Source organism: Procambarus clarkii, chromosome 1, assembly GCF_040958095.1.
Source record: "Procambarus clarkii isolate CNS0578487 chromosome 1, FALCON_Pclarkii_2.0, whole genome shotgun sequence".
NCBI lineage: Eukaryota > Metazoa > Arthropoda > Malacostraca > Decapoda > Cambaridae > Procambarus > Procambarus clarkii.
In genome coordinates, this window is record NC_091150.1 from 47,763,552 (window position 1) to 47,835,429 (window position 71,878).

Below are 71,878 nucleotides of genomic sequence, written 5' to 3' on the forward strand. Positions count from 1 at the left end.
TAACAATAAACTGAAAATTCACAAAAACGTGGAAAAACGGCAAAATATTGCCTAATTCGATGATATTTTGTTTATATTACATAAAGGAAAAGGGGATGATAAACGTCAAAATATTGGGGAATTCGATGATTTTTAGTTCGAAACAAAATGCAAGAAAACGTGCATTTTATTGCTTGAAATGCAATATTATGCGAAAATCTGAGATTTGAAGGTCATATCACATATCGTGATACTACATAAAATAGTATCGAAATACTGGTAAAAATGAATATATTTACGTAATATCAAACTACATGAAAAACGTGAAAAAAGTCATTATTATACCAAATTTGAGGATTTTAACTTCGAATCATAAAACGACGTTTCGTATTTTTTAGACCCTATAAAAGACGTATAAAGATGTTGCTTTCAATACAAATGATAAATATCAATGTGTTTTCATTAAAACTAACTAAAAATGTTCCTGATTTTCGGTTTATATTACCGATGGAAGATGTACACGTAAAACCGTTCTAATCCGGCTGAAACGTCTATATATGCAATAAAAACAGAACTTCTCCCCTTTTCAATACTCAGTATTTTAACGAGAAACAAATAGATAATTGAAAATTAAGTATTTAAAATTATTTTCTGATCAATTATGTGTTTGCATAATTTTTCTCGAATTTTTCTTACAGTCTTACAAGATGGTTGGAAATGGGTAAATACATAGATGTGAGAAGCTGTTTGACAGTAAATATTATTCCTGTCATTTCTATTGGTGTAAGAACGGTTGAAAATTCAATTCACATACTGTATTCACTCCCAGACTCAATAAAGCAGTTTTTAAACCAGTTTCTAATATGTTCTTTAATAACCAAGGCCAGTTACACTCAGCTCAGCTCTGCCCTAACAATGTACTATTGCTGTTTAAGCGTGTATATACTGGTATGTATTAATGTTAACAGTAAAATAAGAGCTATTTGAAGCTTGTAATTACAAAATGTCACAAGTAAATACAGCACATATTTTATATCCTTAAGTAACAAAGCATACAAATCAGCCACTTCGAAATCTCAACAGGCACATCCAAAGGGTGTCACTGTTGTGGATAGCTGTATTATTGTTATCCTTATAAAATGTATTATTACATTTACTGATTTATTATCTAAATCCTGTATATATGTACATGCAATATAATTGAACAACAACAAAATTGTTTACAGAATTAATGTAGAGTAAAAAAATTTTGCATATGACATATATTGTACTACCAACATTAACTTTAACTGTACTTCCTTTGTGACATCACTCAAAGCTGTATTTTTTTACAGTTTAAAGTAAATTAGTACACTAATTTATAATGTAGTCCTTTATATGCTTGTGTTGATGTAATCTTTAGAGTACTGTACAGTAGTACAGCATATCATAATACTGTACATAAAGTATAAATTTATTTTTAGACATGCTGAATCTTGCAAACTATTCATTGCAGGAATTATTGGGGTTTGATGTGCTGTATAGTTAAAAGGTTTGACACTGGTATTTGCAAACACGTGTAGCCTTTATCCTAGCAGCACCAATGTCTACCATGCCCACGGAGCGAACACCCCTCTTGCCTCGACATCCCTCAGGTAGCTTATTCGTGTACAATGCTTTTGCAGCTCGGTGCATGTCAGATGTTATACCTTATGCAGTGTAGCTTACAGTAAGTATCCCCAGTTTTATTATGTAATATTTTATTATGCTTTATTTGTCCATAAACTGTAAATGAGATAGAGGGTCAGCCTACCACCTGACTTCTCCATTCACTATTAACGTTCTTTTTGTAACATGATTAACTAGTCATTCACAAGCATTAATTTCTTAATTATCTTACCTTGGGGTGATTCTGAGATTCCATATTCCCATGGCCCATTCTCTGACCAGGCCTCCTGGTTGATGGTCTGGGGCCAGATTCACGAAGCAGTTATGCAAGTACTTACGAACGTGTACATCTTTCCTCAATCTTTGATGGCTTTGGTTACATTTATTAAACAATTTACAAGCATGAAAACTTGCCAATCAACTGTCATTATTGTTTTAAACAGCCTCCTGGTCCTTCGGAGCTCATTAACTGTTTAATAATTGTAAACAAAGCTGCCAAAGATTGAGAAAAGATGAACAGGTTCGTAAGTGTTTGCTTAACTACTTTGTGAATCTAGCCCTTGGTCAACCAGGCTGTTGGATGCAGCTGCTCACAGCCTGATGTATGACTCACAGCCTGGTTGATCAAGTATCCATTGGAGGCGTTTATTGAGTTCTCTTGAATACCATGAGAGGCTGGTCAGTTGTTCCCCTTATGTGTAAAGGTAGTGTTGAAAAGTCTTGGTCCATTGATGTTGATAGAGTTCTCTCTCTCAGTTTACCTGTTATTGTACACCTCTGCTTTGCAATGGGGCTATTTTGCTTATCCTGCCATGCCTCCTGGTCTCGTGTGATGTTATTTCTGTGTACAGATATTGTAAAAGTCCCTCTAATATATTCCAGGTGTAAATTACCTGTATGATGTTTCTCTCACCCGTGAGAGATACATACAGTATTATCTGTAATAATATGTATCTATTTCAGATCCTGTGAGATATGTATCTTGCAAGATATCTATATTCTAGAGAATACAGATTTAAACATTTTGATCTGTCCCAATAATTTAGATGTTTTATATAGTGGATTATAGTAGAAAAGGTTCTTTGCACATTCTCCATGTCAGCAATTTCTCCAGCTTTGAATGGGATTGTTATTGTGCAACAATATTCCACTCTAAAAAACACTTGTCTTAAAAACTATAGTCATTGGTATGGCATATCTTGTTTAACAGGTTTTCTGGGAGAAGCCCCTTCGACTCCCTGGAGCTATCCAGGCTGATATGGATATATTTGACTTTGGCATCAGTCAGTGTGAATGGAGTTCTTAGGCCTACTGGGGACCACGAGCTAGAACCTGGCCCCCTCAGTGAGGCACGAGGAGCAATGGCCTACAGAACTGCACATATGATTTGGAGCATTCTATGTCTGCCATTGACCGGATCAGGTACCCAGAAAGATAAGCATCCCAAAACAAACCCCTGTTCCGGTTGAAACTACTACTGAAAGTCAAATGAGTGGACAGAACTCCCCAACTCCCCAAATAAAAACGAGCAAACGAGCATGACGTCACCACATGCCGCGCCACCGTCTGCGCAGCTCCCCCCCTCCCTGGGAGGGGGAAGGGGGAGTCCCAGTTCCCTCGCGCCGGCTACCCACACCTGCAGTTCTCGGCTGATGTGTCTAGGCATTGGTCGTGTGACTCCACCTCCTGATTCTTGTGTTCAGTGCTGTTCCTTATCTAGTACTGTCTTACGAGGTGGTGCGTGAGCTGGGAATAATCTTCACAGGTACTCGGGCTGCATACGCTTTGGTTCCCTTCCCTAAGTGCCCTATAAGTACTGCCTTTGGGGCTTGGGGCCATCTTCCACAAGTCACTTTGGGGTCTACCTCTGCTTGGTCTTTTGCTGCTCAGTGATTGACCGCTCTGAGTGTGCTGGGGGGTTTCATCCGCCCTTGTTTGCCCAGCATGCAACACAACGACTCGTCAAATCTACAAGGTTACAACCTCAACATCTCTTCGGACTTCAATATTCTTCGGTCCATGCACCAGGCCCAGTTCTCCAACAGTCTAGTACTCCACTGGGTCCTGCAGCAGAACCTCAACATCTCCTTGGACCTCAACATTCTTCGGTCCCTACATCAGGCTCAGTTCTCCAAACTTTGCCGAGTCCTGCAGCACCATGTGAACATCTTGTATCACAATCTCCTTCAGTTCCTACTGCTGGCCCAGTTCTCCAACCAGCACTTGCTACGCTGGGCCTTGCATCTGATGAACCATCTCACCATCTCCTTGGATCACCATTCTCGACGATCCATTCAGCAGGCTCGATTCTCCAACAAATTCATACTTCACTGAGTCCTGCAGTGTGAAACTGTAGTGTGATAGAGGGCCATGTGCCAGACGCAAGATATCTTGCCTTAGGCTGGTGGGAACTACCAGTTGGTTGACGTTAGCCCAGTTGTTGTCCTCGTTCAATTTACTGGGTCTATAATGGGGGTAGAGCACTTAGTTCTCCACAAAGAACTCAGGGATAAGGTTAGGTTGTGCCTCAGCCTTTGTCCTCTCCTGTTTGACGCTTCCGCCGTTGCGCAGTATATTCAGGCTGCTTCAGCTTCTTGCCGTACTATGTCGGACTTGCTGGTTCTCCGGGAGTCCCATGGTGGGCCTTCCCAGAAGAGTCGTGCCCAGGCTCGGGGTTCTTCTCTTCGTGGTAGGCTACTGGTGTCGGGTTCGGGTTTGGCTCCTCCTTCGGACCTGCTTTTGTCTGGTCGGCGCGGTGTTTGCTCTGTGCGAGGTTCTGGGTCTTGTAAGGGGCGCCGGCCCTTTCGCGGTTCGCCCCATTGACGGGGCGATGGGGGGGAGGCTTGCGCTGTTCGCTCATGCCTGGTCCCACAATTTGTGGGCGTTTCAGGTCGTTTCGCACGGCCTCCGGTGGCGTTGGGTGGCCCCCAACTCCACTCAACGAGGGCACCGGAGCTAGCGGGGTAGGCCTCTTCCCCTGCGCTCTGTCAGGTCATCTTGGAGTGGGTTCGCTTGGGCGTGGTCGAAATGACGACATCCGTCAGATGGGTTTCCCGTCTGTTTCCGGTCCCAAACCGAGACTGCGCGGGCCTGCAGTTCATTCTGGACTTATCCCGTCTGAACCCCTGGGTTTATTGCCCATCCTTTCGGATGACCACGCTGTTCAAGGTTCGGCTCCTGTTAGAGCCGGACACTTGGATGGTGTCCCTAGACCTCCGGGACGCTTATTGGCATGTCCCGAATCATCTGGAGGTTCAGGGACTGGCTCGGTTTTGTTGTGGGGCATCAAGGTTACCGTTTTCGTTGTCTCCCGTTCGGGTTGAACCTGGCACCTCGCGTGTTCACATGCCTTACACGGGTCGTGGTGGCCCATCTGCGTCTGTTAGGTGTTCGGGTGTTGGCCTACCTCAACGACTGGCTGGTTTGGGCTCCCAGCCGGTCCTCTTGTCTGCTGGCCAGGGATTTGGTTCTTTCTCAGCTCGCCGGGTTCGGGTTCTTGGAGAGCTGGAGGAAGTCCCATCTGGTTCCCTCCCAGGTTCGGGCATGGCTGGGCCTTGTGTGGGACTCTTGGACTACTTCCTTGTCTCTTCCTCCGGAGTCTCTCCTGCGGCTGCGGTCCTGCATGCGCCTGTTTCTGGGGGGCTTTCGGGTCACCTGGCGGTTGCTCGAGGGTCTGTGCGGGAGCCTGAACTTCGCAATGGTAGTCTACCCGCCGGGTCGAGTTTGGTTTTGTCGGGTGTTCTGGTTCCTTCAGGGACGTCCCTTCCACCTCTCTCGCGATCGCCTGGGTTCGGACCCCGGGGGCCTTGTGTCAGTTGCTGCGTCGCCGGCTTCCTCTTCGGTTTTTTTGGGGTTCAGTGCCTTGGCGCCTACCTGCGCCCTCGCTCGATGTGTTCACGGACACGTCGTCTCTCGGCTGATGCTCTGTGACCAGTGCTCACCAGGCCGGCCAGTGACGGTGGGGTTCGTCTTTCTGTTGAACCCACAGCACTGTGCGGGAATTCGCGGCGGTGTGGTTTGCTCTTCGGAGGCTTCGGGTCACCCGCGGGTCGACGATCTGGCTCCATTCAGACTGCTCCCCGGTATAATTCATTGTCTGAACCGGGGAATGGGATGCGGTCCTTGGCTCTTTGGCTCTGGTCACTTCGGGTGACTTGTCTGCTGAGTTCTCGGGGTTTGGCTCTCCTGCCAGTTCACGTGCGGGAGTGTCCAACGACTTGGCCGATGGCCTGTCTTGTTTCGTTCCCCTCTCCACGAAATGGACGGTCGATGCCGACTCCTTCCGTTGGCTTTGCCAGATGTTCGGTCGCCCCGAGGTGGACCTCTTTGTGTTGGCTTTGTCTTGGCGCCTTTCCCAGTATGTGGCGCCCTTCCCCGACTGCGAGGCCATCGGGGTCAATGCCTTCCGGCAGGACTGGTCGAGGTGGGGGTGCCTTTACCTCTTTTCCCCGGTTCCGCTGTTGCTCCGCGTCCTAACTTGATTGGAGACTTACCAGGGGAGAGTTGTCTTCTTGGCCCCATGGTGGCCGGCCTAGCCGTGGTTTCAGACGCTGCTTGCTCGGTGTCCGAATCCAGAGGTTTCCCGCGGCTCCGCCTCTTCCAGCAGATCGGACCGGTGCGTCACGTGGCTGGTTCGATCTTCTCGAGTCTTTGCGTATGGTATTTTTTACTCTGGTTTATCATCATCTCTATGGTGATCAGGTGGCTTACTTGTTAATGTCCCACCTGTGGGCTTCGTCTCGACGGCAGTCTTAGGTTTCCTGGCGGTCCTTCTGGTTCTTCTTACGTTTTCGTCGTTGTACTTCGCTTTCGGTTAGGGTGGTGGTGTTCTTTCTCTCTTGGGTATTCCAGGACCGTCTCCTTATGCATAACACTGTCGCCTCGTATCGTGCTGCGCTGGCGGAGCCGCTTCAGCTTGCTTTGGTATTGATGTTACATCTGTGCCGTTTCGCATGCTGTCTCGGGCATTGTTTCACCTCCGGCCTGTTCATGCGCCACCTGAGCCGTCCTGGTCTTTGGATAGAGCGCGCTCTTTTCTTGCTTCTTTGTTTGTTGTGGCCCCTTCGGTTCCAGATTTTTTTTCGAAGGCTCTTTTTCCTGTTGGCATTAGCCTCTGGGAGTCGGATTGGTGAGCTTCATGCTCTCCTACAGTGCAGGGGTTTCTGCTCTTTCGGTCGGGGCGATCTGTTTGTTCGTCTGCAGCCTTCTCCTTCTTTTCTGGCGAAGAATGAGACGCTGCTTTCTGGAGGGGTCCCTGGTTGTTGACGGGGGTGCAGCCGGCGTGTTGGGTTCCTCGTCCCGGGGAGGGGGGGAGCTGCGCAGACAGCGGCGCGGTGACGTGTGACGTCATGATCGTTTGCTCGTTTCGTTTAAAGGAGTTCTATCCACTTGTTCGGCTTTTGGTAGCAATGTTTTACTAGAATTACTTGCTCCGACCGGGAAGCCGGTCGGCCGAGCGGACAGCACGCTGGACTTGTGATCCTGTGGTCCTGGGTTCGATCCCAGGCGCCGGCGAGAAACAATGGGCAGAGTTTCTTTCACCCTATGCTCCTGTTACCTAGCAGTAAAATAGGTACCTGGGTGTTAGTCAGCTGTCACGGGCTGCTTCCTGGGGGTGGAGGCCTGGTCGAGGACCGGGCCGCGGGGACACTAAAAAGCCCCGAAATCATCTCAAGATAACCTCAAGAATAGGGGATTGTTTTGGGATGCTTACCTTTCTGGGTGCCTGACTCGGTCGATGGCAGACATAGAATGCTTCCAACCACACAGGAGTTTCTATAGGCCATTGCTCCCCTTGCCTCTTCTGAGGGGGCCAAGTTCTGGCTCCTGGTAGGCCCACAGAACTCCATACACATGACTGATGCCAAAGTCTGACATTAGCATATCAGCTTAGTAAGCTCTGGGAAGCCTCTGTGTCTCACCCAGAAAATGGCATTTCATTACATTCAATACTGTTTTTTCTTCAGTACTGTATTTATTACATAAATGGGATAGTTGAAGGCTGGATACTTGTTCAAAGGTTGCAATGTAATGTAGAGAGTCACATGATCTAAGTGTATGATTAATCAGATACTGTACTGTATGTGCAGTTGGTATTCAAACCATTCAAAAACTACATGGATTGAATGAATATTATGAAAATATATCTTGGTTAGAATGAAGATAGGCTAGTAGTGCTTACTGAAGTCTTAAAATGTTTTTCTCATTTTCAGCGATGGATGCAAGGGATGCTCGTAGGCAGTCGGCAGCCACCATAGTGATCTTGGTGGTGCTGACCTTAGAACGTCTTGCTTACTATGCTCTTGCCACAAACTTCTTTCTCTTTCTCAACAAGGTAAATTATTGCTTTGTTTCAGAAGTTTAGTCCAATGTTATAAGCATGATGCACATACAGATATCTTTTTAGAACTTACGACATATGATTCAGCTAATATTTGTGAAATTTCTGTTCATACTAACTAATATAAGTTTCTGTTATCAAAGGGTCCATGGGATGGGCCCCAGGCTTGGGATTCCCTGGATGCTATGAATGCTGTGTTTGTCTTGGCTGGAGTCTCATACATGTCTGCTCTCTTGGGCGGGTAGGTCTCTTTACTGTTCATCTGGATATGCTTGACTCTTAAGGGGGAAATTATTATAATATTGTTAAATTCTGTTGAATGAAAGTTTTCAGGAGAGTAATGTTAGAGTGCAGTAGTTTGAAGCGGATCATAACACATGTTTTCCTTGCACTGTACAGTATGTATTTGAAACATTGAACTTCTTATTCTGCTTGGCTATGTGATCAAACACTCACTTTATGGGTAAACAGTCTAAGGACATTACAGTAATCTGCATGCATTAAATTAGTTGTCCCACTTTTAAAGCCTTGAAGTTTGATGCATTTTTAACATCCTCCTTTCTAGGGTGAGCCCCTTGTAGCTCCCTGAAGCTACTATCATGGATAGTGTACTAATACTTACGTTGCAACAGTTCTATAGGCGATTTGTGCTAGAACCTAGCTTTGTCACAGAGGTTCTGGGGTGGGAGGATGTGACATTTATTTATTCATGCTACCACCTGGGAAAATACCCAGAACATCAGGAAAAAACCAAACTGCTGTCTTTGGTCTAGACCGCAGCCTTGAGAACTGCAAAAAGAGCTCCCTAAACAATGCAACAAACAAATAGTCTTTTGAAACTAGTGCCAACTTGTTCACCCCACCTTCCCCACTCACTTGGGAGAGGCAGCTCCCAGTCAGCTGGTGAACCTACCCTCAGTTCTATGGTAGATGTAATGGCCAATCATTTCAGCAGAGTCAGCCATCACAGGCTGTGACTCGTATGTCAGGCTGCGAGCAGCTGCGTCCAACAGCCTGGTTGACCAGTCGAGCGGGGAGGAGGCCTGGTTGACGACTGGGCTGCGGGAATGCTAAGCCCTGAAAGCATCTCGGGGTAACCTCAAGGGTGCCACTAGGGCTCACCCAGAAATTGGCATTTCATTACACTCAACACTGGTTTTCCTGGGGAGAGACCTCCTTGTGGCTCCCTGAAGCTAATTACTCACAGAGAAGGACAACAAAAGGGCACTTAACAGAGAGGAGGGAGTGCCACATATATTGGATGAAGAAGAGAGACCAGGCTGAGAAACATGACCCTGAGCAACACAAGGGCGCTGAAGCCCGGATATACAGTATTTACAAGATGCTGGGTTGCCAGAACCTTGTTTGACCTCCAAGATACCTGTGCCCAAATTCCGGTCCCAGAATACATTAGCAAACATAGCAGAGAGCAGCATATTTCCAAATATCATGGGTGCGAGGGTAGACCACAGGCTGCCTAGACTTAACGACACTATGGATAACCAGAGAAAGACGAGCCTTGTAACAGGGCCAAGGCAACAGGATCAACCCACAGAGTATCCATCGAGTCAGAATCGGTGGCACAAGGGTAGGGGTGGAGAGCTGACATCGGACACTACACAAGATGCACCCCCTGGTTCAACCATCCAAACATCAATGACCAAAGGACCCCTCCAGAAGCCTACTGACACATTCTTCACTAGAAAATGAGGAGCCGGCTGCAGATGAACAAAACTCTCACCAGAGCCAAAAGAACAAAAAACCCCCGACACCAGAAGAGAGCATAAAGCTCGTTCACCCATCAACTGAAAGCAAGAGAAACCCTGCCTCTCACAGCTTTGATTTAGCTGCTACTGCCGTCTTTCGGTGTTGAGTTGGCCTTGGGTGACTTGGGTTTGCTCAAGCTGTTGTGCAATAGCCTGAACTTTGCCTGTATTGCAATTCCTCTGGGCAAGGTTTGGCTTTAGCAGCTGTTCTAGTTTCTTTGGGGCAGTCCCTTTAGCCACCGCTACGATCGTTGGGTGCGGGTCGTTTGCCTTGTGTCAGCTTGTGTCACTGGCTTCCTCTTTTGGGCTTTTTGGGGTTTGAGTTCTTTAGCCTCTTCCTCCACCCTTGCTTGACATATTCACGGATGCCTCGGCTCTGGGTTAGACCAGTCTCCTCTCCTTCATCGGGGTCACAGTACAGTTTGGAGTTTGTGGCCAAGTAGCATGTGCTGAGGAGAGTTTGGATTCCTCCGGGCTCCATGCTCTGGCTCCATTCGGACTGTTTTCCCTGTGGTTCCTTGTCTCAACCGTGGGGTTTGCTTCAGTAACTGCTTCTTTGAAGCTGGACACTTTGTTTAGTTCTCTTTATTTAATTCTTAATTTATTTATTTATAAAGTATACAAGAAGGTACATTTGGTTGTGAGAGTGCATAACATTGGTGTTCTTACATTTTTGCAAAGTCACTAACATGCATGATGTTTCAGGCTCTTCTGCTGGGTTCTCAGGGTTGGTTCTCCATGCCATTCATATCCAGGAAGTGTCCAATGTCCTTGCAGATGGTTCGGCTCTTTCCTGTCACTTTATGAGATGTTTAGTTCCCCAGACATGGACCTCTTCACGTTGGTGGGGTTTCAGTGCCTTCCTTTATTTTTGGTGCCTGTCCCCAATTGCAAGGCTCTTGAAGTAGATGCCTTTCAGCTGGACAGGTTGAGGGGGGGGGGGGCAGTTTCTGTACTTCTTTTCCCTAATTTTGCTGCTGCTCCTTGTCCTAGCCAGATTGGAGTTTGTCCACGGGAGGGTGATCCTTCTGGCTTCTTGGTCGCTGGCTCATTCTAGGTTTCAAGCACTGCTTGCTCCTTGTCTGAACCAGAACATTTTTCTGTGGTTTCACCTCTTTCAATGGGATTGGCCTAATGACGTACTTCACTGGTTTGGCCATCTACAATTTTCTCGTCTGGATTTTCTGACTCGTATTTATCGCTGTCTTTACAGTGTGAACAAGTTGCTTAACCATTGTATTGCACTTGCCATGATATCATGGAAAAGGGGTTCACCTCCCTAAATAAGAAGTTTGTTAGCATATCATAAGATTCAAAACTCCCACAGGTACACACAGCTCACTTTTTCTTTCTCAGGACTCCCACCTCCAGGGGAGGGGTTCAGGGCTTTCAGGACAGGCTTTTTCCCCATGCCTCCATCGAGTCATTGTGGAGTGGTTAGCTTCCAGCCTAGTCAAAACAACCACGTCTCTTCGCTGGATGTTTCGCCTCTTCCCAGTTCTGAAATTGGACTCGGTGGAGCCCCGCTTCATCTTCAATCTTTTGAGGTTGAACAGATTCATTCCTTGAATAAGTTCATTCCCTGTCACACTTTCCACAAGACCATTCTGGCCCAGGTTCTATTGATATTGGAGACTAGGTTGTGGAAGATTTTCTTCAGACCTCTAGGACACTTATTGGCACATCATCATGCATCTAAGGTTCAAGGATTGATTAGGCTTTGTTGTAGGGAGTCAAGCTTACCTCTTCAGGGTTTTCCCTTCTACTTGGATCTGACTCTGTGTTTTAACCAGATTGGCTTGGGCTGTGGGGACTTGTTAGTTGGGAGTTTGTGTTCTGGCCTACCTTGATGACTGGCTGGTGTGGGCTCCCAGTCAGTCCACATATCTGCTAGCCAGAGATGGATGGAGGGGGTTCTTTCCCATCTCACTGGGTTCGGGTTCCTGGTGAACTGGCGGAAGTACCAGTTGGCTCCATCCCAGGTTTGGATTTGGCTGGGCCTCATGTGGGACTCTCAGTCGGTGTTACTCTCCCTTCTCTCCGATGGCTTTGCTCCAGCTGCAACACCACCACCTGTTGGTGTGTTAAAATAGCTCTGTTACTTAGCATTTACTCGAGCTAGTGTGCAGGAGCCTGAACTTTGCTTGCATGGTTTTTCGTGTAAGCAGGATGAGGCTTTGGGGGCTATTCTAGTTTCTCAGGTTCTGCTCCCTTTTGATGCCACCACAACCAATGGGTTCGGGCCTTGATCACCCTTTGTTGATTGCTGCTTTGCCGGCTTTCTCTTTGGTCTTTTCGGGGTTCAGTTCTTTGACGATTTCCTCTGTCATTGCTCATTGTTTTTACAGGTGTGTCTGCTTTGGGCTGGGGCTTTATAACCAACATTCACCAGCCCATCCAGGGGTGTTGGCCTTACTGTGCTCCCAACACAATGTTGGGTGCACAGTAAGGTGCAGGAGGTTTGCATCCACATGGATGCAAACCTCAGATTCCTAAGGAGGATTCAGATTCTAAAATTTCAACACATTAGCTAGCTATTCACACTTCAGCCTTGAAATTAATCTGCAAAAATACATGTGCCACAAATCGGTGAACAAAAATCATGGAAACAGTCATTCACTTGTGTGGACCATTCTGGCTGGTGTTTGGTTCATATGGTTCACTTGTTGTGTGGTCCACTTGTGTGATCCAACTTGTCATATGAAGGAATTATTAATTGTAACCTGTGATAGAATGAGGAAGTTTTCCACCTGTCTGTGAACTCTGTCCCAACATCGTAAGCAAATCCGCACATCCCCCATTTCAGCGAAGCATTGTTTGTTGAAATGGGTGAGTAAATCCGACCTGAAAAGTGTGCGACTTAGCCGTAGATGCAGTGAATTGGGGTGTGCTGAATTGAGGTTGTACTGTATCAGCATAGATAGCTTCGGGAGCCTCCGGGGCTCACCAGAAACTGGCATGTCTTTACAGCGCTGGTTTTTATATGTAATTTCAGGTTTTATTTTGTGTAATAATCGATATTATGGTGTACTTTAAATGGCGTGAAACTTTTTCAGATATATATCGGATGCATGGCTTGGACGCTTTAAGACTATGGTGGTGGGATTTTTATTATACATAAGTGGTTATATCCTTCTGACCCTAATGGCAATTGACCGGCTGCCACGGACCATATGTGAAGCAAATAATGATAGTATGGGTATGTATACTTGTAATCTTAATTGTTATTGTTAAGTAATTATATTAGTACGTACTACATACTGTACAATACATTTTCTTTGTATCTTTGTATATATTGTATCTACTGTATTTTGTAAACATAGATGCCTAGTTCCCTTTGTTTGGTCCTCTTCAAGTTAATTGCACCATTTTATTTTTTAATCTTTAATCTCATTCCATATATATTGTGTTTTATCGGGTGCACTTAACTACTACAGTCCCCGTGGTGTAGTGGTTAAGTCGTTCGCCTGGTGTTTTTGCGAGCACTTTGTCCTGGGGTTCATATCCTGGCCAGGAGAGGATTTACTGGGCGCAAATTCTTAACTGTAGTCTCTGTTTAACTCAACAATGAAATGGGTACCTGGCTGTTAAACAATTTTTTGCAGGGGTCATATTCCAGGGAACATAGGATTAAGGACTTGCCCGTAACGCTACCTATACTATTGGCTGTACAAGAATGTATCAACTCTTGTATATATAAATAAATAAATAAATAAAAGTAAATAAATTTTCTGTAATAGCTGTACCTGAAAAGATGGCAACGTCATCAACTGATGTGAACATTGCAGCACTTCCACCATGCTTACAGGCTTTTTCTGTATATATGAATAATAAATACAAGGCGTGGATACATAACATTTGCTAGGTTTTTGTTACAATCTACTAAGCTGGTGCTTGTAGCCTTGCTTTAATCTTTCCATTGCCTTGCATGTGTGTTATGACCCATTGATGGCCTTTTATTAACACTTTCGCTGCTCGATATTGTGGCATAAAGCCAAAATACGGAGTATGCCTAATGACGCAAATAGACGTAAATAATTTACAACTTTGTAGAAATTCCATTTATTGTCCGAATACTATGGGACTTGTTTTAAAATGTGTGCTAGTTTCTGCCCATTCTCTTTATACCCCACTTGGCATCCTGATCCGTGTGGGCACCCACCTGTGCTGGAAGCTCATTGTTCTCGTTACCTCATTCTTGATATGTAGCCGCAGCCTCCCCCTTGAGTCGAAAAGTTTCCTCATTCTGGTTATTTTATCTCGGGTAATACCTCTAATACCAGCTTTATAAACACTGCAAATTGACTTCCATATGGATACTGATCAAGAACAGAGCCAATCCATGACAAAAGCATTGAAAGAAACACGTATGAGGGAAACATTATTGAATTTTCATCGAAAGAATAGAAGAGTGAGACTTATATGGTCTTGTATGCAAATATCCTTTTACAACATTCTATTGCGAACAATTTTATACCAAATTGAACGACGTAGCATGAAAATTGAGGTGAGAAAGTTGAAAAGAGAATATACATTGGAGTGGTGAGCTCTTGGGCAACACTCGGACTAGCTTGCGGTGCGCAGTGGGTCTAAAGTACAGGAAAGAGATACATATGTTCTTATATGCAAATATCCCTTTACAATATTCTATTGCGAACTATTTGATACCAAATTGAAAGGTGTAGCACGAAAATTGAGGCCAAAAAGCTGAAAAAGAGTATAAACAATTTTGTGTGATGGTGAGCCCTCGGCCTACCTTGCAGTGTGCAGCAGGTCTAAAGTATAGGAAAGTGATACTTATATGTTCTTATATGTTCATATTCCTTTAAAGCATCCTATTGTGAACAATTTGATGCCAAATTGAACAATGTAGCATGAAAATTGAGGTGACAAAGCTAAAAAGAGTATAAACATTTGTGGTTTGTTCACGCACTCCGCTTGGTTTACCTAGAGGTGCGCAGTGGGTCACTTGCCAGGCCAGCGAAAGTATTAATGGTTAGAGTATCATACTGTGGATCTGTCAGTGTTGCCTGTCATTTATCCTCTAGTGTTTGTGTGCAAATGTTGCATAGACTGACACAATGGCAGATAACTAGGTAGGTGCAATATGGAGGGTAAAATCCAAATGTGACCAAGAACCCCCACCACGAAAGCCTAAGAGCTAGTTCTCAACCACCAAATGCCACAATTAATTTGAAGGCAAAGCTCCATCTCAGTGATGTACCACGGTGTTTTGCCAAGCAAGAACTTAATGTATAGTGGTTCCCCAATACATGCCACTGAATATTAGGGTGCCTGATTCTGCCTCTCAACCAGGGTCCAGTTCTCAGCCATATCAATTTTGCTCCTGCAGGTACCAAGTATGCTATTTTAGGAATGTTTTGCATAAGTGCTATAAAATAATATGGGTATAATATACTAGTAGATTATAATACACTGTCCATGTGCTTACTCATAAAATTCATTTAAAAATAACAATATAACCACCTGGCTAAGAACTATAGATTTGGTATCCAATCTCTTAATGCATGCTTTATCTTTAGCCACTGGTATAGTTTGGTTAATTACTCAGTTCCGTACATATTGCATCAATTCATAAAATAGGTTCCTTCCAAATGTTGTTAACAATTATTTTTCATTATAAATAAAAAACATGAGTGGCAGAGGAGCAATAGCTTAACATGCACAATTCTGCAACCGTTGCAATGCTATCTCCCATTTTCGAGCTCTGTGGATGTAGACCTCACCCAAAATATAGGTTCTTGTTCACAGACCAGTTTAAATAAACTTTTCTCATCATATTAGCAGCATACACACTTTATTTTAGTTCACTCTCCTAAAATGATGGTACACTACCTATAGCAACTATTTGGTCTCGTATACCAATCTGTTTGGGTCTCCAAAATTTACATATTGTATTACTGTATTCATTTTATTGAGTCCGAGGAAAATAGTTAAAACCAATCTTAAACATTCCTAGCACATATTTACACTATTAAGTCTAAGATAGGTAGGCCTAAGATAGCATGTATGAATCCTAGGATTTCTTGGTTAGGTTTGGGTTCTTTAGTTGCATTTCCAATTTTCTAGAATGATATTTGGCCTAATTCAATAATACAAAGTTTAAACTATTTAGGGGTCCAACATTACACATTCATAAGTTGGACCAAGTAGTTGCTATAAGTTTTATCATTTTAGGATGGACTGGTAAATTTATACTGTAATACCTCTTGGTGTATTATATAATAACTGATAATTTCTTTCACCATAATAATTTTAATAAATTCCTCAGGTTATGATCCAAATGGTGCTCCTAATGCACCTTGCAAGGTTGCTGTTTACATATCCGTGACAATTGTGGGTTTAGGTGTTGGCATTGTCAAGAGCAACATCGCACCTTTCGGTGCTGAACAGGTACGTTAAAAGGCTTATTTCATATTAATGTGATCATTAATGTTATTACATTACAGTGGACCACTTGTAGACCAATCAAGTTTTTAACTGGGCAACAGAAAATAACATGATGTTTAACAGTGATAAATTCCAGGTACTCAAATATGGTAAAAATGAGGACCTTAAATATAATACATGGTACAAAACACAATCAAATCTGCCCATAGTAGGAAAGCAGCATGTCAAGGATTTGGGAATAATGATGTCCGATGACCTAACGTTTAGGGAGCATAACCAAGCAAATATTGCGTCGGCCAGAAAAAGGATAGGATGGATTATGAGAACTTTCAAATCCAGGGATCCCATCACAATGGTTGTACTATTCAAATCACTTGTGCTGTTCCATCTTGAATACTGCTCAGTACTCACTTTCCCCTTCAAATCGGGAGAGATTGCTGAAATGGAGGGAATGCAAAGAACATATACGGCATACATACCTTGAGGTTACCTTGAGGTGCTTCCGGGGCTTAGCGTCCCCGTGGCCCAGTCATCGACCAGGCCTCCCGGTTGCTGGACTGATCAACCAGGCTGTTGGACGCGGTTGCACCAACTCCTCCACATCAGCACCATCCAACTCCAAGCCCAATTTCTGGCCCAGAGTAACAGGCTCAAACTCCTCAAAGTCTAGTTCTGAAACACAATCAGGCCACAATTTTCTCCAGCCAGAGATGAGGATTCTTTGAGTCACTCCTTGCCAGGCTTTGTCAATGAGTTTTAAAGCACTACGAATGTTAAAATGGTTTTTCCAGAACGCTTTGAGGGTGAGGTTTGTGGCATCAATCACTTCGAAACATTTCCGGAAAAGTGCCCTTTCATAAAGTTTTTTAAAATTGGATATGATTTTCTGGTCCATAGGCTGAGTTAGAGGAGTGGTGTTAGGAGGAAGGAACTTTATTGTAACAAAATTAAATTTGTCCAACAATGCATCTTCCAAGCCTGGAGGATGAGCAGGAGCATTGTCAAGGAGAAGCACAGCTTTCAGTGGCAAACTTTTCTCCTGCAGATATTTTTTATGGCAGGACAAACCACCTCATTCACCCACTCTGTAAAAAATTGCCTTGTTACTCATGCCTTACCATTAGCCCTCCACATCACACACATGTGGCTTTTCTGCACATTATATTTTTTGAAAACCCTTGGATTTTCAGAATCATCCACAAGCAAGGGTTTAATTGTCAAATCGCCACTTGCATTACCACACAGCTCAAGAGTAAATCTATCTTTCATAGGCTTGTGTCTGGGCAATGACTTCTCCTCCTAGGTAATGTATGTCCTCTAAGGCAGTCTTTTCCAGAATGGTCCTGCCTCATCACAATTAAACACCTGTTGTGGTAGGTATCCCTCACTCTCTACAAAATCTTTAAATTTGTCAATAAATCTTTCAGCCGCTGGTTTGTCTGAGCTGGCGGCCTCTCCGTGCTTCACAACACTATGAATACCACTTTTTCTAAATTTCTCATACCATCCCCGGCTTGCCTTAAAAACTTTCGTATCTGCAGCACTCGTTCCAGGGGTTTTCATTAAAAGATCTTCGTGCAATTGCCTTGCTTTCGCACAAATGATGGCCTCTGAAATGCTATCACCTGCTAACTCCTTGTTGTGTATTCAAATTAATAACAACTTTTCAACATCCTCAAGTGTTTGTGTTCTTTGTTTTGTGATTGTTGATGCGCCTTTTGCCACTTTAGCACTCATAATGTCCTTTTTCTTAACAAGTACAGTGCATATCATTGACATAGATTTGTTGTATTGCCTAGCTAGTTCAACAACCCGTGTACCATTTTCATATTTACGAATGATCTCTTGGTTTTCCTCTATGGTCATTCTCACATGTGTTTTCTTGGCTTGAACCTTACCACTGGCTTTCTTGGGATCCATGGCAAGATATATAATAACAACTTTTATGTTCAAATACCCAAAAAAAAAAAAAAAAAGTGTAATTCTTTACAAAGAATTCAGGCACGATCATCACTAAGCAGGAGGCACTGGTAAACTGAGGCGCAATCACCATGCCACCACGTGCTAGGTCGGCCATACGTGTATCAACAAACTTCGTTTCCTGAGGCAAAGCTTGTAATCTGATTCGGATTTTCCGAAGAAATTAGGCTCAGAATCCAAAAAGTTCGTAAATAGGGGCATTTGTAAGCCGAGGTGTCACTGTACAGGTATAAGAAATATTGCCAGAATAACAGTGGACATTTTCAAGAGAAAATGATCTAATTTTCTCCAAGGAGTGCTGGACCAACCAGGCTGTGGTGGATATGTGGGCCTGCAGGCCACTCCAAGCAACAGTCTAGTGGATCAAGCTCTGACGAGTCAAGCCTGGCCTCGGGCCGGGCTTGAGGAGTAGAAGAATTCCCAGAACCCCATCAAGCAGGTATCAGCTTACTTTACTTGACACCGGGGCAAGACTGGGTTCAGGGAACCCTAACCCTGGGTGCAACTAAAGTGCTTCCCCCTAGGTGGACAGTGGCACCGAGGGAGGAAAAGTAAGGCCCGAAGTGAGAGTGTGTGAGAGTGCTGCGACACTCTAGAGTACTATGTTGCGTACTCTAGAGGCTTTCACTCACTCCTCATAAAGATGTGCCACAACTGCCTCATCTAACTGATCGAAATTTGAGTTTCTGTATGAGTTCACTTATCTGAAGGCCACTGAACCAAATATGTGAGTTATTTGGACAAAGTCGCATCAGGATAATTTTCTGGCAAATCTTCGCCATATCAGAGCGAATCAGGACAGAAACCTGCATGACTGGAGATTAGGTCACGTAAATTTTCAAGAACTACAAATTTCTTAATCTATAATATCAAACAAGAAGATAAACTACAACAAGGTAAGATTTAGTTCCTGTTTTAAATTATATTTCTGTTGGGAGCGCCGTTGGCTCCCTGGTGCTATTGAACTGATATTAACTGTATTAGTCCAGGGCATCAGTCATATGGAATTCGTATGCCTACTGGGAACCACGCGCCAGAACCTGGTTCCCTCAGAATAGCGAAGGGAGCACTGGTCTGTGACCCCCTCTCCCCAGCAGGGGAAAGGGGGGCCCTGCCTAACCGAGCGTGCCACCTGCTCGTGACCGCTGGGTTCTTCCCCAGTGGGCCTTGTGTCGGCTGCTCCGTCGCCGGCTTCCTCTTCGGGTTTTTCGTGGTTTGGTGCCTTGGCGCCTCCTGGAGCCCTCGCTCAATATGTTCGCAGGCACCACGTCTCTCGCCTCGGGTTTTGTTTTGCCCACAATTTTTTTTTTTTTTTTTTTATCCAGGATAGCGTCTGTTTACTGGAGGCCCGAGGAAGCCGATGTTAGCCTGTGTACTTGTGGTAGTTATAAATCTTACACTTCACCAGAAACCAATCCTGATTGACATGCACAGTTGAAAGGTTTGTGAACACTCTTGTTACAATTTAATGTGCATTTTGTTTATTCCTTTTCAGCTCAATACTGCGAATCCACGGAGAACTCGGTCATTTTTCAACTGGTTCTATTGGTGCATCAACCTTGGCAGCCTTTTTGGTGTTGGGGTCCTTACCTACATAGAACAAGACAATCCAGGAATTTGCACCAATGGCTTCTTTTGTGGATACCTTATATCTTCAGGTACCATTGAATTTTTCACTTGCTTTCACTTGGAGGATTAAATTTTTTATTTTACGGATGTTTTGTTATATCAATAAATTGGTTTATATTGGTACAGTATTTTAGGACTATCAATTTAATAAATAAATAGGCACAATCAAATAAATACTGTACCTCTAACTAGAAATATAATTAATAAATTTTATGCCGAAGAGTGACAATTTGAAATAAATGTTGGACATGGAAAACTGTGGATATTTCCAGCTTCATACTTGTTCATACTATAAATGTTATCACATAATGATGACCTAGATCACTAAATCGTGTTTTCTGTGGAGAGCCCCTCTGGCTCCCCGGAATGCCACTGGGCTAATATGTACGTATTAGACCGTGACATCAGTCAATTCAGTTGGAGTTCTTGCCTACCAGGGACCATGAGCCAGAACCTGGCCCCCTCAGAGAGGCACGAGGAGCAATGGCCTATAGAAACCTCCATGTGGATGGAAGCATTCCATAGTCTGCCATTGACCAGGTTAAGCACCCAGAAAGGTAGGCGTCCCAAAACAAACTTCACCTGGTTCAAAATGGCTACCAACAGCCGAACTACTAAGCACAACTCCCCAATCGGATAACAAGCAAACAAGCATGACATCACAACCGCCGCTGCTCCGCTGTCTGCACAGCTCCCTCCTTCCCAGAAAGGGGAAGGGGGTGTCCCCAGACCCCTGCACCAGCCATCCAACCCCAGTTCTGAGGCTGATGTGTTGAGTGGCGGTCGTTCAACTCTGGCTTTTGTGTCTGTGCAGTACTGTGCCTTTGCAGTGTTGTTCTGCTGTGTGTGGGTGTGCGAACCAGGAGTAATTCACAGAGTACTGGGGCTGCATGTGCCTTGGGCCATCTTGCCTAGGAGCCCTGTAAGTACTGCCCTTGCGGCTTGGGGTTGCCTTCCACAAGACGTTTGGGACCTACCTTCATAGAGATCTTTTGCTGCTTGGTGATTGCCCACCCTTGGGGTCAGCTGGGGTTTTCATGACCACTGTTTGATTTTGATTAGGAGGTAGTATCGTCGCTGGTAGGGGGCACAAGGAACTGTGTAGCTTGTCATCTATTATCACAGCGGCCAGTTCTATTCCTCTCGGAGATGATGTAATTTTGCTGGGTTTTTCTTTTGTTTTTGTATGTTGCCTGGTGGGGGTCTGCCCCCCCCCCCCTGTTATTTTGGTGGTCCCCCGCTATATCTTGAGGTTTTCTTGAGACGATTTCGGGGCTTAGTGTCCCCGCGGCCTGGCCCTCGATCTGACATCCATTTTGTTACACATCCCCCAAGAAGCAGCTCGTAGCAGCTGTCTAACTCCCAGGTACCTATTTACTGCTAGATAACAGGGGCATCAGGGTGAAAGAAATTCTGTCAATTTGTTTCTGCTTCCACCAGGGATCGAACCCGCAACCTCAGGACTTCGAATCCGAAGCGCTGTCCACTCAGCTGTCAGGCCCATGTCCACGTGATTGTACATGTTGCTGGGATTTAGCTTTAATTGTTCTTTTGGTAAATTGGGCCAACTGGTTAGCAGTACCTTGCCTAGGCTTCCCTTAGCAGTCACCCTAAGGGCCCTGGAAAACCCCATTGAGGCTCATTGGTCTGATGGATAAGGCCTCTGGGTCCCATCTTGCAGTGTGGGAGTTCGAAAGGTTGCTCTGTTTCCTTGTCTCAGGGGTGACATTCACCGGTTTTTGCCTTCGTTATGTTACCTGTTGGGATTTGTCCCGTCTGATCCGGTTGATTCCTTGCCCCTCCTTTCAGATGACTACTTTGTCCCAGGCCCATCTTATTCTCAAGCCATGCATTTGGATGATCTCTCTCTTGACCTTAACCCTTAAACTGTGCATGGCGTATATATATGCCATGAGTAACATGTCCCACCATGCGCATGGCATATATATACGCCATAGGGTGCCAGGTGTGATTCAAATGTCCCGCGGTGTAAAAGGGTCACCCATATCATAGCCAGGGGCGATTGTAAACAGACACCGTCTTGAAAAAAATCTTGTGCAGGCGTCTTTTGTTTCCCAGGCCTTAGTTACTGGCCAGACACCATGGCAAGTGCTTCACGACCCAGCGTCCGACCTCGCTCAGCGCACAGCGCCGCGCAATCTTTGACCGAAGACGAAATTGCCAATGAATTGTTCAAAGACGTTGACTAATCTGATATTGACAACTCAGATATAAATGAGGATTATACACAGCCTGAGGATATAGAAACAACCAATGGTGAGAGTGAGCATGTTAGTGCCACGAGGGTGAGGGAGCCACAAGAGTCAACCGCTACTACTCATGTCTACATTGAAAAGTTCTGTGGCCATTATCGAGCCTTGATGTCTCATTTACGGCCAGCAGTGACTTGCTTTGACTCTCTGACTTCCTGGGGTGCCTTCCTCGGTAGTGGCATAAATTAATAACTTAGTACTGTATATTAATGCTATGGCTCTCTCTGCCTCCATGAGGGGGAGCCAGGTTCTGCCTCTTGGTTCCTGGTATGCCATGTAACAATGACTGATGGCACTTAGCAGATGGCACCTACATTGGAGATAGTTGGTTCAGGGAGCCACCAGGGCTCACCCAGAAATTGACATTTCATTACATTCAGTGCTGGTTTTACATACTGTATTTTACTATTTTTATTTTCCTTGATATATAAAATAAAAATTTAGACGAACAGCCTTAAACAGTGTAAATTCACACATTTGTCTTCAATATAGAGCAGATACCAGAAACATGAATGTAGTATGTGTCATGATGAAAACCAAGACTAGCCAGTACATGGCCTTAATATATGATATGTCTATACAACTCTGTACCTGGCTTCTATTTCATGGGCTGTTTTTTTGGGTAAAGATTCATGTTTTCCTAATAAGAGGCCTTTAGTTGATAAATTTTGCTATTTTATAGGTGTGAAAACTGGATGATAATTTAAATTATTTATCATTTAATGCATAATATTTTTTGTTTACCAACAGGTTGCTTGCTTTTGGCCCTGATATTGTTCATCATTGTTTTGCCGTGTTACCACATCGTGCCACCAGAAGGTAGTGTGTTGGGCAACATCCTTAAGATCCTTTGGGAATCTTTATGTGCTCAAATTCGGCATTGGAGATATAACAGCCCCAATCCCAACACTAGGTATTGTCACTGTTTTGCAATGCAAACTTGTATATATTTCTTGTACTTTATGAAAATGTATTAATACTGTATTAGATATTTCATTCTTACATAATCACAATTCTAGGGGATATCTTTATTAAGTTGTGCAGATTTTATAGATTTCTCCTTGGCAAATATTTACCTGTACAGTATTTTTATAAATAGTAGCTTTATGAAAATTTTCATACTGTACCTTCCTTATCTGTGGAGAACCCTACCCACCGGCTCCCCGGAGCTATACCGGGCTGATGTGTGTATATTAGACTGTGGCAACAGTCAATTGATGGAGTTCTAGGCCTACCGGGGTCCACGAGCCAGAACCTGGCCCCCCTCAGAGAGGCACAAGGAGCAATGACCTATAGACACACCTTGTAGTTGGAAGCAGTCTGTGTCTGCTATCTACCAGGTCAGGCACCCAGAAAGGTAGGAATCCCAAAACAAAATACAGATGGTTAAACATTGCAAGCCAAACAAGCAAGCAGAACTCCCCAATCACAAAACTAGCAAACAACCATGATATCACCACAGCCACCGCGCTGCTGTCTGCGCATCTTCCCCAACCTAGGGAAGGGGGGGGTTCCAAACATCCCACACCGTCAACCCAACCCCAGTTCTGAGGCTGTTGTGTTGGGTGGTGGTCGATCGACTCTGGCAGCAATCTTCAAGCAGTGCTGTGCCTTGTGGTGGTGTGCGAGCCAGGTGTTATTCCAGAAGTACTGAGGCTGCATGTGCCTAGGGTTCCTTTCCTAGGTGCCCTGTAAGTACTGCCCTTGCAGTTTGGGGTTACCTTCCACAAACTGTTCGGGGACTACCTCCGCAAGTTCTTTTGCTGCTTATTGATTGCCCACCCTTGGGGTCAGTTGGGTTTTTTCTTACCCCTGTCTGGCCTAGGGTAGGGGGTAGGGGGTAGTATTTTTACTGGCAGGGGCGCAAGGTACTATGCAGCTGTCTTATAATACGCATAGCAGTGGTTCTGTTCCTCCTGGAGACGTTGTGCTTTAACGGAGTGTTTGTTTTGTTTTATTTTGTTTTACCTGATGGGGGGTCTACCTGGTGTGCCTGTAGGACCACTTGTGTGATTTTGATGGCCCTCCGCTAGGTCCCCGTGCTTGCACAGGTCGCAGGGGTTCAGCATTTTGTTTGTGTGTGTGTGAGTGTTCTGGGATAACCAGTTAGCAGTACCTTGCCTGGGCTTCCCTTAGCAGTCAGCCTAAGGACCCTGGAAACCCCCATTGGGGCTCATTGGTTCAATGGATGCATCCTCTGAGTTCTGTCTTATTTTGTGCAAGTTTGAAGGTTGCTCTGTCCCCTTGTCTCAGGGTGACACTTGCCGTCTTTGCCTCTGTGATGCTAATTGTTGGGTCAATGAAAACTTTAACCCGTAGTCTGGCAAGTGGTGTTCCTTGTTTGTACTCCAATTCACCCAGTCCACTGATATTGATATTCGGGTGCAGATAGCTTCAGCATTGAATGCACCGTTTATGTTGCTGCAATGCGCTAGGTTGGTTGCCTTTCCGGATGCCCCACGGCTTCCTCACTTTGGTTATAGGGACCCAGACTTGGGGATGTTAGTCGCCTCCACTTTGGTTTCATCCACGCCCTCTTGTCCTTCCCCTGCTGTGATTCATCCTGCTTTCCCCTTCCTCCTGCATCCGGCTCCCAAACATCTGAGGGTTTCGTAGTCTGGACAGGGTTTTCCTCGTGGTGAGACTCGTGCAGCCTCGGGGACTGCCCCTTCTGGATCGGCGGCAGAGTCATTCAAGCCTGTTCCTCCTGCTGGGGCTTTGGGGTCAGGCCAGCGAGCCCCCTTCCTCCTTGCTTTTTATGAAGGACTCTGCCTTTTCTCCAGAGGCAGAGGGTTTGGAGGATGGCTCAGCCCAGAGTCCTGCTGTGGAGGATCCCGGGGCTGGGGAGGAGTTGACTTGGGTGGCTTGGGCCCCATTTGAACCTGCTTAGGTGTTGGTACCCTCGGCATGGGGCTTCATGTTACAAGGGGAGGGGGGGTTTTCCTATCCCCCCTCCTTGTTCAAGTTGATATGAGTTTGACTCCTCCCCGGGTTCAGTTCCGGGTTCCCTTGGGTTCCTCGGTTCCCTCCTTTCGGAGGTTTTCGGCTTCCCGCATCCTACCAGGGGATGTGCAGGAGGCCCATGCATCTTACGTTCTGCGAGATTAGGATTATGCCTCGATAATGGATCCTTCTACTTTTGAGTTTGGCTCCACTTTTCCTTACTGGGTGTGTTACGAGGTGCCGGAGTCTTCCTGGGTGGCAGACTGCCCTTTCTTTTCGTTGGGGGCCGTGGCATGCGTTCTGTCGGACCTGTATGCTTGAATGGCAGGAGTTGACTACAGTCAATCAGGTTTACCTGAGGGGCAACTTGGAGCTCACCTCAATGCATGCTTGTTTGCCCCCCCCCCCCTCCCAGTCCTTCCTCGCGATTTGGGCCAGGTGCAGCTTCACCTGGCAAGCCGGTGCGCTTGCCTCAGCAGCTCGGGCGTCGGCTGCCTTGTTGAAATTGTTTGTGCCGATTCTGAAGGAAGTGGTGTGTCTGTTCACTCCACTTCTGACAGGATGGTGCTCAACCACTCTTTGGAATCTGCTTGGGCCCTGGCTCATCTCCTTTTGTCCGTTGGTGTTTGCAGAGTCAGCTGTGGTGCATTTTCTGCAGGTGGCTTCGTCTAGTTGCTGGCCTAAGTCAGACTTGTTGATTCTCTTGGGAGGCCTTGGGGTTCATGCCAAGGCTCAGGGTTCCTTCGTCATTGTAAGCCAGTGGTGCCAGATTAAGAGCCGGCCCCTCCTGCAGAGCCGTCGACGTCTGGTTGGCGTAGTGCTCGCTCTGACAGTCGGTCGAGCTCTCGTAAGGGTCATCGGTCTTTTCGCGGTTTGCCCTGTTGATGGGGCGGGAGAGGATCGTGCCCTTTGCTTACACCTAGTCCCACGATTTGTGGGCTTTTCGGGTTATTTTCTCCGGCCTGCAGTGATGTTGGGTGGCTCCTCCTCCTTCAGGGGGGGTTCATGGCTGGTGGGGCAGGCTTTTTTCCCTGTGCTCTGTTAGATCATCCTAGAGTGGGTACGCATGGTCGAAATGACCACGTCCCTCAGGTGGGTTTCCCGTCTGTTCCCAGTCCCGAAACGTGACTGTGTGGACCTGAGGTTCATTCTGGACTTGTCCCATCTGAACTCCTGGGGTCTTTTGCCCCTCCTTTCGGATGATTATTTCAGATGATTACTCTGTCCCAGGTCTGACTGCTTTTGAAGCCGAGCACTTGGATGATGTCCCTGGACCTTCGAAACGCGTATTGGCACTCCCGATTCATCTGGGGTTCACGGACTCGCTTGGGTTTGTTATGGGGCAGCACGCTTACCTCTTTCATTGCCTTCCATTCGGCTTGAATCTAGCACCCCACATTTTCACACACCTTACCCGGATCACTGTGATCTGTTTGCGTCTGTTAGGGGTTCGGGTTCTAGCTTACCTCGACGACTGGCCGGTCTGGGCTTCCAGCTGGTCTGCATGTCTGCTCACCAGGGATTTGGTTCTTTCCCAGCTCGCCAGGTTCGGATTCTTGGTGAACTGGAGGAAGTCCCATTTGGTTCCCTCTCAGGTTCGGACTTCGCTGGGTCTTGTGTGGGACTCTCGGACCGCTTCCTTGTCTCTCCCTCTTGCGACGCTGTTACGGCTGCGGCTGTTCCCGCCTCCGGCTGTTTTTGGAGGGCACCCGGGTCACACATCGGTTGTTCGAGCAGCTGTGTGGAGCCTGAACTTCGATGTGCTGGTCTGCCCATCGGGTTGGATCTGGCTTTGGCGGATGTTCTGGTTTCTTTGGGGTCGTCCCTTCCACCGCTCTCGCGATTGATGGGTTCAGATCCAAGGAGCCTTGCATCAGCTGCTGCGTTGCCGGCTTCCTCTGTGGGTTTTTCGGGGTTCTGTGCTGTAGCGCCTCCCTGAGCCCTCGCTCGATGTGTTCACGGATGTCTCGTCTCTCGGCTGGGGTTTTGTAACAAGTGCTCACCAGGCTGGCCTGGATCGGTGGGGTTCGTCTTTCCGTCAAGCTCACAGCACGGCGTGGGAGTTTGCGGTGGTGTGGCATTCGCTTCAGAGAATTCGGGTTGCTCGAGGAGCAACGATCCGGCTCCATTCGGACTGCTCTCCAGTGGTTCATTGCTTGAACCGCGGGGGTTCAATGCGGTGCTTGGTTCTTTGGGGCTGGTTGCTTCGGGTGACTCATCTGCTGAGTTCTCAGGGTTTGGCTCTCCTGGCAGTTCATGTTCGAGGGGTGTCAAACGGCCTCCCTTCCCAGACTGTGAAGCCGTCGGGGTCGATGCCTTTCGGCTGGACTGGTCAAGGTGGAGTTACCTGTATCTCTTCCCACTGGTCCGGTTGTTGCTTCGAATCCTGGCTCGTTTGGAGACTTACCAGGGAAGAGTAGTCCTGTTGGCTCCTTGGTGGCCAGCCCAGCCCTGGTTTCAGGAGCTTCTTGCTTGATGTCCGAACCCGAGGGTCTTCCTGCGGCTCCGCCTCTTTCAGCAGATCGGTCCGGTCCAGTACGTGGCTGGTTCGATCTACTCCTCTACTCTTTGCATCTGGTCTTTTTGACACGGTATATCATCACTTGTATGGTGATCAGGTAGCTTTTTTGATGGTGTCCCTCCTGCGAGTTTCGTCTAAATGGCAGTATGAAAGTTTCCTGGTGGTTCTTTCGGCATTTTTTGTCTCTACGTAGGTTGTTTTCAATTTCTGATCGGGTTGTTTGTCCTTTCTCTCTCTTGGTTGTTTCAGGACTGTCATTTTCTGCTAAATACTGTCACCTCGTATTGTGCGGTGCTGGCAGAGTCGCTGCAGCTTGCATTCGGGGTGGATGTCACTTCTGCTCTGTTCTGCAAGCTTTCACGGGCGTTTTCTGGGGGGAGCCCCGTCGGCTCCCCGGAGCTATCCCAGGCTGATATGCTAATGTCAGACTTTGGCATCAGTCATGTGTATGGAGTTCTTAGGCCTACCGGGGACCACGGCCAGAACCGGGCCCCCTCAGAGAGGCAAGGGGAGCAATGGCCTATAGAAGCCCCCGTGTAGTTGGAAGCATTCTATGTCTGCCATCGACCGGAACAGGCACCTAGAAAGGTAAGCGCCCCAAAACAAACCCCTATTCTGGTTAAAATTGCTACCTAAAACCGAACTAGTGGATAGAACTCCCCAACCGAAAACAAGCAAACTAGTGTGACGTCACACACTGCCGCGCCGCTGTCTGCGCAGCTCCCCCCTCCCCGGGAGGGGGAAGGGGGAGCCCCAGACCCCCCGCGCCGGCTACCCACACCTCAGTTCTTGAGGCTGATGCTATAGGCGATGGTCGTGTGCTCTGGCTCCGGTGTCGCTACTGCACTGTGCTTTGCGTGTGGTGTTAGTTTTGTGGGTGCGAGAGCCAGGAGTTATCTTCAGTACTCGGGCTGCATGCGCCTAGGGCTGCCTTCCCTAGGTGCCCTGTAAGTACTGCCCTTGGGGCTTGGGGCCACCTTCCACAGGCTCCTCGGGGTCTGCCTCTGCTGGTCCGTTTTACCTTTCGGTTTTTCGGCCGCCTGTTGGGCTCTTGGGTGTTCTGTTCTCCCTTGTTACTGGCAGGTAAGAGGCAGTTTGCACTGGTAGGGGCGCAGGGTGCTGCTCAGCTTGTATTTCCCGACATCGCGGCCGGCTCTGTTCCTTGGGGTTCGCTGTCCTCTTGCGGGGTTTTGTTTTTCTTTTTGTTTTTGCCTGGTGGGGGGTTCTGTCATTTTATTCAGTTTGTTTTTGCCCTTCCACTGTTCTCCTCGGTGGCGCCCCCTGCTAGGTCCCCGTGAGTGTACATGTCCCTGGGGTTCAGCTTTAGAAGTTTGCTTGGTAGTTTTGGGCGCCGGTTTGCAGCACCCTGCCTGGGACTACCTGAGCGCGAGTCCTCTTAAAGTAAACGCTCAGGACCCTGGGAATCCCCTAGGGGGCGCGTGGGTCCGATGGATGTGACCCCGGAGTCCCCACTCGCTGTGTGCGAGTTTGAGGGTTGCTCGGTCCCCTTGTCTCAGGGTGACCCTCATTGTTTTTGCCTCTGCCACGCTGCCTGTTGGGTCGGTGATACTTTCGACCCTGAGTCCTGTGAGTGTTGCTGCTTGCTTGTGACTCAATTTACCCAATCCTCTGATGATTCTATTCGGGTACGGGCGGCACGTGCGTTGCAGTCTAGGTTTCGTCTGTTGCAACGCGCTCGGTTGGTTGCTTCCCCGGATGCCCCGGGGCTGCCCCGCTTTGCTTTTCGAGACCCGGACTTGGGGGTGGGGGTCGCTTCGATCCTGGTTCAGTCCACACCTCCTCGTCCTTCCCCTTCTGTTCGTTCTGGTCCCCCGCCCCTGCTTCCGGCCCCGAAGCGTCTGAGGGTTTCGGGGTCGGAGCAGGGGTTACTTGATCTCGAGACTCGGGCAGCTTCGGGGGTTGCCCCTTCCGGGGGGGCGGCAGAGGCATTCGAGTCTTGTCTCCCGGCCGAAGCTTCAGGGTCTGACCAGTGGGCCCCCCTTCCTCCAGCTTTTCCGGCTGCTCCGTCCTTGTCTTGTGGGGTCGGGGCTTGGGGAGAGGACTCGGCCTCGGGTCCTGTGGTGACGGACCTCGAGGCTGGGGAGGGGCTGACTTGGGGGCCTTGGGCCCCGCTGGACCCCGCCTGGGTTTTTCTTCCCACTGAGCGGGGCTTATTGTTACAAGGAGTGGGGTTTTCTTTTCCCCCCTCTGCGTACGAGTTGGATTTGGTGTCGGCCCCTCCCCGGGTTCGGTTCCGTGTTCCCCCGGGTACGTCGGTTCCGTCCTTCCGGAGGTTTTCGGCTTATCGCATCCAACCTGGTGTGGTGCGAGCGGCCTTTGCAGCTTGCCTCCTGCGTGACCCGGTTTATGCCACGGAAATGGATCCGTCCACGTTCAGGTTTGGGACTTCGTTCCCTTTCTGGCTCCGTTACGAGGTTCCGGAGTCGTCCTGGCTAGCAGACTGCCCCTTGTTTGGTCTGGATTCCTGGCATTCCTTCTGTCGTTCCCGCACGCTGGAGTGGCGGGAAGCTTCCACGGTGCTTCAGGTTTTCCTGGGGGGTGAACTTGAGTACCTGAATGAGTGCTTGTTTGCCCCTGCCCTTCCCCGCGATGTGGGCGTTATTCAGCTCCATGTGCAGGTTCCCTCCCTTTCGGCGGCGCTCGTGGCGGAGGACTTGCGCGCCCGGGGCCTTTTGTGTTCGGCCTTGCGGTTCTTTTCCCTCCTGGAGCTGTCTTCGGATTGGCTCGTGGAGGATGTGGGGACGCTTGGGTCCGTCCCGGGGTCCGGCACCTTGTCCTCGGCTGCACGTTCGTCGGCTGCCTTGTTGAAGCTGTTCACGCCAATTTTGCGGGATGCGGTTTCCCTGTTCTATGCTTCCCGTCTCGCGTGTTGGCAGGCGGTGCTGGGTTCCTCCGTGGAATCTGCTTGGGCTCTGGCTCTTAGGCGTTCTTCACCTTTTTGTCCTCTCCTGTTTGGGGAGTCGGCCGTGGCGCAGTTTATTCAGGCTGCGTCGGCGGCTTGTCGTCCGATGTCGGACTTTTTAGTTTTCCGGGGGGCCCGGGGTGGGTCTTCCCGGAAAGGTCGTGCCAGGGCTCGGGGTTCCTCTCGTCGTGGTAGGCCTCTGGTGTCAGGTTTGGGGTTGGCTCCTCCTGCGGACCCTCCCTCGTCTGGTCGGCGCGGTGTTCGCGCTGTGCGGGGTTCTGGGTCTCGTAAGGGTCGCCGGCCCTTTCGCGGTTTGCCCCCTTGACGGGGCGATGGGGGGGCGGCTTGCGCTGTTCGCCCGCGCCTGGTCCCACGATTCGTGGGCCTTTCGGGTCGTGTCTCGCGGCCTGCGGTGGCGTTGGGTGGCCCCTCCCCCCTTTGGGGGGTCGGGGCTGGCAGGGCAGGCTTCTTCCCCTGCGCTCTGTCGAGTCGTCTTGGAGTGGGTACGCTTGGGCGTCGTCGAAACGACGTCGTCCCTCTGATGGGTTTCCCGTCTGTTTCCGGTTCCGAAACGGGACTGCGCGGACCTGCGGTTCATTCTGGACTTGTCCCGTCTGAACCCCTGGGTTCATTGCCCCTCCTTTCGGATGACTACGCTGTCTCAGGTTCGGCTCCTCTTGGAGCCGGGAGCTTGGATGGTGTCCCTGGACCTCCGGGACGCTTATTGGCATGTCCCGATTCATCCGCGGTTCAGGGACTGGCTCGGTTTTGTAGTGGGGCGTCTGAGTTACCGCTTTCGTTGTCTCCCGTTCGGGTTGAACCTGGCACCTCGCGTGTTCACACGCCTTACACGGGTTGTGGTGGCTCGTTTGCGTCTCCTAGGTGTTCGGGTGTTGGCCTACCTCGACGACTGGCTGGTTTGGGCTCCCAGCCAGTCGGCTTGCTTGCTAGCCAGGGATTTGGTTCTTTCCCAGCTCGCCGGGTTCGGGTTCTTGGTGAACTGGAGGAAGTCCCATCTGGTTCCCTCTCAGGTTCGGACTTGGCTGGGTCTCGTGTGGGACTCTCGAACCGCCTCTTTGTCTCTCCCTCCGGAGTCTCTCCTGCGGCTGCGGTCCCGCCTTCGTCTGTTTCTGGAGGGCCCTCGGGTCACCCGGCGGTTGCTCGAGGGGCTGTGCGGGAGCCTGAACTTCGCGATGGTGGTCTACCCGCCGGGTCGGGTTTGGCTTCGACGGCTGTTCTGGTTCCTTCGGGGTTCCCCCTTCCGCCTCTCTCGCGATCGCAGAGTTCGACCCCCGGGGGACTTGCGTCGGTTGCTGCGTCACCGGCTTCCTCTTCGGGTTTTTCGGGGTTCAGTGCCTTGGCGCCTACCCGAGCCCTCGCTCGATGTGTACACGGATGCGTCGTCTCTCGGCTGGGGTTTTGTGACCAGTGCTCACCAGGCCGGCCAGGGGCGTTGGGATCCGTCCTTCCGTCGAGCTCACAGTACGGTGCGGGAGTTCGCGGTGGTGTGGTTTGCTCTGGGGAGGATTCGGGTGGCCCGCGGATCGACGATTCGGCTCCATTCGGACTGCTCTCCGGTGGTTTATTGCCTGAACCGCGGGGGTTCGATGCGGTCCTTGTCTCTTTGGGGTTGGTCGCTTCGGGTGACTCGTCTGCTGAGTTCTCGGGGTTTGGCTCTCCTGGCGGTTCACGTACGGGGCGTGTCCAACGTCTTGGCCGACGCCCTGTCTCGCTTCGTTCCCCTCTCCACGGAGTGGACGGTCGACGACGAGTCCTTCCGTTGGCTTTGCCAGACGTTCGGGCGCCCCGAAGTGGACCTCTTCGCGTCGGCGTGGTCGCGGCGTCTTCCCGTTTATGCGGCGCCCTTCCCCGATTGCGAGGCCGTCGGGGTCGATGCCTTTCGGCTAGACTGGTCGAGGTGGTGGTTCCTGTACCTCTTTCCCCCGGTTCGGCTGTTGCTCCAGGTCCTGACTCGCTTAGAGACTTACCGGGGGAGAGTTGTCCTTCTGGCCCCTTGGTGGCCGGCGCAGCCTTGGTTTCAGGCGCTGGTTGCTCGGTGTCCGAACCCGAAGGTTTTTCCCGCGGCTCCGCCTCTTTCAGCAGATCGGGCCGGTACGTCACGTAGCTGGTTCGATCTTCTCCTCGAGTCTTCGCGTATGGTTTTTTTGACTCGAGTCTATCATCATCTCTATGGTGATCAGGTGGCCTCCTTGTTGGTGTCCCACCTGAGGGCTTCTTCTCGGCGGCAGTATGAAGTTTCCTGGCGGTCCTTCCGTTTCTTTTTGCGTCTTCGTCGTGTTAGCTCCTTGTCTGTTCGGGTGGTCTTGTCCTTCCTCTCGTGGTTGTTTCAGGACCGTCATCTTATGCCTAACACTGTCGCTTCGTATCGTGCGGCGCTGGCAGAGCCGCTTCAGCTTGCTTTCGGTATCGATGTTACGTCTGCGCCGTTTCGCAAGCTGTCTCGTGCATTGTTTCACCTCCGGCCTGCTCATGCGTCGCCTGAGCCGTCCTGGTCTTTGGACAGAGTGCTCGCTTTCCTTTCATCTCCTCGTTTCGTTGTGGCCCCTTCGGTCCAGGATTGTTTTTCCAAGGCACTTTTCTTGTTGGCTTTGGCCTCTGGGGGTCGGGTAGGGGAGCTTCATGCTCTCCTCCGGCGCAGGGGTTTTCTGCTCTTTTGGTCGTGGTGATAGTTTTGTTCGTTTGCAGCTGTCTCCTTCTTTTCTGGCGAAGAATGAGACTGCTGCGTTCCGGAGGGGTCCATGGGTGGTTGATGCTTGGTTGGTCAGGCCGGGGGTGCATCATGTTTTGTGTCCGGTTGCGGCGCTTCGCCGTTATTTGCGCGCCACAGCTTCTGTGTCCGGGGACGCGCTGTGGGTTGATCCGGTTTCCCTTCTTCCCTGTTCGCGGGTTCGGGTCTCTCAGGTCGTCCGCAGGGTTATTAGGTCCAGCCAGCCTGCGGTCTATCACCGTGCCCATGACGTTCGTAAGTTCGCGGCTCTTGCTGCCGTCTTTGGGAATATGTCTTGGTCTGATATTCGGGCGCGGGGATTTTGGCGGTCAAACAGGGTCCTGGCTGCTCGTTACCTTGTGAATGTCCCTGGGCCTCGTCGGGCCTGTGTTGCTTTGGGTCGGCGGTTGCAGCCAGTTGTCTCGGCTTCGAGTTGAGGGGTGAGCGACGACCGCCTCCCTGGTAAGTCCCTCTTTTTCTGTCTGTGGGTAGTTAGCTCCGGGGAGCCGACGGGGCTTCCCCCAGAAAACCAGCGTTGAATGTAATGAAACGCCATTTTCTGGGTGAGTCCCGGAGGCTCCCCGGCATCCCTCCCTCCCTCCGGTCGGCGGTTTTTCGCGTTTTTGACATCCAGCCTCAAGAACTGAGGTGTGGGTAGCCGGCGCGGGGGGTCTGGGGCTCCCCCTTCCCCCTCCCGGGGAGGGGGGAGCTGCGCAGACAGCGGCGCGGCAGTGTGTGACGTCACACTAGTTTGCTTGTTTTCGGTTGGGGAGTTCTATCCACTAGTTCGGTTTTAGGTAGCAATTTTAACCAGAATAGGGGTTTGTTTTGGGGCGCTTACCTTTCTGGGTGCCTGTTCCGGTCGATGGCAGACATAGAATGCTTCCAACTACAAGGGGGCTTCTATAGGCCATTGCTCCCCTTGCCTCTCTGAGGGGGCCCGGTTCTGGCCGTGGTCCCCGGTAGGCCTAAGAACTCCATACACATGACTGATGCCAAAGTCTGACATTAGCATATCAGCCTGGGATAGCTCCGGGGAGCCTCCGGGACTCACCCAGAAAATGGCGTTTCATTACATTCAACGCTGGTTTTTTTACCTCCGGCCTGCTCATACGCCGCCTTAGCCATCCTGGTCGTTGGACCGGGTGCTCTCTTTTTCTCTCTTCTCCTCGGTTTGTGTTGGCCCCTTCGGTTCAGGACTGTCTTTCTAAGGCTCTTTTCTTGTTGGCATTGGCCTCTGGGGGGTCGGGTTGGGGAGCTTCATGCTCTCCTCCGGCGAAGGGGTTTCTGCTCTTTCGGTCCTGGTGGTCGTTTCATTCGTTTGCAGTCTTCTTCTTTTTTTGGTGAAGAATGAGTCTGCCGTTTTCCGAAGGGGTCCTTGGGTTGTTGATGCTTGATTGGTTCGGCCGGGGTGCATCATGTTTTGTGTCCGGTTGTGACTCTTCGCGGTTATCTGCGCGCCACGGCCTCCATGGCAGAGGACGCGCTTTGGGTGGACCCGGTTTCCCTTCTTGCCTGTTCCAGGGCGAGGGTCACCCAGGTCGTCCGCAGGATTATTCGGTCCAGGATTTTTTTTCCTGCTTTCTGGTAACATAGTGTTTTCTCTCCATGCTCGGTCCACGACACACTTGTGTGGTCATGTTTTTGCAATCATGAGTCTTGTTTGTGTGTTGCTTTCTGTGGTGCTCCCTCCTTCCTGATTGTTGCCCCTTTTGTTCTTTCTCTGTGGGTAGGTAGCTTCAGGGAGCCAAAAGGGGCTCTCCTCAGAACACCTGTGTTGAATGTACAATAATGAAACTCCAATTTCTGGGTGAACCCCAGTGGCTCCCTGACTCTCTCCCTTTCCCAGGGAATTGGGGGTGTTTCCATCAACATACAACTGAAGGTGGAGCATTTAGCTCACCCTGGCTGCCTCCTTTCTTTCTCCAAACGAGGCGGGAAATGTGGGGCGAATGTGCTCATGCTAGTTTCATGAATTTTCTTTAATTTGCTTCCATTATTGGGGGGAGATTTTTAGTGATTTTGAGGCTGCGATCTCAATTTTAACCAGCAATGGTCTGTTCTGTTTCGCTAACTTTCTGGGTGCCTTCCCTGGTAGTGGTAGATATGAATAAATTCAATTAAATTTAATCATATGTGCTACTGCTCCCTGAGCCTCTCTCTATAGGAGGCCAGGTTGTGGTTCATGGTTCCCGGTAGGCCTAAAAGAACTCTGCAAGTTATGGCACCTAGTATTTTGGCACTATATCATCATAGTAGCTTCAGGGAGGCAGAAAGACTCGCCCAGAAATTTGCATTTCATTACATTCAACACTGGATTTTGCCTGATGCACAGGATTAAAGCCAAAACATATGTTTTATGCAGAGTATTTCAACTTACTGTTTGGGTTTGGAATGGAGGATTTGAATTTGATTTAACCCTTGCACTGCTCACCTATTTTCAGCAAAAACGTCTTGGTGCAATTGTCAAGGACATATTTTTGTTATTTTTACAAATATTCAGGTAAATTTAATGTCAAAATGTTTCCAAAGTCAACTATTTCCATTTCAAAACACAAATAGTAATGAAAACATTAAAAAACATTAAAATATAGCCAAATAAAAAAACAAAAAGCACAACTCTCTGAGCGCCTAAAGGCGCTTTGCGCAGTGCAGTGGTTAAGAAATATAACTTGAAAGTGGTAGCAAGTATTCTGATACTTTTTTTTCATTTACACTAGCCCTCTTCATCTGGAGCCAAGATTTCTGGACAGAGCAAAGATACGATTTGGTGGTTCCTTCCATGAGTCTGCAGTAGACGATGTGCGTTCACTTGGGAAGTTGTTGAATGTCTTCACTGCTCTTATACCTTATTGGCTGGTGTATTTCCAGGTACTGTATATATATTATATCTAAATCTATTAAATTTATGACAAATAAAATAAATTATATATATATATATATATATATATATATATATATATATATATATATATATATATATATATATATATATATATATTAGTATATATATATACTGTATATATATATAATATACTGGTGGTGGCCTTTTTATTAGAAAAATGTCATATTGAAGCAATAATAACGGTGAAAATTGTGATATATAGAGTATTTTAAACAGTTGGAACACATTTCCTTTTCACAGAATTTTTAAGACAATTGGGGGTGTAGAAAAACATACAGTAATATACATCTTTTGTCTGGTTCTTGTCTGGGATTCAAGTACAGTGCGGGAATTTGCAGCGGTGTGGCTTGCGCTGTGTTGGATTTGGCTCGCTCGGGGCTCTACAATCCGGCTCCATTCGAACTGCTCTCCGGTGATTCATTGCCTGAACCGCAGGGGGTCTCTGTGGTACGTGGCTCTTTGGGGCTGGTCGCTTTGGATGGCTTTTCTAATGTGTTCTCGGGGTTTAGCTGTCTGTGCAGTTTATATTCGGGGCGTGTCAAACGTCCTGGTGGATGGCCTGTCACGGTTCATTCCTCTGCCCATGGAATGAACGGTTGACATCGATTCGTTCGGTTTACTCTGTCGAACACTCGAGACCCTTGAAGGTGGACCTCTTTGCATTGGCATGGTCGAGGCATCTGACTGCGAGGCCATAGCGGTAGATGCTTTTCAGCAGGACTGGCCGGGTTATTGATGCTTTGTTGATCAGGCCAGGGGGTGCATCATGTTTTGTGTCCTGTTGCGGCTTTACACCACTACCTGCGCGCCTCTGCTTCTGTGTCCAGAGTCGAGCTGTGGGCTGACCCAGTATCTCTTGTTCCCTGTTCCAGGGCTTGGGTCTCTCAGGTTGTTCGCAAGGTTATCAAGTGTAGCCAATCTGCGGTCTACCCTCGCACCCATGATGTTTGTAAGTTTGCAGCTTTGGCTCCTGTGTTTGGTAATATGTCTTGGGCTGACATTCAGGCACGGGGGTTTTGAAGATCTAGCAGGGTCTTGGCTGCCTGTTATCTTGTTAATGTGCCGGGCCCTCAGCGGTCTCGTCACCTTGGGTCGACGGTTGCAGCCAGTTGTCTCGTCTTTGTTACGAATTGTGTGGTGCAGCCGCCTCCCTGGTAAGTCCCTATTTTCCTGTTCTTTAGGTAGTTAGCTCCAGGAAGCTGGACAGGGCTTCCCCACAGAAAACTAGCATTGAATGTAATGAAATGCCATTTTCTGGGTAGAGCCCCAGTGGCTCCCTGGCACCCTCCCTCCCCCTGGTCAGTGGTATTTGTTTTAGTTTTTCAGACTCTTAACTGACGATCCAGCTGCTGTCTCGGTAGGCTGGGACCCTCCTCTGCCCCCTCTCTTTGGGGGGGGGGGGGTTCTGTACAAACAAGCGGCGCATGGTGTAAAGACATGTTGTTTGTTAACTTGTTTTTCTTGGAGTTTCTAGCTTCTGTTCATTCTCGGGTTGCAGTTTTTCTACCAGAAGGGGTCTGTTTCGGAGTGCCTAACTTTCTGGGTGCTCAACCCCGGTCGATGGCAGAAATGAATACTTTCATACGTGAGAGTTTCATAGGCCATTGCTCCCTGCACCTCTCTGAGGGAACCATGTTCTGGCTAGTGGTCCCCGGTAGGCATGACAGCTCCTTATGACTGAAGCCCCGTACTAATATTAACTAATATCAGTCCAATAGCTCCAGGAAGCCTCCGGGGCTCTACCCAGAAAATGGCGGTTCATTACATTCAATGCTGGTTTTATGAGTGAATGTGTAGGTGGATAATATAATAAATTGATTTGCCGTATTCGGGGACAGGATGTCTTTTAGGCTAGAGTTTAACTACTGACCACCTAGATGCAATCCACAACAGTTGCCTAACTCCCAGGCATTTCATAAGGATAATTTTATTTAGGAAAAAGTACATGCCAACAAAAGGAGTTAAAGCCAGGATGTTGGATTTTTAGATAGAGCCAGTATATACTATGTCTAAAGCCACTAATACTCGCAGCATTTTGGGCAACATCAGTTTACTACTAGATGAATAGAGGCATCAGGTAAAAGGAAACTTGGCCCAAATGCTTCTTTCCTACCATGGTGGTTGAATCCAGGACTCTTCAGCTGCAACCAGACTATGTTGACTACTGTGCAATAGAACCCTTGTATGTATATATGTATGTAGATCATGTCATATTAATTATTTATGGACAGTCCCCAGGTACAGTCAAATGGTGCTGTACCATAGTAATACATGTTTTGAATTCTAAACTCTTTACTCTGGAGATGCATTACAGCTGCCATCATAAATTTGTTGATAAAATACAATAAACAAAACTTTGTCTTTCAGATGGAGACCAGTTTTCAGGCCCAAGGTCTGCACATGCGCTTCTCTATTTATGGCACTAACCACTCCACTGATATGCAAGACGATATACTACAGACAACTGAGAGGGAGGAATTTAGTGTAAGTTTGGTGACAGGCACGCCACGAGTCACTCCTGCATGCTCATCATTTGACACATTCCCAGTCCATCCTGACTGTGACAGTCATGGTCCATCCTGATTTGTGACAGGTCATGGTCCATCCTGACTTGGGGCAGGTCATGGTCCATCCTGACTTGACAATCATGGTCCATCCTGACTTGACAGTCATGGTCCATCCTGACTTGTGACAGGTCATGGTCCATCCTGACTTGTGACAGGTCATGGTCCATCCTGACTTGGGGCAGGTCATGGTCCATCCTGACTTGCGACAGTTGTGGTCCATCCTGACTTCACACACAGAGATCACACTAACGTGATGCATCAAATAAACAAATCCACAAGGAAGAGGGAGAACGGCCTATTGACATAGCTCGGGTGCAGGGGGAGGTTGTGTAAAATCCTGGTTTGTGTCTCGGAGAGGCTACGGGATCCAGCAAGTTCAGTAGAACTTCGGTTTCAACCCTTTTAACCCTTTCGTAGCTCAGTCGATTAAGGCAGTGTCTGGGATGCTCCCGGACGCAGGTTCGAATCCTCGTCACGGCCCTTGTGGATTTGTTCATCCTGACTTGTGACAGTCATGGTCCATCCTGACTTGTGACAGTCATGGTCCATCCTGACTTGTGACAGTCATAGTCCATCATGATTTGTGACAGTCATAGTCCATCCTGACTTGTGACAGTCATAGTCCATCCTGACTTGTGACAGTCGTGGTCCATCCTGACTTGTGACAGTCGTGGTCCATCCTGACTTGTGACAGTCGTGGTCCATACTGACTTTTGACAGTCGTGGTCCATCCTGACTTATCACACAGCATTCCATTTATTCCTTTACATGCATTTCTTGAATGTATTGGAGCAATATTCAGATAATTTCCCTTTAGTATCTTATGGTTAATTTATCTTCTCAAAAAATCATACCATATTTAATACTTTGATACGATATTCCATTATTTTCACTGATAGGTTAATAAGCTGGTCCCACCATAGCTTTATCTGGCCTCATAGCTCTGTCTGGCCTTAGTTTGAAAGCATTGTCATCTGTGTAAACTAATTGAATTATACCAAGAAATGCAATGAATCAGATCCTGGCCTTTTGTGTTTGCAGGTTCCAGCTGCATGGCTCACGCTCTTCAACCAGCTGTTTCTAATTGGAGCCATCCCTCTTGTTACCAGTTTCCTATACCCAGTCATGGACAAAGCAGGCATTCGCATGTCGATGCTCTTCAGGATAGGTAAGTGTGTGTTTGGTATTCAGTATTTCTCTTCAATACAGAACTTATGTTGGGAAATTAATATTATTATCTAATTTTCTGTGTGGAGCTCCTATGGCTCCCTGGCGCTATCGGGCTAATGTGTGATATGTTAGACCGGGACATTAGCTATGGAGTTCGACCTACCAAGGACCACGAGCCAGAACCTGGCCCCTTCAGAGAGGTTTCAGGGAGCAATGCCCTGGAAAAAAAAAACTGTGGTTGGGGGTTTTCCTTATTTGCCATTGACCTGGGTTAGGCACCCAGAAAAGTAGGCATAAAAAACGAACCCCACATGGGAAGAAACTAACAACAAAAAAACGAAAAGGCAGGCAGAACTCCCTCCAACCCAAGGAAATGAGCAAACAAGCAAACGTTTGCTCATTTACTGCCACAACGCTTGACCATGTAGCCCTCCCCTCTCCTGGAGGGGGAGGGGGTAGCCCCGTGCCAGCTACTCAGGCCTTCAGGTCGCAAGCTAATGTCAACCGGGACAGATTGCTTCTCTGGCCTCAAATTCCTTGGCAGTGTTTTGCCTTTGTGACACTTCTGCTGTGTTATTGTTGTGTGTGGTGGCCAGGAGTTACTCATCAGTATCAGGGCTGCAAGTGCATATGGGCTTCCTTCCCCAAGCGCCCTGTGAGTATTGCCCTTGCGTGATTAGGGTTTTCTTCCCTGGGGCGTTCGGGAACCATTTCCGTAGAGGTTCTTGCTGCTCGGCATTTACCTTGCCGAGATAATTATGGGATCTCTGGATTTGAAGGTTCTCATAATCCATCCTATCATTTTTCTGGCTGACAGTAATATTTGCTTGGTTATGCTCCCTAAATGTTAGGTCGTCGGATATCACTATTCCCAAATCCTTGACATGCTGTTTTCCTATTATGGGCAGATTCGATTGTGTTTTTGTACCTTGTATTATGTTTCAGCTCCTCATTTTTGCCATACCTGAGTACCTGGAATTTATCAATGTTAAACATCATGTTATTTTCTGCTGCCCAATCGAAAACTTTGCTAATATATGTTTGTAGTTTTTCAATGTCTTTAGCAGAGGTAATTTTCATGCTGATTTTTGTATCATCTGCAAAGGATGACACGAAGCTGTGACTTGTATTTTTGTCTATATCTGATATGAGAAAGAGGAACAGCAGTGGTGCAAGGTCTGTACCTTGAGGTACAGAGCTTTTAACTGCGTTTGGACTCGATTTTATTTGATTGACTGTTACTCTTTGTGTTCTGTTCGACAGGAAATTGAGTATCCAGTGTCCTACTTTACCAGTTATACCCATTGACCTCATTTTGTGTGCTATCACTCCATGGTCACATTTGTCGAATGCCTTTGTAAAGTCTGTGTATACAACATCTACATTCTGTTTTTCTTCTAATGCCTCGGTGATTTTGTCGTAATGGTCAAGTAGCTGTGAGAGGCATGATCTTCCCGCTCTAAATCCATGTTGGTCTGGATTGTGGAGGTCATTTGTTTCCATGAATCTAGTGACCTGACTCCTGATCACAGTGCTTTGCTCCCTCCCTTGTGTAGAGGGGCTATGTCTGCTGCTTTCAGCACATCTGGTATCTTCCCCATGTCCAAGCTCTTCTTCCACACTATATTGAGTGCCTGTGCTACTGGCACTTTGCATTTCTATATAAATATTGAATTCCATGAGTCTGGACCCGGGGCTGAGTGCATGGGCGTATTGTCCAACCCGTTCTCGCAAATTCGTAAAGTCAATATTGACTTATTAACTACGTGCATAGGTGATATACTAAACATAATAGATACCCTTAAAAAGATTCATAGAAAACACCGACCTTACCTAACCTTGTTAGTATCTTAAGATAAGCATCTTATTGCTTCGTAATTACAATTATTACTTAACCTGTACCTATTATAGGTTAGGTAATAATTGTAATTACGAAGCAATAAGATGCTTATCTTAACATACTAAGTAGGTTAGGTAAGGTCGGTGTTTTCTATGAATCTTTTTAAGGGTATCTATTATGTTAAGTATGTCACCTATGCACATATTTAATAAGTCAATATTGACTTATTAAATTTGCGAGAACGGGTTGCATTGTCATATAATTAAGGATTTGTATAAAAAGGATTATCAAAAATATTTTTAGTTTTACTAATACAAGTAGTCAAAGTTCCCCAAAAATTTATGCCAATATTTCATGTTTGCAAATATTTATAAAATCAATAAATGAACTTAGGAATAAAGTGTTCTGTAAGTTTATTAGAGACATTAACTCTACATATAAGGTGTAAATTTCATGTAAATTAAAAAAATAAAATGAAAGAGGAGAGTTAATTTTGTTACTTGACAATAAATGAGATCAAACATTCTGCCACCTGTAGGTTGAAGTTGACTTCAACCAATTTCCTCCAAAATTTGCATCCCTACAAATAGGCTTACGTTCCGTAAGGTGTACAAGTTTCATGCAAATCGGCTGATAAAAAATATGAGAAAAAATCAAGATTTTTTTTTTTTTTTTTTTTTTCATAAAACTAATTATTAAAATATTTTATTATATGCTATTGTGATAGCTTAGAGTCATAGACATGATTTCAGTTGACACTTTTTTTTTATGTTAATTTTTGACCATTTTGGAAAATTAGAAAAATTTTGACACATAATTCAATATTTTTACTCCCTTCCTATTTATGCTACGATGCTGAGACTTGGGCCAGTTGAACCAATTTTGTATACAACTAGTCAAAAAAGTTTGATTGTAATCAGTCCAGCTTTCATTTATCGCATTTTTCCGTAATTTTCCGTAATACGTCCCTATAAGCATTTCCGTTAATTTTTTCCTTCTTTTGTAGTGTCGTCTGCGTTCTCTTTTTACATTAGACCTCTTTCTGGCTTTCCTCAAAGGAACATGTTTCAGACAGACTTCATTTGTTTCAGAAATCAGTTTTTTTTTATTTCTTAGAACATTTTCCCACTGAATGTTTGTAGTTCCCTGTTTATTTTCTCCTAGTCTATCCTTTTATTATTAACACTTTCGCGCTTTAGATTAGAGATAACTCGTCGCTGTTTTTTCTTACGATTCCGCATAACAGCCTACTTTTCTCGTCAATCGAAAAAATATTTCTATAAATTCCATTTTTTAACCGAAATGGATGGGGATACTTTTGTTTTGTAGAGAATTTATTTGCGAATTTTTTGGTACCAGAATGAATATTATATCACATAAACTTCTATGAGTAAAAAAAAAAATACACAAAGTATGTTTGGGGGTGTGGCGAGCGTGTGGCAGTGGGTTCCCTTTAGCCGTTGATATATCCAACACGTGGGAAATATTTGTATGTGTTATGTATATGTCTGTGTAGGGAATTTTACTGCGATCACTGTCATACAAATTATAAAATGTTTCAACAAGTATAAACATGACACATCAAACGAACGAAAACAATGTGTTCGTTTCTGCCGCGAATGCATACTGAGCGACGTGGTTCTATATTTGGCGCTTCTCTTACACATGCTTTGTACAAATGTTATACATTTCATCTTATAGAAAATTTTATTGCGAACACATTGGTATAAAAAAGAAATACGTACATAGAAAAGTAGGGTCAGGAAACGTATAAATGTATAAACTTTCCAAGCATGATTTCCCCCGTGTGTTTTCGCCAGTGCGCTCGCGGCTAACTACTCTCCACTTCACACACTCTTGCGGGTGGGCAATTACCTATATTAAACATTCTTATGCATATGTCCGTGTAGAGAATTTTATTGCGATTCCAATGACACCAAAATTAGCGATGTAGGACAACTGTAGGCTTCGCAACCATTAAGAGAGTGGAAACATTTTGTTGCTGTTTGGCGCTCTCGGAGAGTGATCTGCATAGTTTTTTATTTGGTGTTGATACTCCTTATGCTTGGGCGGCATTTTATAGGTATGCTCTTATAGACAATTTCATTGCGAACACAGTGATACCAAATTTAAATACGTGCGCCTTCAATTGTTGTCAGGACAGTCAAAAGAGTGTACACTTTTTCGGTCTTACCGCATAGGCGCGCGAAGTGCCGAAAGCATCTGGGGTATTGTTTTTTTTTTTGAGCGCTGAGAGCGCGAAAGTGTTAAAATTGAATTTATTGAATAACCCTTCTCGCCTGTTGCTTCTCTTGGGCCTACTACCGTTACTAATGTTAGTTTGCACACTGTTAGTTTTTTCCCATGTGGGGTTTGTTTTGTTATGCCTACCTTTCTGAGTGCCTAACCTCGGTCAATGGCAGATAAGGAAAAGTCCCCAACCACAGGGGAGGTTTTCCAGGGCCATTGCTCCCTGAAACCTCTCTGAAGGGGCCAGGTTTTGGCTCATAGTTCCCTGGTAGGTCAAACTCCATAGCTAATGTTCCAGTCTAACATATCACACATTAGCCTGATAACTCCAGGCAGCCTCCTGAGCTCGCCCAGAAAATGGCGTTTCATTACATTCAACGCTGGTTTTATATTCATGATTAATAAATATTTGTATACCACTTCATATCAAGTTAATATAAAGTTGAAATGTTAAAGATTATATAATTGATTTCCATTTTTAGGTATTGGTATGGTCTTCAGTATCTTCGCAGTTATGATTGCCGGCAGTCTGGAATCTTACCGGATATTCCTCTGGCGGACTGAGTAAGTTGATGTTGTGTTCATGCTCTAACATTTGTGCAGATTTGTTCCCTTTCAAAGCAGGCTGTTATGTGGACACCCTCCTTTGTTGTAGGCAGTAAATCATTTCTGTCATCAGGTCTTTCATTGGGTTACTTTTCATAAAGCTGCTGAATTGTGTGTAAAATATTAACAATTGCATTTTGTTTTTTTTTTGTTTTTTTACTTTATACAGTATTTTGACTTCCTTGATGCATTTTCTCATCACACTTTATTACACACTTTTAACTTCGCTCTTAACAATAACTTGTCATTCCCAAATGTTTCAACTTATCAAAACTCGATATCTGTTCAAGGAAGATCACTTTAGATGCCGTATTGCTAACTGTTCACTGGTCCCCATTTGCATTCATTCCTGTAACAAGAATTTCCTTAGCTCAAGGGGAGCACATTTTACCCATCTATCATATAATCTGGGGAGAAATATAAATTTTGTGCTCTCTTTGCTTCTGTCTGTCATGCTTTTGATTATATTTTGTAAGTATGTTCTCTAAGACTGCTTAAAATGTTAAATATTTTTTGCAAGCATGAATTAATGTACAGTATTGTTAGAATGGGATTATGTCGGTTTATTCATGCCACCCAGTTCTTGAAACTGAATACAAATCATATTGTACACAAGATGGTTAACCAACAGATTTTAAAACCTATCTAACCCAACTGAGCCAAGCTGAGCCGTACAAACCCAATTCAACCCAACCCAATGCAACCAAACCTAATACTGTACATCCTAATCTAACAATATACTCTACTGTATACAGTTTTGACAACTGGAAAATGAGATATGTCAGACTGTACTCGTGTAGTTGTGGTTATGGGGATTGAGTTGTCTTGTGTATGATTTGACCACACCCCTTGAAACCCTACCCAAGATTTAAATCTCATAAAAGTTTATGTAACCTATCTGATCAACTTAGCTAATTAATGTAAAGGGATTTGGGATCAATCTGTGATTTATTGTTCCTTTAAGCTTTTCCTGAGCCTTGAAAAGAGGAAAAAGTTATTTTAAATAATGAAGTTGACAACCACAGGTCTGCCACTGCCTCTCTACAAAGATATAATACAACACAAAGTTGGCTAGTTTAACCTCTTTTGTAAATGAGTGAGATGCCCACTGATCCAGTGATGCCATCATGATTGATGGTAGCACCATTAGCTTTCCATGAAGAAAATAGCTTAGTTGAGATCCAATATGCTAGTGATTGAATGCCTTTGTGTGTGTGTGCGCAATTTTGAGAAAGATAGCATTATGGATTAAAGTGATTCATATTTGAATGGAAGTGGTCAAGTTTATTGTATAGTGAATATAAAGCTCAGTCAAATCATAAAAACCCTACAAATTTTCCTTAAGCCATAAGAATTTTATCATGCTAGTTCAGGATCTATACTGAGTATATCTGATATGACAGTAGTAGATTTGTTATGGATTAGTCAAGAAAAATAATCCAATTCTGTTCACGTGCTATCGTAAAAAAATAATATTCATTTTCATTATCATTTTATGAAAAGATTTCCAGTCTGGGGGATAATTTTCACTTCCTCAGTGTGACTATTGATAACCTTGACAATCACAGTAGCTGCACTGTACCTCTACCATGTTACGTTTATTGAAATGTCAAATACTAATGCTGAGGTTAGGACAACTGGGTTTTATTCGAAAGAAACTATTAAGTACTGTATAAACATCAAAAATATTTGATTGTATTTTCACTAGAAGCTCCTCCACAATTATTGTTTTTCACTTATCTTCATTTTATTAAATCTGTTTGATTATCTAATTTAACCAAATGTACTTCCTGGTGTTACATAAAAAAAATGGGCTAAATATGTTAAGTATCTCTGAGATTGTTGGAAATCATATCATGGCAATTCTGCTCTTTTTCAGCAATTCTTCTCATATTGAGCAGATTGTGGGTAATGTGACGTATCATGCAGTTAACATTTCCATCTTCTGGCAAATTCCTCAATATATTCTGGTTGGGGCAGCTGAACTCTTTGCCAGTATTGCAGGTATGTTCTAATAAGTCTCTGTCCACAAACTGTGATGTATTATACTCTATAATAAAGGTTATTGTTAACGATTTTGCTGTCATCAAGACCTTAATATTTGCTGTCTATCTTGATCTTCTATTGAAGAAGTTAAGCTCCTATATACATAGTACAAAAGCAAATGAATTTTACTGTTCTGATTATTTATCTCTGTAATCACCTACTTAAAATAATATGGACACATTTTGGATGCATAATGTTTGTGAAAGATTTAGTATTGAATGCAACCCAAGATTCAATCCTAAACTTTTTGGAAAATTCATGGTACCAGCAAAATTTCATGTGGTGCACAAGCAGAACCATCAAAATGGCTAACAGGACTATCACCTCATCCAAATAATGTTCTGCCCAGCAAGATGCAGTATCCATATAGAAGAATGACCATGAGTGACTAGTACAACATATGGGTCTATACTGGCCCTCAACTGGGTCAATACTGGCTCTCAGCAGGGTCAATCAATACCAAGTGGAAATTCAACCCCCTTTGAGCAGAAACTAAGCTCCCCAATGCTGATAGTTTAATTACTTAAATGTAGTTAGAGGATGAGAGTTATGTTTGTGGTGTCCCATCTTCCCAGTACTCTTTATCATATGATGCTTTGAGACTACTAACAGTTTTGGCATTCACTGCCTTCTCAATTATCTTGTTCCAACCTTCTACCATTTGGTTTGCAAAAGAGAACTTTCTAACGTTTTCTGTGGGGAGCCGCATCAGCTCCCCAGAGCTATCCGGGCTGATATGAATGTATTAGACCCTGGCATCAGTCAGTGTGCATGGAGTTCTAGGCTTATTGGGGACCACGAGCCAGAACCTGGCCCCCTCAGAGAGCCTGAGGAGCAATAGCCTATAGAAACCCCCATGTAGTTGGGTAGCATTCTATGTCTGCCATCGACCGGGTCAGGCACCCAGAAAGGTAAGCACCCCAAAAACAAAACCCATTTTGGTTCAAATATTGCTACTGAAAGCCAAACTAGTGGACAGAACTCCCTAAATGAAAATAAGTAAATGAGCATGATGTCACCACATCACCACGCCGCTGTCTGCACATCCCCCCCCCCTCCCCGGGAGGGGAAAGGGGGAGCCCCAGATCCTCACGCCGGCTATCCAACCTTCAGTTCTGTGACTGATGTGGAAGTGGCAAGGTCGTGTGCCTCTGGCTCTAAAATTTTTCAGTTCTGTGCCTTGTGGTGTGGTGCTGTCTCTTCGGTGGTGTGCGAGCCAGGAGTAATTTCTACGATACTCGGGCTGCATGCGCCTAGGGTTCTTTTTCCTAGGTGCCTTGTAAGTACTGCCCTTGGGGGCTTGAGCTTACCTTTCACAAGTCATCTTTGGATCTACCTCCGCTGTGTCTTTTGCTGCTCGGTGATTGACCGCCCTTGGAATCGGCTGGGGTGTTTCTTGGTTCTGTTTGCATCTGGGTAGGTGGGTAATTTTCGTCACTGGTTGGGGCGCAGGGTACTGTGCAGCTGGTTATCACCTCTCATAGCAGCCAGCTCTGTTCCGCCTGGGCACGTTGTCCTCTTGAGGGATTTTTCTTTGCAATTTTCGTTTTCCCTGCCTGGTGAGGGGGTTCTGCCCCTTGGTTAGGTCACACCCTTTGTATTTTGGTGGTCCTCTGCTAGGCCCTTGCGAGTGTACACATCCTGGGGGGGTTCAGCTTTATCAGTTTGCCTTTGTAGATTTTGGGTGCTCTGCTTGGGCTTTCTTTAATGAGATAACGCAATTAAGGGCCTTGGAAAACCCTGTGGGGGCTCTCTGGTCCAATGGACTGCGACCCCTGGGTCCCCTCTCGCTTCGTGCGAGTTTGAAGGTTGCTCTGTCCTCTTGTCTTAGGGTGACACTCATTGCTTCTGCCTCCGCAATGCAGCCTGTTGGGTCAGTGACACTTTCGACCTTTAGTCTTGCGAGTTTTCTTCCATGTTTGTGCTCCAGTTCACTCAGTCCACTGATCATGATATGCAGGTGCAGGCTGCTTTGGCGTTGCATGCTCGTTTTGTTTGCTGCAACGCGCTATGTTGGTTACTACCCCGGATGCCTCAAGACTGCCCCGTTTTGGTTATAGGAATCCGGACTTGGGGATGTTAGTCGCCTCGACTTTGGTTCCATCTGCACCCCCTTGTCCTTTCCTTTCTGTTGTTTGTCCTGATCCTCCCCCCCCCCCCCCTGCTTCCGGCCATGGAGCATCTGAGGGTTTTGGAGTCAGGGCAGGGTTTAGTTGACTTTGAAACTCGGGCGGATTCAGGGGGATGCCTCTTCCAGTGTGGCAACAGAGGTACTAGAGCCTGGTCCTCCAGCCAGAGCTCTGGGTCTGACCAGTGGGCCCCCTTCGTTCCTGCTTTTTCGGCTGCTCCTGCCTTTTCTTTTGAGGCCGGGGGGGGGGGGGGGTGGAAGACGGCTCATCCCTGGGTCCTCCTGATGAGGTTCCCAGAGAGGGGTTGACTTGGGGGCCTTGTGCCCTGTTGGACCCCGCTTGGGTTTTTGTACCCTCTGAGCGGGGCTTGGTGTTACAAGGCATGGGGTTCTCTTCTCCCCATCCTCATACGTGTTGGATTTGGTGTCAACCCCACCCTGGGTTCGGTTCTGTGATCCCGTGGGTTCTTCAGTCTCATCTTTCCAGAGGTTTTCAGCCTCCCCGCATCCCACCCCATGTAAACCAGTCCTTTCCTAATTTGCTTGTCTAATGTCTGTTTCTTGTTGCTCATTTCTATATTCAGATTCCAAACATACTTCTTGTTAGGAAGTAAAACATACTGATTGTTTCTTTCTCTTTTACAACTTGTGAATATGTTTTTGTATCCTCTTTGTACTTTTCCAATCCTTAGATAATGTCCTTGCTTTGAGCTGTCGGTAAAGTTTCTCTTAGCATGTCCCTTGCCCAACTCACTGTTCTGGCTAGCTTGTAGGGTTGATCTGAGTTCTTCTTCACGTGTGTCCATTTTTTCTTGTTAATTTCTTCAGATTCACCCCTTCATTTTCTGTATTGCCTTTTCTTTGATTAGTTCCTTGATTTGTCCTTCCTGTTTTCTTACTTTGTCTGTCAAGCTAGAAATTTTCTTATCCAGCTGCGAAATACTTCCTTTTAAAGTATTAAATTCACTTTTTAAGACTTTCATATTCTCCTTCTAATTTAAGACATTTTTCTTCATAAATCTTTAAATCACAAATCCTTAATCACAAATTTTCAAAGGAAAACCACCTTTTATTATTTCTTTCATTGTGAAAACCTTGAAATTTTCATCTGTTGTTGTGTTGTCAAAGATGGCGGTGTCCATCTTTGTTGTTTACACTGCTTTTATTTTGAAATATCAATTTTACCTATCCAAATTTTTTATGCACTTTTGCATATTTGTTTTATTTCAGTTACAATACTTTTCAAATTCCCTCTAGTTTCATGTTTTATGGGACACCACTCACGGTCATCAACCTGTTCTACAATACTTAGGAAATTGGATTTTCCTGGATCAGGTGTCTCAAGATGACCTTGGCATTCATCTGAAGCTTTTAGTATGTCCTGAAAATCTGTGCTATATTTGTTCTCAAACTCGGTATTTGAAACTTGCAGAATGATTTGATTTGATCTGGTGTGGTTGTCCTCTTCCTCTTGCCTCGTGACTTAGCATGAAGATAAAACTTTGAAAAAATTAATAAACACCATGCAGGGTCTTAACATTAATGACATTTCATAGTGTGTTATATCATATCCAACTATAATCAGTAACTTGGCTATAAAACCAAAAAATTTGACTATGCAAGGAGACAAGTTTGTTGTGTGAACAATCACCTGATGCTTGTTTAGCTAAACAGTCGTATTATTTTTCATAATGATGGTACACACAAAAGTTTGATGGGCATTTGAAGGTCACAAAGGTGCGCAAAAATCTAGATTATTGCAGCTGTCATATACAAGGACAAGCTACCCACATAAATAAAAGGGAAGGAAAAAGCAACCACAGTTTTGGTCGACTCGCCAAGCTTTCCGTTCCTGGACCTAGTCCCTATCCTTGGAAACCATAGTTCTTAGAAGCGAATTAAACTTCTAATCAAATGTATATTACACTTGTGTTCAGCAGTACAGTAATATAATATGCTAAATGATCCATTAATTATTGTTGCCATTTCATCCTGTAAGACATATATTTTATTAAGGTTTTGATAAAGTTAACTTTTGATCTAAGACCCTTTTAGTTATAGAGATGTATATATTTCTGTTTTTCAGGTTTGGAATTTGCATATTCTGCAGCACCACGAACCTTCCAGGGAATGATCATGGGCCTATTTTACACCATGGAAGGCATTGGTTCCCTTCTTGGAACGGCATTGCTCCACCTTGTGAGTCCTTTCTGGCTCAGCAACATGACTGACTATGGTAACATCAATGATAATCACCTGGACTTTTACCTCTACTTCCTAGGAATCTTACAGTTTACCACGTTTTTGGTCTATTGTGGCTCACTCTACATGCAAAGATTTTCCCTGAGACCAATAGCAATGCCACATACCAGAAGAGGCAGGGGGAGGAGGCATCCTGGTGATGGGCGTGCAGGCGGGAGCGGAGGAGCTACTAGTACATTGCATGAAGAGGATGAAGATGAGCAGGATGGTGATGAGGACCCTGATAACGAAGAGGAAGACAATGGTGAAGTGAGACCCACTGATACTCAGCTGTTGTTATGAGAATGTCTTACATCTGCTGCATCCTTCATTGTGTAAATATTGAATCTCAGCACCTAAGTCTTCACTTTATTACTCACAATTCCTTTAATGATTAGTGCTATTATCTTAGTTATAATTTGTTGTGCATTCATCATGGAGCTTGACAATTTTAATATAATTTTAATTGAAAATGCTTAAAATTGTGTGATTTTCTTTTTATATGCCTTGTTTACTATATGTCTGTATTAACCTAAAGTATTTTTCATGTTCATGTTAACCTCAAAGACCAAATATTTTGAAATGCTGTATCAGTACCAGCTGATGTAACCACTTACTTTTGTAACAGCCACATTTGCATTGCAGCACAATTACTGCACTATATATATTGTCTACTCCATTGGAAAGATGGTTGCACCAGAAACTTTGACTTGTATTGCAAAATACACACATTCTCCATAATTATAAAGTGAATCAAGTTCCTACAAAATGTCATTGAATTCTTGAACCATAGAATGTCTTGAGAGTGGGAAAGTCAATGGGCTTTTTCTTTGAAAATCATATGGGTAGCTTTGTTTTGTTCAGTCAGTTTTTTGGATATTGTCCCTTATTTCCTTAAATAATGGCTTTATCCTGTTAATAAAAAGGTCCTAGACACTCATGATCTAGAGAAATAGTTTGGGTTGTGGGAAAAGTCGGTGAGTGGAATAAATTGTATGGTGGATATTCAATTTAAGTTTGAGGCGGTTTTCATTCACCTATTAAGGGGACGTCATGGGATTACCTTGGAAAAATTAAATTTAGGGATAGAGACATGGGAAAGGTTAGAGGCAAGAGTGAAAAAAAAAATGTAATCAGGTTCTCTCGATAGATATTCATCATATGTCAGAATATAATTAATATTTTACTCAATAAAATTTACCCATAGTGGGTTGGAAATATGATTGTATGAATGGAGTCTACTTTAATAATAATATCATCTGGAATGCATTTTTATCTGTTTTCTTAAATTGGTGAAATAGTACTAAGAGTATGGGCTAGGAGAAAGTCATCAAGCAGAGTTGAAACAAAATTCTGTGAGTGATTATTATTTTCAGTATGTCAAAGGTTTTGTTCAATCACTGACCTTCCTTCAGAAAACCAGCATTGAATGTAGTGAAACACCTATTTCTGGTTGGGCCTTGATGGCTCCCTGGTGCTAGCTCATTCTGATAGTTCCTGAACTGGTCTACTGGAAACCTGAGCCAGAACCTGGCCCCGACACAGAGATGCAGGGAGAAGGGGATTTTTACTATCACCCTCACTATGGCTAGTACCAGCTAGCCACAACCAGGTGGCAGTACCACCAGGAGCTACACACCAACACACCTGGAAGGTGGGGGGAGGGGGGGGGGACCATACAGCCACTGAGGTAAAACCAGAAAGAGGTGTTTCATATATTCAATGCTAGGTTTTCTGGAGGAGCCAAACAGTTGTTCCCTGTAGCTAACCACAGAGCAGAAGAAAGAAATGGGACTTGCCAGGAAAGAGAGCAAAGGCTTTACCCTTGAAAAGCACCTGGGATGGGAAACCTGACTCAGAGCAACACACACACACTAGATAGAGATCAGGAATATTGACCAGGGAATGAGCCGGCAGGCCTCTGACCTCCAAAACTCCCAAATCCTAATACCAGCCCATGACATGTTGGAAAAACTGTGGACAGAGCTGCAAACTTGTGAATATCATGGACCTGAGGATAGACTGCATGCATCTTGAGGTTATAGGTTATCTTTAGATGATTCTGGTGTTTAGGGTCCCCACGGTCTGGCCTCCTTTTTGTTACACACACGCCTGTCTTGACTCTCAGATACCTATTTACTGGTAGGTAACAGGAGCATCAGGGTGAAGGAAACTGCCCATTTGTTTCTGCCTCCACCGGGGATTGAACCCGGAACCTCAGGACTATGAATCCGAAGCACTGTCCACTCAGCTGTTAGGCCCACTCTGCTGTCAGGCTGGATAGACTTAATGACACTGTGGACAACTTGAGGCAAACGAGCATTGGAACAGGAATGAAGGAAATTGGATCAACAAACAAAGCATCCTCCAAAGCAGTACAGGTGATGCACAGCTAGCAACGAACTTCTGCAACTGGACACAAAAAATGATGCACCCAAGCCAGACTAACCAAGCATCAACAACTAAAGGACTCCTCTTAAAGCCAATCATCATATTCTTCAAAAGAAAAGTAGAAGCCTGCAAATGATGAAATTGCCCATTAGGGCCAAAAGAACAAAACCCCCACTTCCTAGGAGAGCATGAAGCTCCCCAGCCTAACAACCTGAAATAAGGGCCTGCAAAAGCAGAGCCCTAAGCAGTGCAACAAGGCCCAAAGGGACAACTGCAAGAATCAAAGGAAAGACAGATCGACACCTTATCAAGAAACCAAGACAGCTCAGCAAGAGCTGGTCGGAGTTGAAAGAAGGCATGAGACAACTTGCTAAAAATGTTGGCGTGTCATTGAAAAATTGGCAACAAATGTGACTCCACCAAAGCTAAATAACAAGAAATGGCAGTATTAGGCAGAAGATGTTGATCGGCAAACAATAAGACAAGAAGGACAAATCATAATGAATGATAAACAAAAAAAGGAAATAGGAGTACCAAGAAACCTGATACTGTTGCTGTGACAAAGGTGAGAACCAGCAACTTGGCCACCCTCTAGAATGGGAGATTCTCCCAAAGGAAGAATCCAGGAGAAAACTAAGCAGCCCAGTAGAAATTAGTATGAAAATTTAGTACCTGTATATAAATACAGCTGGCATTGCAAACAAAGAGGTAGAGAGGAAGAACGGGTGACAATTGTATCCTCATATCATTGCAGTTAGAGACAAAACTGACGAACATAATAGAGGATGCAATATTCCCAAGAAAATATCGGGTAGCAAGAAAACAAAGGATAAAAATCAAAGCAGCCATCATGAGGATGGAGCCTACCACTCACTCCTCAAGTGCCCAAGTATGGCAAAAACTGTACCAAATCCTCAAATAAAGGGTTGTCTGCAAGCCAGGAAAAAACAGGAAGCCCACAACATTACCATAAGGCCAAAGCTAACCCTAACCCGAAGGAGGCCAGGTCCATGAGGAAAGGGAAGTCCTGTACCCACAGGAGGAACTGAAAAGGACAGATTGAACCAAATATGCAGATAGTGGGAAGAAGGAACCCTTCTGAAACAAGAGGCATCTGAGGACACTACTGGTACACAGAAGCATACCTAAAGTGGAGCAGCCACGAAATTAAGCTTGAACATCAGAGGAGGAGAAGGAATATTCCCCAACAAAGGAGGATAAGGAATATCCCCCAATGAGCTGAGAAAACCCTGCTGAGGGAACCAGATACCAGGAAAGAGCACACAGGGACCCACTTAAGAGCTCCTTCCCAGCTCTAGAAGTACGAACTGAAGATCCGATTGCACAGAGAAGCTTTGTGCCTGATAGGAAGGTATCTCCAAGCTCTAACAAGATCTGAACCAAATACCACCCCCCTTTTCTCCCCAGAGAAAAGGGCATTTCGGATCCCTGGCAGGAAGCAATGGGTCGGCTGTCTCCAATGTCAAAATGGAAGGGACGATCCCAAGTGAAGACCAAGCAGCACCCACAGTTAAATGCAGCCCAGGACTCTGAAACCCTTAGACATCCTGGAGCCCAGAGCAAGGGGAATGGGGAACAAAGGGTTCATACAACTATGCCAGAAGGACAGTGGAAGAAGGGATGGTGAACAGAGCACCAGTAGGAACACCAGCTGCTCCAACTCCAAAACCTCATAGATCAAAACAGACCAACTCAGGACAACCACTCAAGCACCAAACCTCAACACAAAAACAAATAAATGAACCTGAAGTGGCCAGTGTTTATTAAGCCTTGTCACTACAAAATAAAATAAACAAAATCCAAAAGACAGGCTTTAACCAAAATAAAAGACCAAAATAACATCGCAAGCCTCAAAGTAGAGGGCAGTACTCGCTCAACAGTCAGCAGAGGGAGACAGTAAAGTGATCATCAATTATTGTCATCACTGATACTCGCAAGTAATGAGCACTTGCTTGGCGAGTTGTTCTATAACAAACCACAACAAAGATCCGTGGTGCTTGCCAGGGCCTGACAGTAAGTGCTAAGCAAAACATCCAGGCACTTGGGAGGCTCACCAAAAAGACTAAATGTAGCCTTCAGGATAAACACAGTTATGAAGGTGTCTGTGGCATGCCATATGTAGAAGTACTGTACATGAACCCTATTGCACCCCTGAGGTCAATAAACCCCTTAATGCCCCAAACATGGAGCCTTGCAAAAAGAGTCAATGACCCACCACTAAATGCAAGTCATCCTCCATAGTAGTATGAACTTTCATGGGGCATACTCCGAAACCCACCAGATAGAACACTCTGTTAGACTAGGAGCAATGCCAAACGAGTACCTTGGGAAGGGCTTTCCTAAATACATGCAGTTTGTGGAGAATCATAAACAAAGTTCACACAACAAGTGAGTGTTCACTTGTGTGAACACTCACTTGTTGACTCACGAACAAGTGTTGACTCACTTGTTCAGTGAGTCAACAAGTGTTCACACTTGGGAACATCGGAGTCAGGACTGAGTGCTGTTGACATGGGAAGCTGGAGCTCCTAGTAGTGCTGCCATCTAGCAGTGGCTAGCTGGAACTAGGGAGCTTGACCTAACTGCTGAGTGAATCATTTGCTGCTGCATTTCTTTCTTTTCAGAAAAAGTGCCATTGTCCATTTTGCTTCACTTACTTTCTGGATGTTTCCTTGGTGAGGGTGATTGTAACAATCCCCCCTGCTCCCCTGTGAAGGGGCCAGGTTCTGGTTCTGGTCTGCAGTAGTGATGGGGACTGGTGTGACTCAGTAACAAAGAGCTATCTGACCGAGCTAGAACAGCAATGCTGTCATTCAGTTCTCCTAAACTAGGGTTTAGAGGGCTGAGCTATGGGAAAGTCCACAAGTATGGGTGAAAGGTATATAATCAGGTAATTTTCTTCAGAATCCATTACAGAGGGTTTAAATTAAGGTATCGTTCAATATGTGTGCTGTCATTCTATATGAAGCCTTAAAGTGTGGGGAAAAAAGTATATAGGCAACAGCATTATTATTGTTGTTCTTTTATTCAAAATACATTTTGTATATACTGTATTTGTGTGTAAAGATACAGAGATATATGTTTTGTTATTTGTGATAAGAATATCCCCCAAAATTTGGTGGTATCATAGACATAGAATATAGTGAAAACTCAAATTTTGAATTCAGCAGATTTGGGTTGAGATTAACACTTTCGCGCGCCCGACAGTACCTGTGTAACTTTCCCCATGTACGCCGTTCGTTTTAGGCGACTGCACAGCGACACATAAATGTTTATAGTCTTTTCAGTCTTATCACCTTAAATTTCCATGTATGTATTTAAGTTTGGTGTCATTTTGTTCGCAAGAGAATGCTCTAGAGGAATATATCTATAAAATTTCTCCAAAGCCAACGTGGGACTCGCACTAAATAAAAAACTAAGGCGATCGTTAGCCGTGAGCACCAAACTGAAATGAAATGTTCATGCTCTTTTCAGGTTTATCAACCGCAGAATTGGTCTATGTCGTTAATTTTGGTAACACTGTGATCGCAATAAAATTCCCTACACGGACATATGAATATAAAGTACAAATCATGGGTGCGTCCCACCTGCAAGACCATGGGAAGTTGCCCAAGGGTTACCTGTTACTGCACGCCCAACTGCACATCGGCTTCACAACTACTGAAAAGTTTATACTCTTTTTTTTTTTCATGTTTCTGACCTTCATTTTTGATGTACGAGTTTTATTTTGGTATTAATGTGTTGCCAAAGAAATGTTCTAGAGGAACGTATGTATAACATATCACCAAAGCTAACGTGATGCCGGCACCAAATAAAAAACAAAAGTCGTTTGTTAGCCATTCACGCCAAACAGTGCAAACATGTTGCTACTCTTTTCAGGTTTATCAAGTCCAAACTTGTTCGACATCGTTCTTTTTTGTATCACTGTGATCGCAATAAAATTTCCTACACAGACATATGCATATAAATTAGACAACATGGGCGCGCCTCACCCGCAACGACCCCTAAAGTCATCGAAGCCTTACCTGCTACAGCACACTCATTACCACACACGCTACACCCAGTACACCACACAAACACATACAGTTTGCTAACAGAAGTTTTTGTGCAACATTGTTCATTGTGGTGTCAAATTATTTGCAATAAAATGCTCTAAATAGAAAGACAAATATAAGCAATAACAACCACAATATGTATAAGCAGTACCAATAACAAAGTATAAAGACTAAAATCTGCAAAGTTACCAGTGAGCGCGCAAAATCTATAAAATGTATATACAGTACTTGTTTCAGTTTTCTCACCTTATTTCTCGTGCTACATCGTTCGTTTTGGTATCATCGTGTTCGCAATAGAATTCTCTATTGTGGTATATGCATATAAGGTCTAAAAGCCCAGAGTGAGTCCCACAGCAGAGCCTAAAGTTGGCCAAGTTACTTGTGAATGAGCACCAATTGGCACACCTGCAGACTAATGTATATACTCGTTCAATTTGATAACATAAATTTTCGTGCTACGTCCTTCAGTTTGGTATCAAATTGTTCACAATAAAAAGGTGCATATTTTAAAACTAGTCCCATAATAATAGAACAATAAATAGAATTTTAATAAATATTTTAACTTTTTAGACACTTTTTGACGCTCATCACCACAAAATTATTTATATCTTTCCAGTGTTCTGACATCAATTTTCATGTTATGTCTTTCATTTTGGTATCAAATTGTGCGCAGTCTGAAGGCGCTCATTTTGAAACCACTCCCAGATTGATTGGATAAAATTTAAATTTTTAACAAATATTTTAAGGAGTGATGCCGGACCTCATCACCGGAGACGAATCAGGAGAAAAATGAGTGACGATGTTTGATATCGTTGGCGCACGAAAGTGTTAATATGCTCAGTTAGGAGTATACAGTACATTCAGTTTATATACAGATTTTGCTGTAATTAAGCATTATATGCAGTAGTGTTTAAATTTATAGATGTGTGTGGCATATTATTTAGTTAGTGTTGATTACCAGATATAGACACTTTTGACAATACAATTGCATTTCTTTCTTTCTTTCTTTTTTATATAATTATTTCATAATGTTATACTCTCTGGCTGTGGTTAAATTTTTGTATTTAATTTATAAGATGCAGATATACAGTACTATACAGTACACAATTAAGCTTTACCTATTGAGACGAATTTCAGAAGTGTTCAGTTACTGTTAATTTGACTGCTTTATGTAACCTGATAAGGTGTGTGATGAATCTTTACGATCAATATATAATCAATAAGCACACTGGATTGATAAAATAACCTTTAATTCTTATCTAGCTTACAATTTCAGCATTTCCTATTCTTTGTTATCTTTAAAAAACGATGCTTAACGCACCTTGTTCTAAATAGTAATTTTTAAACAGGTTGAGGACAAAAATCATTAGTGTCTAAGAAGAGGGAAGTTTATAAATTATTGTATGAATTTTATGGGTAATGTACAGTATATATTTTAATGTTCTTCCGTTTTGTTTGGAGGGGTTATATTGTGATGGAGATATAAATAAGATCTTTAGTCATGCATCTGTACAAAAACACTATGATTTGGGCATGATATTCCCTGCAGGTTACATGAAGCTTTTAGTTGGCTCCTCGGGATTTTTCTAGCCCATGGGTAAGGACACATCCTTATGGCTACCCTTCCAGTTATTAGTCAGATCCAGCAGTGCTTAATCCAACTACCGAAGTGATGTTCATATCATCCACAGTGCAACATCCATTTAGAAATTAAACTGAAATAAAGCTACTAGAAGCAAAATGTATTTATGGTTGTACAGGACTTGAGTACAAGATGTGAAATGCAGTGCTGTGTAATAAAGAACATATGTTATGAATAGATAAAAAGAAGTCACATAATGAAGTAGACTTAATACTCTATGGCTATAGAGTATTAAGTCTACAGGCTTGCAGTGAAAGCATATATGTAATTGGAGATTAGCTGATGGTAGTATTACAGTAACTACTGAATGGTTCAATGTAGAATATGATATTAAGTGTCCCTTGTATGTAGTATAAAAGGTACTATAAACACTGTATTAAATACAATATACTATATTAAATACAGTACTATAAAAAGGCTTACATATTTTCTAAACCCATGCAGTATGTTTTGTATTACAAGAGTTTTCTGGAAATCACAAAAGCTGCATATTTGAATATATGAACAGAATTATGTTGGCTATAATCAATAATTTGCCAATAAACAAAACTTAATTAGGCTTCATTTTGTACTATACAGTGTTACTGTATACTATTTGTATGCTAAGGATAAAATGTATAAATTAAATGCTTTTTATGAACAAATAATATATTGGATGGACATCATTATTTTTTAAAACTGCTGTACTGAGAATCTTTTTTTTTAGTTTAGGTAAATTGGTTTAAGCTCATACACTTTGGCTTTTTAAAAGCTCACAGGTTATATGCTTGTCATATGAGGAGAACTGTCTCTTTCATTGAGATGATGATTTTTTTTTTTTCAAGGCAGTACATGTACTAAAAACTGGAATGTTACAGAGAAGATTAGTATGGCCTCTGTGCAATGATATAAAAAAATTGTGAAGTGTTTCACATTTTATGTGAAGCTTGGCCCCTGGCGGAGCTTGGAGAGTAGAACTCCCAGAACTCTATAGAGGTGTAGCAATTCAGTATGGTATAGTGCTATCCTTGTAAGCTTTGCTATTATTGTAACACTAAGGCTGTAATAATTGTATTTTCTGGGATGAGCCCCTACGGCTCCCGGGAGCTTACTAGGCTGATATGCTAATGTCAGGCTTTGGCATCAGTCATGTGTATGAAGTTCTTTGGGCCTACCGGGGACCACGAGCCGGAACCTGGGCCCCCTCAAGAGAGGCAATTGAGAGTAATGGCCTATAGAAACCCCCGTGTGATTGGAAGCATTCTATGTCTGCCATTGACCGGGTTAGGCACCCAGAAAGGTAAGCGTCCCAAACCAAACCCCTATTCTGGTGAAAATCGCAACCAAAAGCCGAACGAGGGGATAGAACTCCCCAAACAAAAACGAGCAAACTAGTATGATGTCACCCGTCGTTGCGCCGCTGTCTGCGCAGCTCCCCCCTCCCAGAAAGGGGGAAGGGGGAGCCCCAGACCTACCTCGCCGGTGATCCACACCCCAGTTCTTGAGTCTGATGCTATTGGTTCGGTTGTGTGCTCTGGCTCCAGTCTTTTTGCGGCGCTGTGCCTTGTGTGTGGCAGTTGTACTTCAGGAGGTTTTCCCCCGGCTGCGGCTCTTCCAGCAGATCGGACTGGTACGTCACTTAGATGGTTCGATCTTCTCCTCGAGCCTTCGCGTTTGGTATTTTTGACTCGAGTTTATCATCATCTCTGTCATGATCAGGTGGCTTCCTTATTAGTGTCCCACATGCGGGCTTTGTCTTGGTGGCATTATGAAGTTTCTTGGCGGTCCTTCCAGTTTTTCTTACGTCTTCGTTGTTGTACTTCACTTTCTGTTAGGGTGGTGTTGTCCTTTCTCTCTTGCTTGTTCCAGGACCGTCTCCTTATGCCTAACACTGTCGCCTTGCATCGTGCGGCGCTGGCGGAGCCGCTTCAGCTTACTTTCGGTATTGATGTTACGTCTGCGCCGTTTCGCAAGCTGTCTCGGGCGTTGTTTCACCTCCGGCCTGCTCATGCGCCGCCCTGAGCCATCCTGGTCTTTGGACAGAGACCAAAGACAGAGACCTCTTTCTTTCTTCTCTCGTTTTGTTGTGGCCCCTTCGGTTCCGGATTGTTTTTCAAAGTCTCTTTTCCTGTTGGTATTGGCCTCTGGGGGTTGGGTTGGTGAGCTTCATGCTCTCCTTCAGCGCAGAGGTTTCTGCTCCTTCGGTCGGAGTGATTGGTTTGCTTGTCTGCAGCCTTCTTCTTTTCTAGGGAAGAATGAGCCTGCTGCTTTCCGAAGGGGTCCCTGGGTTGTTGATGTTTGGTTGGTTAGGCCAGGGGTGCATCATGTTTTGTGTCCGGTTGCGGCTCTCCGCCGTTATTTGCGCGCCACGGCTTCTGTGTCCGTGGATGCGCTTTGGGTTAATCCGGTTTCTTTTCTTCCCTGTTCGCAGGTGCGGGTCTCCCAAGTCGTCTGCAGGGTTATTAAGGCTAGCCAGCCTGCGATCTATCCCCGTGCCCATGACGTTCGCAAGTTCGCGGCTATTGCCGCTGTCTTTGGCAATATGTCCTGGGCTGACATTCGGGCACGGGGATTTTGGCGGTCGATCAGGGTCCTGGCTGCTCGTTACCTTGTTAACGTTCCTGGGTCCAGTTGCTTTGGGTCGGCGGATGCAGCTGGTTGTCTCGACTTCGGGTTGAGGAGTGAGCAGCAACTGCCTCCTGGATGAGTCCTTATTCTTTCCTCTGTGGGTAGTTAGCTCCGGGGAGCCGTAGGGGCTCCCCCCCAGAAAACCAGCATTGAATGTAATGAAAAGCCATTTTCTGGGTGAGACCCGGAGGCTCCCCAGCATCCCTCCCTCCCTCCAGTCGGCGGTTTTTCGCGTGTTTTAACATTCAGCCTTAGAACTGGGGTGTGGATCGCCGACACGGTGGGTCTGGGGCTCCCCCTTCCCCCTCCTGGGGAGGGGGGAGTTGCGCAGATAGCGACGCGACGACAGGTGACGTCATACTAGATTGCTTGTTTTTGATTGGTGAGTTCTGTCCACTCGTTCAGCTTTTGGTTGCAATTTTTACCACAATAGGGGTTTGTTTTGGGACGCTTACCTTTCTGGGTGCCTAGTCCGGTCGATGGCAGACATAGAATGCTTCGAATCACACGGGGGTTTCTGTAGGCCATTGCTCCCCTTGCCTCTCTAGAGGGGGCCAGGTTCTGGCTTGTGGTCCCCGGTAGGCCCAAAGAACTCCATACACATGACTGATGCCAAAGTCTGACATTAGTATATCAGCCTAGTATTCTCTGGGAAGCCTCCGGGTCTCGCTCAGAAAATGGAGTTTCAACACTGGTTTTATGACCTCAAGAACTGGAAAGAGTCTGCCCTCACAGCAGAAAATGCCCACACCCGTTATTAGGGGAAAGGGGAAGAAATGACCAAGATGTTAACAATATCTTTACGATCAATTACAGCCTGGATGGTTAATCAGGCTACTCATTTATCAAATAAACCATAAGACCCCACCATCATTGAACTTTAATACTTAGGCTGATTGACTCTGGAGGAGAGCGAGTCAACTAGCAACAGCACCGAAGGAACTGCTTTTAATAATCACTATAGAAGAATGGACATTAATGTAACCTTTTCCCCTTTCTATAATTACTGTCTGCAAATTAATTTAATGCTACTTGATAATACATGGGATATATATATATATATATATATATATATATATGCTGTACTTATTATATGTTAAAAGGATCACAAGGTGATGTCCAAACTTAACTCCAGATCTAAATCTCAGATATTAATAAAAGGAAAAATATGGAAATACAAGGAGACAATTTAAAAGTAAATTTATTTAATGATGTAGATTAAGTAACCCCTTAGCTAGCATAACATCCTATTCCATAAGAGGCAAGGTATATATGGTCTACACATTGTGCTTGGAAACTCAGACATTGCATTTTCACTGCTCTCAGCAGCCGATGTTGCGGCTGGCCCCCGGTCGATGTCCCCCCCGTTCCTGGAAGCACTCCCAGTTCACAATAAAATCTTTCTCTCACATCCTTCAAGGTGACGTGTATAGGCTCCACCCATAAAAGCACCTTGCCTTCGTAAGCTCTACCTCCCTAGGTTTACAACCAATCAACTGAGCCAAGAGTCTGGCACCTTCAGCCAATGATAGTTTATGCCTGGACCCTGAAGGGTCCACTTGCCCAATTATAGCCCAGCTAGGCCTGCCAGTGCCACCTGGGCCAATCAGCAATTATTACAACACCAGAGGCATGGTTTTCACACCTGACAGCTGGGTGTACAGTGCTTCGGATTCGTAGTCCTGAGGTTCCGGGTTCGATCCCCGGTGGAGGCTGAGACAAATGCGCAAAATGTTTCATTCACCCTGATGCCTCTGTTACCCAGCAGTAAAGAGGTACCTGGGAGTTAGCCAGCTGCTACGGGCTGCTTTCTGGGGTTGGAGACCGGGCCGCGGGGGGACACTAAGCCCCGAAATCATCTCAAGATAACCGCAAGATAACAACCCAGCCCAGCGACTGGCTTTCGTGTGACATTTTTGCCCGAAAGCAGTGGACATTGGTCCTTGTGAAAACCACTTCCTTCTAATCTATTGTAAACTGGTTAGAAGGAAAAGGTTGTGAACTCAATTTGACTCAAGGTGGTTGTAACCTGAAATGCCTCAAGCACTCAAGGAAGGGAAACCAATTAAAATTTATGGTCCGTCCTCTGCCTCGGAGGGCTGCAGGGACCAGGGAGCTTAAGGGAAAGAAAGAATGGAGAGAGAGATTGGTATACTTAACCATTACACAGGTATGGCTCAATTCATTCAAAAAGGTAATTAAATATATATTTTTTCTTTTAATCTGAAGCATTGTAATTTCCCTCAAGTCTGTATTGTCACTGGAATATCTCAATAGAGTTGCTAGCATTCCTTTGCATGTTATTGGCCTATTAGCCCAAGTGACAAGACACCCCTTATATGTGGGTTCGTGCTGTTGCATAATAATGATATGAAATCTGAATTTCCTATGATGAACATGCTCTTTGATAACAATGTATAGTTGCTTGAAACTATTGTATTACTTGTGCAATGTTGTATGTGTTCATGTGAGCCAGTGTGAAAAATTCACACTGTAATACACAGTTCATGTGCAGTGTGAGAGGAATCAATTATAGATTGTAAGTTTACTTTTATGCTGTAGTTATACATCCATGACACTACCATCACTATAATGCATATGCCTTTTTTATTGTCTTGTTATTCTATATCTCTCTTAGTTCACTCCTCTTACTGTTAGAAATTTTCCTTAAAAAGTAGCACGCTCAGTCAGAGAAGATTCCTTTTACCAGAAACTTGCTCATCAAGGATTAGTGATGTATTATATATTAACAAACTCTTAATTTTATATTGTATAATGTCCTAAATGGTCAGTCCCTTATGTTGAGTGATCCATGTGCCTTGAAGGAAGTTGAGGAAATTGTGTTCAGCACTTTGTTGTGGGGTAAAACTGCCCTCACATTTGTTTATTGTTTTATTCATTGTTTGACTTCCTACCCATGAGTTGACTAGTTTAACTCGGATAAAGGAATCTTAACATGTTAATATGTATTGCCTTATACAATATAAGAAAATATTGCCGTATAGTATAAGAAATATTGTCAGAACAATCATGGACATCTTCAAGAGAAAACTAGAGAGTTTTCTTTAAGAAGACCGGACCAACTGGGCTGTGGTGGATATGTGGGCCTGTGACTGCTCCAAGCAACAGCCTGGTGGACCAAGCTCTCTCAAGCCAAGTCTGGCCTCAGGCCGGGCTTGGGGAGTAGAAGAAATCGCAGAACCCCATCAAGCAGGTACAGAATAATAGTATGAATTTATCTGAAAAAAATTGTATGTACAATATATATACATGCGCAGTATATATTCCAAAATGTGATAATATAAATCTGCATTGATGTATTCCATTAGTCATTTGTATATAGATATAACATACCCATAATATTTAGCATATAATATTCTCATAAATATATCATTTACATTTTTGTTGGTCTTTTTATTTCAGCCTACTTATACAGTACATTAAAATATTATCATTAAATAATTGAGGAAATATTTTAATGCAGTGAAGTGTTCCTTCAGAAGTGTAGAGGAGTGATGGTTCATCTAGGAGTGATTATTTTTAAGAGATGCTATACAGTCAAAGGGTTTATTGTTAATAGAGCACATTGAAGTGGTCAGAAATTGTTCTCCCTGCTGTTTATTTCTCGTCCTAAACCCATACACAGCTCCAGTTGCCTCTCTCCTTGAGTATTTTGTTTTGTCGTAGTGAGGGGGGCTCATGTACAAATCCCTGGGGTTGGTGGGGATTGCCTTAACCCCACTCTCTTGCACCTATCCGTGCGACTCCCACAAGAGTTTTTTCTTGTTGGGATGAGAGAGCTTATGTACGATTCCCTGTGACCAGTGGGGTTGCTTCGGCCCTTCCTCTCCTGTCCCTCTCTGGATATTGTATGTGCAAAGTGAAACACACTTATGGATGTTGACCAAACCACACACTAGAAATTGAAGAGACGACGACGTTTCTGTCCGTCCTCGACCATTGTCAAGTCGATTGTGATGAGACGATGATTGATTGGTGAAGATTAAGCCACCCAAGAGGTGGCACGGGCATGTATAGCCCGTAAGATGAGACGAGGGAGGCAAGGTAAGGCGTCAAAGTTTTAGTGAGCTAGGAGGCAAGAGGATAGCTGATAGAGCCCCTTGAAGAAATGATAGAACGAAGAGGAACACTGGGTTTACGAGTCTTAGGTAGACTATAGAAATAAGGCAGAGAAGAGCAGATGACACGAAAATGTTTAAGAAGATCGAAGTCAGGAAGACAAAGACTGTAGAGTTGTCTTAGATTATGGTTGAAGGAAGTCGTGCCAGCAATCCACATCTCAGTTCTGAGGCTGATGCTCTAGGCAGAGGTCATGTGCTCTGGCTCCAGACTTAGTTTCAGCTCTTTGCCTTGTGTGTGGTGGCTGTTTTTTAGGTGCGCGAGCCAGGAGTATTTCTTCAGTACTCGGGCTGCATGTGCCTAGGGTTCCCTTCCCTAGGTACCCAGTAAGTACTGCCCTTGGGGCTTGGGGGCCACCTTCCACAAGTTCCTTGGGTTCTGCCTCTGCTAGGCTGTTCACTGCTCGGTTTTCTGTCACCCTTTGTGTGCTTGGGGTGTTCTGACTCCTCTGTTCGCCTTAGGGTAGGAGGCAGTTTGCATTGGTAAGGGGCGCAGGGTACTGCGCAACTTGTTTTCACCACTCGTAGCGGCCAGCTCTGGTCCGCCTGGGAATGCGGTCCTCTTGCGGGGTTTTCTTTTTCTTTTTGCTTGCCTGCCTGGTGGGGGGTCTACCTTGGTTATTGCCCCCTGTGTACTAAGTACTCTTATCTATTCAGGTGGTACCCCCTGCTAGATCCCCATGAGTGTACACATCCCGGGGCTTCAGTTCTTAGAAAGTTGTTACAATTAAAAATAATTGATTTTACAATTAAAAATAATTATAAAATTTACAATTATTACTTAACCTATCAACGGTATAGGTTAAGTAATAATTGTAATTAAGAAGCAATAAGATGCTTATCTTATCATACTAAGAAGGTTAGGTGAGGTCGGTGTTTTATATGAAGGTTTTCAAGGTAAACTAAAATATTCACAATCAATTAGTATGTCACATATGCACTTATTAAATAAGCCAATATTGACTGTAAACCAGTGCGAGAACGGGTTGATTTCTGGGGTTCTCTTTTTGAGCTCCTTGATGAATGCTTGTTTGCCTTTGTACTTTCCCGGGATGTTGGTGAGCTTCAGCTTCATGCGCAAGTTTCTTTGCTGACTTCGTCAGTAATGGCATATGACTTGCATACCTGTCAGCCAATGACAGGCATGTCATTGACTGTCGTGCAGTTTCAGAATCTCCTTGAGCTGCATTTTGATTGGCTCTCGGAGGACGTTTGGGTGCTTGGGAGTAGTCTACTTGCGGGAGTTTTGGCCTCAGCCATGGCATCATCAGCGGCTCTTCTAAAGTTGTATGGTCCTTTTCTGTAGGATGTGGTGGCCGCATTCTACTTTGTGCAGGTTTCATGTTAGCAGGTTGTGCTGGCTCTTTCTTTGCATTCATCTTGGGTCCTCGCCTCCTTTCTATTTCTCCTCTTTATCCGCTCCTCTTCCCGGAGAATTCAGTTGTGCAGTTCTTAATGTCTGTCTCTGCATCCTGTTGTCCTATTCAGGACCAAAGACTAATTTACCATGCTTTTGCACAGGCTTATATTCTTTTGGGTGAGGTGGCACAGAACAAGTGGATGAAACAAATGAATGAATGGTTGCGAGTGAATGGATTCCAACTATCTTAAAATGAATGAATAATGAAGAGTGCACGCCGCCATTTTGTAGCCCTCACGAGCGCACCGAGTCTTAGTTTCGTTATTATGAAACATAGGCATGCCTTGTCAGATATCTGGGAACAGCATATGTCAGTAGCTGTCCGTTGGCACCACAATGGCCGTTATGAGTGCCAGCATAAGAAATTTATAGCAGGGTGAAATTTATATAAGTGATCATTAGTTAACTCCAAGGGTTTAAAAACCAAGAAACAGAGTTTAGTGGTGGTAGAGAGAGCCTGTGGTCGGCAGATCAAGACCTTCTCCAGTGATCGATCGTGTAACACAGGTCTCCTCCAGTGACGTCACGAGACACCACGCTACCCAAGGAAGACTTTTGGTTGCGTTAGGCACTTGTGTCTTCCCTCTGATTAGTTCTTTCAAAGGACAAAGGGACAGTGTGTGGGCCACCTCACGCTGTCCAAGCATTCTGAAGTTGTCGCTCGTCCATAAAGATGTGAAAGATTTGTGTTATCGGCCAGTAGCACAGATCTCTGTTAACGTGACGTTAATCATACTCTAGTCAATCCAATTGGATTCCCTCTATCGTGAATTGCCATCAGAATCCAGTTTAGGGTTCAGATATTTCATACGTTGTTCTCTATACACTGAGGTTCTTGGAGCCTTGGCTATCTGGGGTGAGGAGTTTTCGGTTGAATATTGACTTTGGGACCATTCAAGTTTCTTCGCATTTGTGTTATTCACATGGCCCCAACAGCGAGGCGATTCGATAAAATATCTGTACCCTAAAATTGAACATCGAGTGCTGTCGGGTGTTGGGTAAAAGTCTCACGAAATGCACTTGACCTCCTTACACAGCTGTATAAATGCAGCTGTACCCAAAAATGATAACATAAATATTATTAATTATAGTGCACACATTTAATGTGTAAATACAGTCACCGTGGTGTAGTGGTTAAGACACTCGCCTGGCGTTTCGCGAGCGCTTTATCCTGGGTTCGTATCCTGGCCGGGGAGGATATACTGGGCGTCAATCCTTAACTGTAAACTCTGTTTACCCAACAGTAAAATGGGTACCTGGTTTTTAAACGATTTGGCGGGTCGTATTCCGGGGAAAATTGGATTAAGGATTTGTCAGAAATGCTACGCGTATTAGTGGCTGTACAAGAATGTAAGAACTCTTGTATATATAATAAATAAAATAAAAAATAAAATAGTGTAAGCTATACTGAACTCAGGCGTGGTGAGACCGTAGAGTCAGTCGTACACTATCACATGCCGCAACTTTTTACTAACCATCCTGCGAGATGGGGACTTGTATTACCACTGCTGCCTTATTCAATCTTGTGTTGATGATATCCTCAAAATGCGTCCGGAGTCTGCCAATGCAGACTGCCTATCACATGCCTCTGTATGACTAACCATCCTGTGTGATGGGGATTTTATAGCATCACGTAGTTAGCTTTTTTTGACACACTGTACTCCACTTCATATAGTCTAGGGTAGCTGCACTAATGTAGATGTACCTAATGTATTAATAAAAAAAATCAAACAAGAGCCAGGCTGTGGCAGGTGGCTAGAGGTGGTGACTAGCAGGTGGCTACAGTTGATGGATCTCCCAATCCTGAGCACTCCAGGTACAAAATCTGTGACCAGGAACTGGGTCTTGACACTACATCCCTGAATGCCCAGTCATTAGACCATTCAGTCCCGTTGGCATGAGGTACCTGGCTCTTTTCAGTTACTTTTATTCACTCTCGTGTTCTTGATGATATCCTCATAATGCACCCAGGGGGTTGTCAGTTAAGGCTACTGCACTGGTAACTAACAAGCCCTGTATGACTTACCATTATATTTAATGGGGTCTTTTAGCATCACGTAGCTAGGCTCTTGACACACACAGTTACCCTTCATATAGTCAAGGGCAGCTGTATAAATGTCCAGGTACCTTAATATCACACAGCTGGCTCTTGACACACACAGTGTAACCCTTCATATAGTCTAGGACAGCTGTATTCATGCAGATGTTCCTAAATATGTTAATACAAAATATAGATGGAGAGCAGATGCAATGCCTCTCGTCTACCAGGTAACTTATAAAGCCTGTTTTTATATATTTAAAAGTTTTTACATTCTTGTACAGCCACTAGCACGCATAGCGTTTCTGGCAAGTCATTAATCCTAATATTCCCCGGAATTTGACCCGCCAAATCGTTTAACAACCAGGTACCACATTTTACTGTTGGGTTTTACAGAAACTATAGTTAAGGACTGACGCCCAATAAAGCCTCCCCGGCCAGGATACGAACCCACGACAAAGTGCTCGCGAATCGCCAAAGTGCAGTCCCTCTACGCCTCGGGGAGTGTTCTATCCTAAACCCAGAGTTAATTATTAATATTCCCTCAAAGTCCTTGGCGAGAATTATACGTTTGTGTATGTGTCTTCCTGGGTGCTACTCTCTCGCCCACTCTCCATTTCTCTCACACCTTCACTCTTTCTCTTACTCTCTCTCACTCACTATAATTTTCTAATTCGTTCTCTTTCTTAACTGGTTCTTTCACGCTATCACTCTCTCACTCACACTGTGCCCACCTCATCCTTGTGCGTGTCGCTTACTGTGCTTGTTTGCCCGCAAACTTGTTTATGGTGTGTGTTTGCTTATCCAAGCTGTGTTGTCTTAGTGCGAGCGCTTGAGTTCGCTCGAGTATTTACACTGATATCTTCCTCCGTCCGTCTGTTGGACTTCCCTCATCTCGTCTCGCTTCCTATTTATACATTTTGTCGGTGTTACAAGCTATGAAGAGGCTGGTCTTGAAGGCCTCAAGTGCCACTACGGACGATCCTCTTAATTTACGCTCCAGTGGCAAGTAAAGTATACCTTACTCTCTTGAGATTCACCTTACTCACTTGGGACTCACCTTACTCACTTGGGACTCACCTTACTCACTTGGGACTCACCTTACTCACTTGGGACTCACCTTACTCACTTGGGACCATTGTTGAAACAAAAACCCATTGGTACTCACTGTTCTGGTGCCCATGGATTGATGGACATGCTTATTAGCGTACAAGCTACGGCTTGTTCAGACTTGGTTAATTGTCGATTGTTCACTCTTGCTTTATTGTTGGTTGTTCAGTCTTGCTTTATTGTTGGTTGTTCAGTCTTGCTTTATTGTTGGTTGTTCAGTCTTGCTTTATTGTTGGTTGTTCAGTCTTGGTTTATTGTTTTTTTGTTCAGTCTTGCTTTATTGTTAGTTGTTCAGTCATGGTCGAGGGAGCCGGTCGGCCGAGCGGACAGCACGCTGGACTTGTGATCCTGTGGTCCCGGGTTCGATCCCAGGCGCCGGCAAGAAACAATGGGCAGAGTTTCTTTCACCCTATACCCTTGTTACCTAGCAGTAAAATAGGTACCTGGGTGTTAGTCAGCTGTCACGGGCTGCTTCCTGGGGGTGGAGGCCTGGCCGAAGACCGGGCCGCGGGGACACTAAAGCCCCGAAATCATCTCAAGATGGTTTATTGTTCATTGTTTAGTTCTTGCTTATTGACGATTGTTCAGTCTTTGTTTATTGTTCAGTCTTGGTTTTTTGTTAATTGTTCATTTCTGGTTTATTGTTCAGTCCTGAGAGACTATCCTGGGCGTGCCCGACGGTGCCCAGGATAGACTGTCTCTCCCCCCCCCTTCCTTTCCACCCCCCTCTTCTCTTCCCCTCTCCCGTCCCCCACCACTTTCCCACTCTTCTTGCCCCTTCCTCCTTGAATGGTTTGGCTTGAATGGCTTGAACAACAAGCTTGAATGGTTCCCTAGCCAATATGCAACTGAAAACGCCACACCTCAGAAGGATTTGAACCCAGACAGCCAGGAGCACTATGCACCTTGGCGTACCTGGTACCTTATCTGGTTAAATAGTCTCACGACTACCAACTTTTTTGTACAGTCAGTATGGTCTAGCGGTTAAGGTACCAGGTACGCCAAGGTGCATAGCGCTCCTGGCTGTCTGGGTTCAAATCCTTTTGGGATGTGGAGTTTTCAGTTGCATATTGGATTGGGAACCATTCAAACTTGTTCGCATTTGTGTTGCTCACGTGACCCCACCAAGTGAGGTGATTCAATAAAATATCTATACCCAAGTTGACCACCGAGCGCTGTCGGATGTTGGGTAAATAGTCTCACGACTACCACTATCAACATTTATGTACAGTCAGTGTCTTCTAGCGGTTAAGGTACGCCAAGGTGCATAGCGCTCCTGGCTGGCTGGGTTCGAATCCTTCTGGGATGTGGAATGTTCAGTTGCATATTGGCTTGGGAACTTATTGCCTTATTAAGCTCATAAAACTGGAAACGTTCTGAGGTATACAACTACAGGCTTGTTCCTGATCTGATAAACATTTATTCGAAGAATTATAAAATGAGCTGAGCCTCATCTTTGGGAGACATGATCGCTACATGCACAATACTCAGGAAAATTGACAGAGTAAACAAGAACGAGCTATTTGACATGGGAGTGTCACAGCCAAGAGAACACTCTCTAC

General features: G+C 45.2%; 1 protein-coding gene and 1 non-coding gene across 3 annotated transcripts; both read left to right on the top strand.

The window, feature by feature from the left end:
- The first annotated feature begins 1,474 nt into the window (after window positions 1-1,474).
- Window positions 1,475-52,164, top strand: LOC123745539 (solute carrier family 15 member 4). 2 transcript variants are annotated; one of them, XM_045726459.2, is made up of 13 exons: window positions 1,475-1,687; window positions 7,839-7,960; window positions 8,110-8,207; window positions 12,789-12,931; window positions 16,025-16,146; window positions 19,619-19,781; window positions 22,776-22,938; window positions 35,861-36,011; window positions 38,413-38,529; window positions 39,654-39,780; window positions 44,355-44,436; window positions 46,358-46,482; window positions 50,739-52,164. In XM_045726459.2, the coding sequence occupies exons 2-13, from the start codon at window positions 7,841-7,843 to the stop codon at window positions 51,194-51,196; spliced, it is 1,869 nt and encodes a 622-aa protein (XP_045582415.1). In that variant the 5' UTR covers window positions 1,475-1,687; window positions 7,839-7,840; the 3' UTR covers window positions 51,197-52,164. The 2 variants fall into 2 exon arrangements, with proteins under 2 accessions (XP_045582415.1, XP_045582326.1); XM_045726370.2 differs by having other exon boundaries at window positions 1,475-1,613.
- A 7,653-nt stretch (window positions 52,165-59,817) lies between these two features.
- Window positions 59,818-59,920, top strand: LOC123754727 (U6 spliceosomal RNA). The gene has a single exon (XR_006772423.1). It is a non-coding gene; the product is annotated as a U6 spliceosomal RNA (small nuclear RNA).
- The last annotated feature ends 11,958 nt before the right edge of the window (window positions 59,921-71,878 follow it).

Coding starts and splice junctions, on each gene's coding strand:
- LOC123745539 (XM_045726370.2), top strand. CDS start 1,562: ATGTCTACCATGCCCACGGAGCGAACACCCCTCTTGCCTCGACATCCC. Junction 8,208..12,788: donor ATGTCTGCTCTCTTGGGCGG/GTAGGTCTCTTT, acceptor AAACTTTTTCAG/ATATATATCGGATGCATGGC. Junction 16,147..19,618: donor CACCTTTCGGTGCTGAACAG/GTACGTTAAAAG, acceptor ATTCCTTTTCAG/CTCAATACTGCGAATCCACG.